The sequence below is a fragment of the Pseudorca crassidens genome, chromosome 13, assembly GCF_039906515.1.
Source record: "Pseudorca crassidens isolate mPseCra1 chromosome 13, mPseCra1.hap1, whole genome shotgun sequence".
Classification (NCBI taxonomy): domain Eukaryota; kingdom Metazoa; phylum Chordata; class Mammalia; order Artiodactyla; family Delphinidae; genus Pseudorca; species Pseudorca crassidens.
The window spans coordinates 60,382,334-60,454,422 of record NC_090308.1 but is presented as its reverse complement, the minus strand read 5'-3'; the positions used below and the strand labels follow the sequence as shown (position 1 = coordinate 60,454,422).

The 72,089-nt window shown below is 36.7% G+C and overlaps 1 protein-coding gene and 1 long non-coding RNA gene across 4 annotated transcripts; one reads left to right on the top strand and one right to left on the bottom strand.

Annotated features, from left to right (window-relative positions):
- The first annotated feature begins 17,828 nt into the window (after positions 1–17,828).
- On the top strand, positions 17,829–69,756 carry UFL1 (UFM1 specific ligase 1). 3 transcript variants are annotated; one of them, XM_067702544.1, is made up of 19 exons: positions 17,829–18,005; positions 19,159–19,304; positions 20,586–20,614; positions 32,472–32,569; positions 33,094–33,208; positions 35,301–35,431; positions 48,884–48,942; positions 50,993–51,139; positions 52,427–52,602; positions 53,239–53,418; positions 55,158–55,278; positions 57,626–57,742; positions 60,674–60,791; positions 61,931–62,094; positions 62,178–62,308; positions 64,341–64,421; positions 64,741–64,826; positions 65,357–65,537; positions 67,611–69,756. In XM_067702544.1, the coding sequence occupies exons 1-19, from the start codon at positions 17,929–17,931 to the stop codon at positions 67,827–67,829; spliced, it is 2,376 nt and encodes a 791-aa protein (XP_067558645.1). In that variant the 5' UTR covers positions 17,829–17,928; the 3' UTR covers positions 67,830–69,756. The 3 variants fall into 3 exon arrangements, with proteins under 3 accessions (XP_067558645.1, XP_067558646.1, XP_067558647.1); XM_067702545.1 differs by lacking the exon at positions 20,586–20,614 and adding an exon at positions 20,479–20,535 and having other exon boundaries at positions 17,846–18,005; XM_067702546.1 differs by lacking the exon at positions 20,586–20,614 and having other exon boundaries at positions 17,846–18,005.
- On the bottom strand, positions 60,614–64,330 carry LOC137204721 (uncharacterized). The gene is made up of 3 exons (XR_010933803.1): positions 64,289–64,330; positions 64,006–64,200; positions 60,614–62,381 (listed from the first exon to the last, which is right to left on the bottom strand). It is a non-coding gene; the product is annotated as an uncharacterized lncRNA (long non-coding RNA).
- Positions 69,757–72,089: the final 2,333 nt, after the last annotated feature.

Sequence of the window (72,089 nt, the reverse complement as noted above, 5' to 3'; positions counted from 1 at the left end):
TCATCTCTCTTTCATGCAGAATCTAAACTTTTACCTATGTCCGCAAGCTTCCAATTCCACTACCCGCTTTCACCTCCTTCATCTTCCTATTACTTGAGAAAATTGAACCATGAATCTGTCAAGGACTAGTCCATTCCTAACTCAACATTTTAACATCAGCTTCCCTTCCTCAGGGGATGAATGGGCCCTCTCCCTTCAGCCTCTGCTCTCCATCTCACTTCTGGTGTACTGGCAGGATTTCCATCAAGTACTTCCCCTGACTCTTCCATCTTAAATCTGTTTTCCTCTTGACCTAGAAATATATTTAGTCTATTCCATCTTAAAAACAAAACAAAACAAAGCAAAACAAAAACTCCCATGGATGCTGTACCATATTTCAAACTCCATTGTTGTTCATACTGATTCACATTCATGATGACTTGTTTCTTGAGCGTTTTATAATTTTGAATTTTGAGCTCAGTTAATCTAAGTCTATGGAAATAATGAGGGAATCTGAGTTACGTGTGGATCTTTCTAGAGAGTAATTTTATTTGCTTCTGTCAGATACCCATGGCCACATTATTTTAATTTCTAGAATTGGGATTATATAAATCTAACTACTGATTCCACTTGAAGTCATGGTTATATTTAGGAGTTCTTAAGAAACGAATTCTTTTTGCCCTACCTAGAGCCAGAGCCAAGGACAAACAAGTGACCTTGGCATGTATCTTTGTTGGTAGGAAGACATTATTTTCCTAGCTTGTCTTTTCACTGAGCAAATATCCCTTTGAAGGAACTGGCTATAGGGATCACTTTGCATAGGTACAAGGTATTGGGCCATGAAAACACAAGTCTCTTCGAATCAGAAAATACCTGCATGCAGCCACAAATCTGGTATTGGCTTACCAAGTCCGATTCCTGCTTTTTCTTTATTTTTGAACAATGAGGAGTGCCCTTGTGAATTTTAAAAAGCTATTGCATTATAACCAGCACATTTGGAGTAGGTGATCTAGCCCTCCATATTGCTGAAGCGAAAATCCCCAGGTTTTTCTAGCAATAAAGATGGGAGTTCTGTCTTTCAAGGTAATATCAGACTGAATCATTGTGATTATGAGGAGCTCCAAAATACCAAGTTTTATATATCTACAGAACAAAACATGTGCATTGTAACTTATTTTCTGGTAGAAAGCAAAAAATTAGTCCAAGTTTCCTCACCTTTTTATTAACAGAACAGGTAAAAATAAAAATCTACATTGCACAGCTAACTATGGAAATTAGATTTAACATAATTTCCATTTCAAAAAGGTGGAGAAAATTAAGCCTTAAAGATTTAAGCAAACTGCCTAAGGTCACACAACAATTAAGGGATGAATCTAGAATGTAAATCCAGAACTCCCTTTTTTAAAAAACCACAATAAGCAACAGGATTCTACCCTCCAAGAACTTCTAATAATGTAATTATTGAGCAGACACTACAAAATAACTATCTTCAGAATAAAAATAAAAGATGTATAAAAGGAATCTAAGACATACCAAAAGAAGGAGACTTTGTAGAAAAGGACAGAATATTTTTTAAAGAATAAAATCGAACTTACAAGTGAAAAACCTAGGAATTGCTTATGATTTTCATTTCCAGTAATTGTGATCAAAGTAAATCAGGTCAACCTTCATGCTAATAACTATTAAAGCTGGCAAAAAAAAATTTTTTTTATTAAATCTACTTGATTTCATTTGAGGATGAAAGAGGCAGGGATTAATTAAAAGAGCAAGATCTAGGGGATGAAATCAAAAAAAGAAGAGCTCTATATTTGGGACCACTTTTCCTTTATGTACATGCTCATACCAGAAGAGATATCTGGGAGAATCAGGAACTTAGCAGGATTTTCAACAGATCATCCTGCCAAGGGAACAAAAATTGGAGTTCACTGTCTGCCTAAGACAGGGGTAGTGATAAACAGCTCAGACATTGGTTTGGAACCACAAAGAAATATACCCTACAAATGAGGGTCTATCATTAAAATACAGGCTTTTTATAAGAACTGAAGCCCAGATAAGAATCACCTCAAACTTTTATTAAATTAAAATGATCTGGAATTTCTAGCTATCTACCAGAAGAAAATATAAATGCTCTCTGGTGGAAAAATAACACCATTATACCCCTAAATTATCTCTATTACTTTATGGTAAATGTGATGTTTACTTTAAAAAATAAACAAGGTACAGGGAGACCAGACAATATGATCACAACCAAGAGAAAAATAGATAATAGAAACAATCAGAAAAATCCAAATAATAGTCATTAGAAATAGATTTGAATATTTTCAAGGCAGTAAAAGATGAGATTAAAAACATTGGCAGACAACTAAAAATTGTACAAAAGGTAGAATCGAATGAAAATTCTAAATCTGAAAAAGTATAATGGCCAAATATTAATAACTCAATATATAGGTCCATAGTAAATTAGTCATAGATGTAAAAAGGATAAAACACCTGGAACATAGGTCAGAAAACAATGTACAGAAGAAGGTACAGATAAACAAAAGGAAGGAAAAATAGAGAAAATTACACAGGAGATTCATAGGAGATGCTGAGAAAAGTTTGAATAGGTGTATAATTGCCAGCTCAGAAGAAGAATCAAAAATTTGGCTGAAAAATAGTTGAAGGGATTATGGCTATGGAATTTTCAAAGCTGGCAAAAGAGATCAAGCCACAGATTCAGGTAGCATTAGGAAAACTAGAAGAGATCAATACAAAGAAATGTACAGGTAGGCACATCATAGTGAAATCAATGAAAAAGGAAGAAAAATAAAAATCATAAAATCAGTTATAGGCAAGGCAGACAGACTAGCTTGATGGGATCCATAATAAGACTCATCATGGCCTTTCCAATAAAAGTAGTGGAAGCCAGAGACAATGAATTGTATTTTCAAGTGCCGAAAGAAAATAACTGTTAACCTAAAATTCTATAACCAATGAAAATGTCTTTGAGGCATTAGGATATTCACTGACTAAAACAAGAGAATCTGTTGTGAGTAGACCCACTGATGCTGTTTAACAGATTCCACTAATGGAAATAGTAAAGGAATAATGGTTTCCTCTAGGTAGGAAGACGATCATAGCGAGTGGGACTGGGCATGAGAGGCTTCTGGGTGCTGGTAAATTTTATTTATTGACCTTTGTGGTGGTTACAGGTATGTTTACTTTGTAATGATTCACTGAGATTTATCCTTATGATTTGTGCACTTTATGTAGGTAAGTTAAACAGAGAGGATTAATGAACTCAATGTAAATTTTTTTTTTTTTTTTTTGCGGTACGCGGGCCTCTCACTGTTGTGGCCTCTCCCGTTGCGGAGCACAGGCTCCGGACGCGCAGGCTCAGCGGCCATGGCTCACGGGCCCAGCCGCTCTGCGGCATGTGGGATCTTCCCGGACCGGGGCACGAACCCGTGTCCCCTGCATCGGCAGGCGGACTCCCAACCACTGCGACACCAGGGAAGCCCGAAAGTTCTTAATTTTAATGTATTTTGATTTGTCTTTTTTTTCCTTTGTGGTTAAGATCTTGGGGGGTAATGTATAAAGAATTTGCCTATTTCAAAGACGTGTAACCATTATTTGATGTTTTCTCTTACAAACCAACATGTTTAAAGGATTTCTCTGGCTGCTATGTAGTCTTAGATAAATGTAACGATTAGGAAATTGCTAGTATAAACTCCACTACTCAAAGATATCGGTGCCAAAGTCTCAGTAATTCTCCCAAATTTACTTTGTGGACTCAGTGGCTGCTGAAATTCTCGCTACCACGTCCACATTACAGGCATTAAAATGCAGGAAGAGGCAAGAGAAACGTGTTCTTCCCAGATTTATCAGCTTCAAAGAGCTTCTTCCAAAGCTTCCCCCAGGACAGCTCTGGCATCTCCTCACCCCCTTCATTTGCAATAAATGTGAGGAATAGAAATTTTTTAATCTAGTTACTTTGTCACTCTAATATAGTTAGGATATAATCTTTAACAAAAGAGGAGAGAACGGATCTTTGGGAAATAATTAGCAATACTTACTGAGAGGGGAAGCGTAGAAGCAGGAAAGAAAATGTTAAACCTTGGACTAATTTGGAGAAATAAAAATAGTGGAATAGAGTTTAAAAATCATATAGGTGGAAAAATTAGAGTTTTCTAAAGTCCTTATATTATTCAAGAGGAGAGCAGATAAAGGTTGTTAGAGCAAAAATAAGGGAGAAACTTACTTTACCAGGGATGAAAAAGAAGGGAAGGTGTATTTCAGAAAGGTAAACTGTCATGTGCAAATATGCAGAGCCCTGCAGGAATCCTGCAGGTTTTGAGAAAGCTAACAATGTGGCACTTGCCTGGATCCCAGCCTTCCCGAAGGGTGCTGAGGAAGATTAGGCTGCAGCTGGGGCAAGCACTTGGGCATAGATTGTCTAGGGTTATTTCAGGAGATTTTTACGAGTCTATACTTCATTTCTTTGACCAATGAAGAGCTATTAAATGTTTTTAAAAAGCACAAGTGGCATGACAAACTATGCTTTTAATACAATTATGTTTTAAATATAAATATGTTGTGGAAATGTAAACTGAAATCAACAAAACAGTTCAGCAACTATTGTAAAAATCAAGCGTAAGGTGACAATTTAATATTTCACCTTAAGGCACCGTGCTATGTATATCTGTTTATTACAAAAATAAATGACTATGTCCCTAGACTCAGGTAATTTACAAGACAGGTTGCTGGTGGTTGTAGAGAGAATTGAAAGGAAGTGAAGGATATCAGAGATCAGAGGCAAAGAACTTTCCGGGTTCATGAAGTACCAGAAAATGCTTCTAGCAGTTGGTTTTTCTGCACCTCCATTCCCCCTCCCCAATACCCACGCACATACAGTGTCCCTTTCCATTGTTTGGCTTGTGTGTTGTTGAATAAATGTCACCAGGAAGAGAAAACACTTTTGGGTTTAGAATATTATTTCATTCTGTATGTTTAAATTAGAGCATTTCTTATTTGTTCAAGATGGCAGCATATTGAATTTCTGAAAGCCCACAAATAATTAATAATACTTTACAGACTTGTAAACATGTTTCTTTTTCATATTGCTTTTCTCTGCCAAATTACCCAAAAGAAAGCTATCATAGACAGAATTAAAATGTGTGAAGCCTCCATATGGTATTGTGGCTTTTCATGGTATAGCTATAGTGCTGAATCTCAGTTCTGCCTCTAGTGTTAGAATCAGTTTCAAGTAGAACTACTGAATCTTTTTCTCTCCCGTATCCCTATCTATTCTAGTGTGTATCATTTGCTTGAAAGATGAATGTCTCATATTGCAAGGAGCACAGATGTGCCTCTCTTTCTCAGCTATAATGATGAAAAACTCCAATAAGCAATTATTTCATGAATGGGTTTCACAGAATGCCAACTCATGCTGCAGAACTAATTCATCCTTCTGTTAACAACAAACATTCACCCAAATGTTCCCCCACCTGCCACAATAAATATGCTAACAAATACAAGATTTTAGAAAAACAATGTATCTACCAAGTTCTAAAGCAGTGTTCAATCGTAATATTATGGATTTTTATGGGGAAAAATCATTAGATTTTAACATATTGCAGTATATCACAGTCTAGAACATTGTACTGTTAACAGTATTTCAAAGAAGCAATCTTGTTAACGAAAGTTCTTTCAACCTCAGGAAAAGCAGTTGGAAATTTCTAGCGTAACTTATAAAACATACACACCTTGAGGAGCTGGGTATTTCATTACTGACCCTTTGTTTACTCTCTGGTGTTTTATTTATAACTGAAGACTTGAAGAAGTGAATTAAGAAGCTTTACTGTTGGTATTAAAAGGTTTTTTTTGAAAGGAAACCTCAATGCTTTCCATAATATTTGGGGTTCAGTCTAAACTCTGGGTTTTCTACCTGATAAGCAAATCAGAAAAGTTCTTGAGGCTCATTATTTACCAAATGGACAGTCTCTAATTACTTCAACTACCGCATCACCACCACCTCCAAGATAATCAGTGTGTAACCATCCTTACGTTTGTATCTCAGGTCTAAAGGGAAGAAATGGCCCCTCTGATCTCCAGCTTAGCCCCTCTTTGGTTTCCTGTGGCTGCTGTAACAAATTGACACAAACTTGAACAACAGTAGTCTATTCTCTCCTTGACTCTTCCAGCTTCTGGGAGCTCCAGGTGTCCCCAGGCTGCAGGCTGCATCACTTTACCTGCTGCTCTTCTGTGTGTCTGTCTTGAAATTCTCTCTGCCCGTCTCTCACAAGGATACATGTGATTATGTTTAGGGCCTACCCAGGGAATCCAAGATAAACGTCTCCTCTCAAGAGCTTTAACTTTATCACACCTTTCATCATATAATGTTCACAGATTCCAGGGAACTGACATGGATATCTTTTTCAACCGACCACACCATCTATCTGTAGTTTTATCCCATACTTTCCTGCTTCTGCTGAGATTTTCTCCCTCTGATTCCCACCCTTCCCCTTGCCTCCTCTTCCCTCCCCCTCGTATCTTTGATTCCTTGCCTTCAATGGTTTCTTCCCTTCATCATATAATCTCAACGTATTAGTCTTTTAGGGATGCGATAACAAAGTACCACAGATTGGGTGACTTAAATAACAGAAATTTATTTTCTCACAATTCTGGAAGCTAAAAGTCTAAGATCAAGGTGTTGTTAGGATCGATTTTTTTGAGACCTCTCTCCTTGGCTTATAGAAGCCCATCTTCTCTCTCTCCTCACATGGTCTTCACTCTGTATATTTGTCTCCTAATTTCCTCTCCTTATAAGGACACCAGTCATAGTGGATTAAGGACCACCCTAATGACTTCATTTTAATGTAATAACCTAAAGACCCTGTCTCCAAATACAGTCGTATTCCGAGATGCTGGGGGTTAGGACTTCAACCTATAAATTTGGGGAGAGCAAGATTCAGCCCATAACACAAACCATTCTTTCCCATTCTGGAAAACAGCAACGGTGGCAACAACAAAAACTTCCCTTCTAAAGAACTATTCCCTCAAAGTTCCATCTGTATCAGACATTTACTTCCCATCAAATATCCGGTGCTCCTTCACATTTACTGGCCCTCTTGCTGTAAGTCAGAACCTTGGGACTAATTTTCAGTAGGCAGTATGCAGTTCTAATGGACCAGTAGGGGCTTGTACTATGAAAATGTGAATATAAAAAGGAAAAGTAATTTCCTTTTAGAGTCACGGTCTCATAAGACTGGCAACAAATGGATTATAATGTTCGTTTCACAAAAAGCGTTTTCTGTGATATTCTCAGTTGCATTTTGTTCTCATGCTGTCAGCATTCATCAATGGAGGCTATAAGAAATAGATTTATGAAGTCCATCATGACATTTCTGTAGGAAAACTATTTAGTACATCTCCAAAAACCTTTGCTTCCCCAGAGAAGCCCTTTTTACCTTTGTCAATGATAATCTTGTAATTGACATATTTGTTTGTTTGGTTTTGGTTTTTGGTTTTGCTTAAAGTCATATTTGAGATACAAGTTATATAATTAGAATGTAAGCTCAATAAGGGTAAAAACTTGGGCTGTCTTAGTCATTCACTCATCCCCTATGCCTAATACTGGTGCACAATAAGCATTTTTTAAATAAATGAACGAGCAGCTTTAAAGGGTTATATGGCCTGACTATCTGCATTGTCATTTTTTTCTCCAGATCTTGACTTTCTATGTTTACTTGTATTTCCCTACATCTGATTATATTTTATTTATCCTTATTGAAATAATTATTTCTGTATCAATAATTTTGGAGTATACTTTCTCTAAATTATGAATGAACATACTGCAAAAGTTATGAAAATATCTTCAATAAACATTTAATTGAATGAATTATTTCAGTTGACCTATATTGTTTCCACAGGCTTGATACTTTTTGAATGGTAAAATGACAAGGACAGCCCTACCAAGAGACTTTCTGCACTCATTTTACATCAAGTCAGCAGTCATCACAGAATGGGTTAAGGCAGCAGATCTGAAAATATAAGTCAAGAGCCTCTGGTGTCCCCAGAATCTTTCGGGGGGGGGGCGGTCTGTGAGGTCAAAACTATTTTTGAAAAAATACTAAGACATTATTTGTCTTTTTTGCACTTATTTTATCATGAGTGTATGGTGAAGTTTTCCAGAGACTACATAATGTGTGATAGCATAACAAATTGAATTAAGAAGCTAGCTACCTTCTATTAAGCCTGTTAAAAAGAAACCAAAACGGAGGGCACAGTTTGAATATACCTATAGGCCAAACACAGATAGTCATGTAACCAAAATTTAAAGACGTCTCAATTTCCCTATAACGCTGACTCTGACCTTAAACAAAACTTAAGCTTTCCTCATATCAGCGTCACCTCAGTTTCCTGGCCAATCAAGTGAACATATACACAAACAAGTCAGATAATAAAATGCTATTACCCTAAAAAGAATGTAACTTTCTAGTTACTGATCACTATAAGAAACAATGTACTTCCTCATTCATGCTTTATAAATTTTATTTGTAAACTTTTATTTACAAATTTTATAAAGTTTATTTAAACTTTATGAACTGAGCTATAACTGCTGAAAGCCAACCTTTTACTACTCTTAGTTCTGAAGTCTCCCTGTTCATGAATAATTTGTTTCTCGATCAATAAAATATTTATATCAAGTAAAGTTCTCTGAATTTTCTTTTGGCAAGCCAAATGTTAAAGAGATTTACAAAAACATGAAACAATGCCACTCTTCTCACTATTTTTTTTGTTCTAGAAGACCAGATAATTTTACCACAAATATGTATGTTAACAGGCATATACTGCAGTCATTTTCAATAATTATTTTATTTCTGTTTTAATTTTTAACATGGTAAATATTGTTATATAGGACCCACATACAAAAGCTCTTTGAGAGATCCTCAAAGTGTTTAAGACCACAAAATTTTCCTGAGACTAAAAAGTGAGAAACTCTAGGTTACTAGAAGGAGCTCCTTCCTCTATGCAGTAGGAGAACAAAACCAAAAACAAATGTTTTCTCTTTCATCCTCCTTTGGACAGCTAGTCCCAAGGAACACCTATGATGTCACAATTGGCACCATCTTAGAACACACACACACACACACACAAACGCTCAATAGAATGAGAAGAATCTGAGTGATCGCTACACAGATAGACATACACAGATCTAGAGATGTAGCCCCAAAGTTTGTTTTCTCTTTTCACTTCCATCTGACATTTACTCCAAGTCCAAGCCAGAATTACCTTCCCTCAGTTCCCAGCTCCTGAGAAATTAGGATCTCTATCTGATTTTCTTAGCACAGTTCCCCAATCAGAGAGATTTCTGTAATACTCAATCGCTGACCCTTACATTTCTGATGGCACTGCCCACAGATCTTTTTACATGAGGCTATTTCTCAGAGGTATGGCCTTGCTCTGGAATGACATATATATTTCATAGCAAGTGCCAACTCTGATATATTGTCAGCGGTTGGCTGGAACATTGTTTGAGAAGAAATCTGAGGCATTACCAGGCTTAGCAAGACAAATGCCATCATTGATTAGTGGTCTGCCCTGGGTGCTAGAAGGAAGTGTTAGCTTGTGTGCTGTGTATTTGCTGACCCTATAAAATTGATTAGAATCGCTGTTGTCAAACAAATGTAGAGCAAGACAATAAATGTTTAGTCCACGTAAAAATTACGCAGAAATATAGTTACTATGGTAAGTAATAACAGATATCAGCAATATCTCCCTCATAAACAAACTCGATCTACTTAAAATCTAAGCATATATTTTAAAATTCAGAGAAACAAATTCAATTAAAAGAGCATAAGAATTGCCTTAAAGGTTTGCATTCACATAGCCTGTATATCTATATATCTGAAGACATTTTTACCTTTCACATGAGCTAGGATAGATGCCAATTACCCTTGATTTTGGCACTTTAGGAGCTTGGCCAGAACTTACTTTCAGAAACAATCTCCTCGGAATGGAATTTAGGAAGGTGAATTTTAGGGGTGCCAGCTGTGGCTCTTGACAACTTCCAGATGTTGTCACTGTTGCTGCTATAGTGTGGCATCTGCTGCAAGTCTGATTTCTTTACAACATGTCATCTTGTTGGTGTAATTAATAATTAATGCCTAGAGAAAGAAGAAGAGAAGGAAGAAATTGAGAGAGAAGAAGCAAGAGAGAAAGAAGAAAGGAAACAGACAGAGAAAGACAAATACTGTATGGTATCACTTATATGTGGAACCTAAAAAAGAACAAAAAAATTTTTTTTAATTCATAGATACAGATACCAAACAGATCAGTAGTTGCCAGAGGTGAAGTGTTGGGACTGGGTGAAATGGGTGAAAGTGGTCAAAAGGTACAAAAGAAGAAAAAAAAAAAGGAGAAGGAGAAGAAGGAAAGGAGGAGAAGAAGAAAGACACAGTTGTTCCTGGAGTTTTGAGCCAGTCTAACTTTTCCCTTGCTTGGCAGGAAGCACAGATACTATGTATTTCTTTAAAATGTGTTCCTATGACTATTAACTCTGCCTACCACTGCCTTAGCACTGATACAAGCTGGCAATATATCCCTTTAAATCATATTTTGTTGGTGAAACAGAAGAATTTGCAGCTCCTTTGAGAGCAAAGCCCAAGCACTGACAAGAGCACTAATTTGTTCCTTTGCGAATTTGCCTTTTTGTCATTTTGCCTGGGACTTACACTGTGGAGAAGTGTACGCTGGAAAGAAAGTGATGCCTGGAGCTAATAAATCTGACTCTAAATACAGCATTGTGAAGGAATTGGGGGAGAAAAGCAAAACCAGAAAAGACTAATATAGTATTTGTTCCCTTGGAAACAAAAGAATACTTAGTGCTTTTGGAATAAATATATATATTTGCAGCACAATTTTCACAAAAGTGTGGCTCTAAAATGAAATTCTGCCAATATAATCACAAACAACACTAGTGAGGAATAAATAGGGGGCATAAATATACAGAGAATTTTATAGTTTACAAAATATTGACATGCATTTGACTCCATAGGTCAGACTACAAAGATTATGTACCAAAGATAAAGTGATGGGAACCAGAATCGATGCTGGTTATTGCTTTACTGATGAAGGTAAACGGTCAGAATGAGCAGAAACTTGCTCCCTCACCTCCCAACAAAACCTACAAATAACAAAAGGGAGTTTTAAACCTTATTTTGGAATAAAAAGGAAAAGAAAAATATACGAAAGCATGACATATTCTAAGATAAATCATTAAATAAATGGCTTTGCAGGATTTAAATTTTAAAAAATGATGATCAGTAGAAAACAGTATGAGTTCCTTAAGAGTAAATCTGGAAAAATTTACTCCTCCTAAGGTTAATAAATTTGAATTATGGAATTCCATAAACAAGGTGGCATTCCATGATCTTCCCCTTAAACAAAAGAAGTATGGCATTTAGGACAATCATACCCAAAGGCACATGTTAATCTCTTTTATAAAATAAATGAACCACACTGTTTGATGTTCCTAAAGTCCCCTCTGGCTCTAAAATTTTTAGAATCTAGGGTCCTATTGTATGAGTGTCACCAGTCATCACAGGTATATGTCCTTGATTCTCTCTTAATCAATTTTGTTATTAAGTTGAATAAAGACTTAATCATATTTATCAAATTTATAGATGACAAGTGATGGCAGAAATAACAATGTTGAATGACACAGATAATTTTTGGAATAGCCTTAACCATTTAGAACAGTTTGTTCTTCTTGGTATCCCCAGGGCATACCATAAAGCCTGGCATATAGTAGACCTCAAACACTATTTGTTGAAAGAATTAATAAATGAATGGGTCAAAAATAACAAGGTGAAAGTTATCAAATAAAACTAATTTGTTCAGGTACAGAATAGACTAAACCTGGTTTGATAGCAATTTAGATGAATACCAGTCAGATACAGTTCATTACCAGCTCAATTTAAGCCAAGAGTCCAATTAACAGAAGTATAATATCTAGGGAAATTAATCTCACTGTCATCACTCTACTCAGACTATGTGTAAAATATTAAATTCCTTCTGGGCATCACTTTCTAAAGTTGACATTGGCAAACTAGAATTTAACAAGAGAGGGTAGCCAGGATATTCAGAAGTCTGGAAATCTTGTCACGAGGTATAATTGAATTATCTGAGATGTTTAACTTGGAAAAAGAAAACAGGAGGGACATGCTTTGAATATCTGGAGAGTTGTCATGGGAAAGATATATTAAAGTCATCCTGTGAATCACCCAAGGAAAGAATATGGAAGCTACAGAGAAATAGATCTTGCTTTAGTATAAGGAAGGAATTTCTCACAGATCTGTCCCAAACTGAATTACTCTACCCTGCAAAGAAGGGAACACTTCGTCACTTCGAATGTTCAAGCAAAAAGTACATAATCTATCAGAGACTCACAAATTATTACTGTGGATGGATATTAGCATGGATGATCTGAAGAGCCTTTCCTGCCCTGATATCCTCTGATTCTGTGACCCCTGAGTGATTTGCTGCCTACCTCTTCAACGTCATCACAATCTCTCTTTTCATTGACTTATCTTCTTTTCATTTAATATCTGATAAGTTCTCTTTGTTCTTTCTCCCATCATTCTCATTTGCTCATGAAGTAGTCCTACAATCTGACTTCAATTGCAACCACTGAAGGGAAAAAAAGTGGCCTCTGAAAAGTCACAACCTCTTTACCTTAAAAGCCAATGGGGTTGCATTTATTTACATTCCCTTTGATCATGCAGAGGTATTGTTAACTGTTCGATCCCCTATACCTTCTCACTTCCCTTATTTCTATCTCTTCAATTTCATCCTCTTGCTTACTGACCTTTTCTCTCTTCTTCCACCCATGAATCACAGTAGTTTCCCAAGGCATTGATGCTTTCTATGTACAAGATTATACTGCCATTTTTGATGATGAGGTTAAGGTAAATGTTATATCCCTAACTACAATAAGATGTCAGCTATGTAATTAACACTGTCTATGTGCTTGTAATTTCTCTACAACAACAAATGAATACTGACTTGCTTGAAAGTACCCGTTTTGCAGTTGTTTAGTTTTATTTTGCTGGTTAAGTTAGAGAAAGTTTATCTTGGAGGAATTTTACAGGATCACAGCTCATATCAAATCGGTGAAACCATCAATCCACATTACAGATATTAGAATATTTCATTAGCCTTTGAAATTAAGATGACTCTAAGGATGGTGTCACAATCATGTACCTAGTGTAGCCGAGAAGACCTTGAATCCTTCCCACATAATGTACACGTCAAAATCTGACTAAAGTTTGTAGACACAAATTGTTAGAAAATATTCTAGAAAATTGAAGCTCTATGTTTCAAGTCTACACAAAGATTGTTCTTAAAAGGAATCTCTCATCTCTTATTCAGTAGTCACTAGTGCCTACCATTATTCTATCAGGTAATGTATCAGATGTTGGCTAACACTGAAATAATTCCCATTCAAATTTTTATACCCCATTCAAAATAACGGAAACTGTAGTTGGGATATATGGTTGCTAGGTGGAGGTGTTTGCTTTGAGTCTCATGAGCTTAGAGTCTGAACAAATCTGTGTCCTTATCAAAGGTCTAAACCAGAGCTGTCCAACAGAACTTTTGGTGAAGATAAAATTGGTTTTCTATACTGTCCCATAAGATAGCCATGAGCCACATGTGGCTATTGAGTGGCTTTTGTGACTAAAGAACTGACATTAAATGATACATATATTTTTAAAGACTTTATTTTTTAGAGCAGTTTTAGCTTCACAGCAAAACTGTGAGGAAAGTGCAGAAAGTTCCCATATACCCCGTTCCCCCACATACGTACAGCCTCTCCATTATCAACATCCCCCACCAGAGGGGTACATTTGTTACAACTGATACACTTACATTAACACGTCAGAAGCACCCAAAGTCCGTAGTTACATAAAGGCTCACTCTTGGTGTTGTACATTCTACTGATGTGAACAAATGTGTAATGACAAGTATCCATCATTATAGTATCATACAGAGCATTCTCACCACCCTAAGAAGCCTCTGTGTTTTACCTGTTCATCCCTCTTCCTTTCCCAAACACTGGCAACCACTGATCTTTTTACTGCCTTCATCGTTTTGCTTTTTCCATAATGTCATGTAGTTGGAATCATACAGTATGTAGACTTTTCAGATTGACTTCTTTCACTTAGTAATATGTGTTTGTTTTCTCCATGTCTTTTCATGACTTGATAACTCATTTCATTTTGGTGCTAAATAATATTCCATTGTCTGGATTTACCACAGTTCATTTAGCCATTCACCCTTTGAAAGAAATCTTAGTTGCTTCCAAGTTTGGGCAATTATGAATAAAGATGCTATAAACATCTGTGTGCAGGTTTTATGTGGACATAATTTTTCAGCTTCTTTAGGTAAATACCAAGGTGTGTGATTGCTAAATCATGTTAAGAGTATGTTTAGTTTTGTAAGAAAGTGCCAAACTGTCTCCAAGGCAGCTGTACCAATTTGCATTCCCATCAACGAATGAGGATTCCTGTTGCTCCACATCCTAGTCAGCATTTGGTGTTGTCAGCGTTCCAGATTTTGGCCATTCTGATAGGTATGTAGTGGTATCTTGCTGTTTAAATTTACATTTCTTTGATGACATATGATATGAAGCAACTTTTCATATGCTGCTTTGTCATCTGTATATCTACTTTGGTGAGGTGTCTGTTAAAGCCTTTGGCCCATTTTTCCACCTGGTTGTTTATTTTCTTATTGTTGAATGTTAAGACCTCTTTCTATCTTTTGGAAAATAGTCTTTTATCATATGTGTCTTTTGTAAATATTTACTCCCATCCTGTGGCTTGCCTTCTGTTCTCTTGATATGGACTTTTGCAGAGCAGTTTTAAATTTTAATGAAGTCCAGCTTATCAATTATTTCTTTTATGCATTGTGCCTTTGGTGTTGTATCTAAAAAGTTATTGACATACCAGAAGTCATCTAAATTTTCTCCTGTTATTTCCTAGGAGTTTTATAGTTGCATTCTACATTTAGGTCTGTGATCCATTTTCAGTTAATTTTTATGAAGAGTGTAAGGTCTATGTCTAGATTAATTTTTTTTTGCATGTGAATGTCTAGTTGTTCCAGTACTATTTTTTGAAAAGACTGTATTTGCTCCATCATATTACATTTTGTTCCTTTGTGGAAGATTAGCTGACTATACTTACGTCGGTTTATTTCTGGGATCTCTATTCTGTTTCATTGATCTGTTTGTCTATTCTTTCACCAATGCCACACTGTTGATTACTGTAGCTTTGTAATAAGTCTTAAATTCAGGTAGTGTCAGTCCTTCAAATTTGTTTTTCTCCTTCAATACCATGTTGACTATTCTGGGTCTTTTGACTCTCCATATAAACTTCCGAAACAGCTTGTTGATACCCACAAAGTTACTTGCTGGGATTTTGATTGGGATTGCATTGCATCTACAGATCTAGTTGGGAAGAATTGACATCTTGATGATACTGAGTGTTCCTATCCACGAATATGGACTATCTCTCCCTTTATTTAGTTCTTCTTTGATTTCATTCATTAGAGTTTGTAGTTTTCCTCACGTAGATCTTATACATATTTTGTTAGATTTATACCTAAGTATTTCATTTGGGGGCTTGCTAATGAAAATGATATTGTGTTTTCAATTTCAAGTTCCACTTGTTCATTGTTGGTATAATCTTAATTTTAATTAACTTAAATTTAAATAGCTTCATCTGTCTGGTGGCTATCCTTTTAGTCAGCACAAGCCATCTCTACAAAGTACAATCATGAATTCTTCCTTTTTTAGGAATTATTCCCTTTTTAGGAATAAATGTAAATGTTACTACTATACCAAAATGTAGTGCTGCACCAAAACATTTACACGGACTTACTCATTTAATATTTATGGAATATACCAGGCACTATGTACCAGTTGTCATCCTAAATGCTAAAGAGCATCTAGGAGCTCACTGAAGAGCTCAGACTACTGAGAGATGTAGTGAGTAAAAATTACAATATAATTTTGCTTGCTGCTAGAGACATCTGAATAGAGAATTGTGGGGACACAGCATATGAAACAATTGCAGGAATTTAAAAAGTTTCATTGAAGAGTTTTATTTAAGCTGGGACGTCATGGAAGAATAAGTTAAAAAATAAATGTGGGTAGAGGAGAGTGAAGAGGACAGGCATTCCAGAAGAGACATGAAGTCCTGAAAAGGCTTGGTGTATGGAGGACACAGTGTGCTACTCCACATGTGGTATGCAGCCGCAGAGGATGCTGCTGGAAAGTAGACTCCATGCTGATCGTGAGTCTTACATGATCAGTAAGAAGTCTGGATATCAAGTAGTCACATAGTTCATTATACTTCCCCTATTGTTATAAATTTCATACTTTATATTAAATGCCTTTTTAAAAATCTGCTTCCTTAGATTTTCAAGTTGTTTATGGCAAGATCACGTCTGCCTTATCCACCACTGTACTCCATGGCATCTGGTAATCAATAAGTATTTGTTACATGAATGAATGTTTCTGCTTGTTCTGAAACTTGATGCCCTTTGGGACCACATCACCTACTCTATTCCAAGTTACCGCTTTAATGTCCGGTGTTCCACCTCTCAGTTTGCAACCACATTGCCCAACAGTTTGCCTGTTTGGTGGCAGTACTTAGTGACAGGTTTTATTACTGTTTTCGGCATTTTAAATAAAGCTGGATACTTTACTAGACAAGAACATTTGTGGCATTGGCTTTGAGTGACCCAGAATGAGATACTGAGATGGGAAAGTAACTGAAATAACTCCCCTCCACCAACTCTATAGGGCATATAGTTAAAAGGAATTATATATGTATAGTATATACATTTTTTAAAAAATGAAGAGTGAGGTATAAAAGTAAAACGGATCAACAAAGGTACTCCAGAGTAACTACTTTTTACCGATTTCAATGTAGGGGTAAGCAAAACAAACGTGCTCCTTGTTTCTTCCATTCCATCCATAGCCATATACATTTACTACCTTATATTTATATTTCTTATTTGATGGAGCTAATCCTCCGCGTAAGAGAAATCGGAAAGGCTCTAGACTACATGAAAGCAGTTCCCAACATTTATGGTACCCAAATTATTCATATTTGTGCAAAAAAAAAAAAAAAAGTAACTATCCAACAGGTTCAAAGCTTTGAGCCCAAGTAAAAATAAGCATGATGGGGCTTCCCTGGTGGCGCGGTGGTTGGGAGTCCGCTTGCCGATGCGGGGGACAAGGGTTTGTGCCCCGGTCCGGGAAGATCCCACATGCTGCGGAGCGGCTGGGCCGGTGAGCCATGGCCAATGAGCTTGCGCGTCCGGAGCCTGTGCTCCGCAACGGGAGAGGCCACAACAATGAGAGGCCCGCGTACCGCCAAAAAAAAATTTAAAAAAATAAATAAATAAGCATGATTCCCTATACAAATGGGATTGCCCTTCCTTAATAGCTAGAGAAGAGGGGATGCTAACTGCAGGCCCCGGCACATCTCTTCCTCACCCCCCCTCCCAAAAATAAAACAAAGGGGAGGCAGAAAAAAAAAGAAGAGTGGTTAATTTGATTACACTGCGCCAAAAACATTAGGGATAATGCAAACAAAGACCTAAAGTAACACTTTATTAACTTGGCTTTCCTGCAACCCATCCGCGGCCGGGCAGAGACCTCGCGGCCTAGCTCTCAGCAGTCCCCGCCAGGCTTCCATAGCCGAGGACAAACCTCCCGCGCGGGGTGGGCGGGGCTGAGGCCTTTCGGGCCCCGCCCATGCCTGCGCCGGCCGCACGCGTTTCGTAGCTGCGTCGGGGAGGAGTCTCTTGTCCCTCTGCGCGGCCCGTTCCGCCCCGGCTCCCGTGGCTTTTCGGCTGACGTGTCTACTGGTGGCCGGCTGCTTGGCGAGTAGGGCTGAGATGGCGGACGCTTGGGAAGAGATTAGGCGGTTGGCGGCAGACTTCCAGCGGGCGCAGTTCACAGAGGCCACGCAGAGGTGCCTGACTCTCCCTCTCCTTTGTGGAGTCCAAAATAGCCCCAGGGCGGCCACGCCAAGATCTGAGGCCGCAAACCCCAGGCCTTGGACCCCGGACCTTCGCAGCCGCTGTCAGCGTTCCCGCCCCCTCCCCCGCTCCCAAAGCCTAGATTGCGGCTGCCAGTATAATACCCGGCGCGGGGAGACCGAGAACATCCCCCCACCCTTTAAGCCCCAGCCAGGTGCAGGCGCGGCCTCCCCCCACGACAGCTGAGGCTGGTGACTTGGAGCTGTCTTAAGAACGTCTCTCTAACCCTTACTTAACCGTCAGCAAGTCATTGCCTGTTATACACTTCCTGACTTAGAGCTTGAAAGGAGAGGCTAACCCCAAAGTACAGTACTTTGCAAATACTCTGTTGACCCCTTAAACATTTTGCCTTTTTATTCACCAGAACAGATGTCCTAGGCCAGAACCAGGGTCTTATCTGTCATTTTTAGGGACTCCGGACACTGATATTTCCTACAAACCCACTAACCTTTGCGGGGGGGTGTCCTGAAAAGCACCCTAACTCTGCTTTTTACCATTACCGAGCACGTAAAAAGCTAGTAGAACCCTTTTTTATCCGTTGACTATTCCTTGTCTTGTTTCTTCTGGGGCTGAAGACTTTAATCCCTTGATGCTGTGTTTTGTATCAGTGCGAGCAAACTAGGACACTTAACGTGTTTTCCCTATCTCCTACCTACAGATGAGTTGCATGAATGAGACAATAATGCATTCAATAAAAGAAAATTTTGGTTTTTTTTTAACTGAAGCTAAATTGAAAATTGAAATAAAAGTAGGGCAGTTTTTTCCCTTATGTAAATTACATGTCCTAATTTTTCAGATTTGAAGATTAGAAGCAGGCCTAGAAGAGAGAGCAAACTTGAAATCTGTAATAGAAAGATTTGTAACAATGAACTACATGATTTAAGTTCGTGTAAACCTGTTTACTCCCTAGAACTTTTTTTAATTTATTGAATTAGTATTATACTAATAAAAGATACAGATTTTGTAATATAGAACCTAATGACTACCCAAACCTTTTTAAAAGCCCATTTTCATACGTTTTCTTAATCATATTATGCACTGAATGTATCAAATGCATTTTTAAAAGTTAACTTTTGTTTCCCTCAGGTTGTCAGAGCGGAATTGCATTGAGATCGTGAATAAATTGATTGCTCAGAAACAGCTAGAAGTAGTTCACACACTTGATGGGAAGGAATATATTACTCCAGCCCAAATTAGTAAAGAAATGAGAGATGAGTTACATGTTCGAGGTGGTAAGTAATTCCTTAGTTTTTTTCTTCTGGTTCTTTGGAAGGGGGGGGGAACCCTTAAAACTATACATCATAAGTGATTTGGAGGTTATAGGACACCCTTTCAATTGTTAATATGGTAATCAGCCTTAATATTTTTAATAGGTTTAGGTAAACCTGATCGTATAATTTAAATGAAGTCAAATATTGTCACTTTAAAAATAGCATTTTTGGGCTTCCCTCGTGGCGCAGTGGTTGAGAGTCCGCCTGCCGATGCAGGGGACACGGGTTTGTGCCCCGGTCCGGGAAGATCCCATATGCCGCGGAGCGGCTGGGCCCGTGAGCCATGGCCGCTGAGCCTGCACGTCCGGAGCCTGTGCTCCGCAATGGGAGAGGCCACAACAGTGAGAGGCCCGCGTACCGCAAAAAAAAAAAAAAAAAAAAGCATTTTTTTTTATTTTGAGTTATGTGTTCTGTATGTGAATTAATCAGCTGTTTCTTTTCACAGTTCATGAATTTATTGGGTGACTCAGGGGTGGATACTTAGCTGCCTCTTACCAGGTGATAATTATGAAGAGGAAATAGAGATTTTAAAGTATAGATTGTTGAAAATCAAGGTTGTACTACCATGCTCTTTTTTAAACTTTAAGTATTTGCAAATTAGGAATCAATGTAATAGCGTGCTACATCTGTTTGTAGGAAATGCTATTACAAGCATACAAAAAAGTTTTTGTTTCCTTTTTCTTTTTGAAATTTGAACAAATTACTGAGCAAATTTGAACACGTTGATTAGATTAGATGCATCTGTGAAAACAACTCATTAGATGTCGTTAGATATACCCTTGGTGTTTGTTTTTTATCTTCCTGCATAGTCCTAATAAAATATTAGCTATAATTTGGAATACTTAACAGATATTCTTTAGCTAATAAGTGGTAACCTACCAGTTTCAAATAATTGAAAAAAGTTTACCTGAATTTAGTTGTATCTCTTTGGTCACAGTAGATAAAATTGCAAAGGGAGGTAAATAACCCCTGTATATCTGGCTAAACCGTGTATCAGCTGATTCTCTAATTGGCCTGATATGACAGATGGAACTTTGAAAATAAACTGTTGTCTGTACCTTAAGTCATGAAAATTTATTCAGCTAATGGTTTGCTTTTGAAGACATTAATTATCGCAGCCCTGTGTCCTTTGTAGAAGGAGGACGTTGACGGTGCAAAACATAAATCTGTTGGAATTTACAGTTTTTGGCTGGTATGTACGTAACACATAATGTAAAATAAATGAATGTCTTTTCTTTAAAGGTCGAGTAAACATTGTTGATCTGCAACAGGTAAATTTCAACTTTATAATAGTTTTTACTTTGATTCCTCAACATTAATTTTTTCAGTGCCCTAAGTATTCCTTGGTACTGGTATCATGTTTTGTGTTTGTGAAGAAATAATTACATAACCCTCACTGACATATATTGAATCAGTTTAATAAGTTCTTCTTTCTCAGTTGACTTGCTTATTCTTTATTCTTTATGAAATAAACTCATAGTTGTCATTTTATGTAATTACAGAATTTATGTAATTTTGGGAGAAAAATTACCGGTTTCCTGTTTGTTTGTTTTTAATATGTGGAAGTAAAAGAAATGTAGATATTTTTAGAAAATACAGGTATACATGTCATCAGTAAGGTACACTACAGTATATACAAGAAACTGGCAAATTTTGTGTGAAATGGTATATCTTTTAATTTTTATTTTATACTGGAGTATAGTTGATTTATAGTTTTTTTTTCAGATTATTTTCCTGTATAGGTTATTACAGAATATTGAATACCATTCCCTGTGCTATACAGTAGATCCTTGTTGATTATCTGTTTTATGTATAGTAATGTGTATATGTTAATCCCAAACTCCTAATTTATTCCTCCTCCTGACTTTTCCCCTTTGGTAACCATAAGTTTGTTTTCAAAGGCTCTGAGTCTGTTTCTGTTTTGTAAATAACTTCATTTGTATCATTTTTTTTTACATTCCTCATATAAGTGATATCATATGATAATTGACTTTCTCTGTCTGACATACTCCACTTAATGTGATAATCTCTAGGTCTGTCCATGTTGCTGCAGATGGCATTATTTCATTCTTTTTTATGGCTGAGTACTATTCCATTGTATATATGTAGCACATCTTTATCCATTCCTCTGTTGATGGACATTTAGGTGGTTTCCAACCTAATTGGAAGCAATTTACCTATTGTACATAGTGCTGCAGTGAACATTGCCGTGCATGTATCTTTTTGAAGTATAGTATTCTCCGGATGTATGCCTAGGAGTGGGATTGCTGGATCATATGGCAATTCTATTTTTAGTTTTTTAAGGAATCTCCGTACGGTTCTGCATAGTGGTTGTACCAATATACATTCCCACCAACAGTGTAGGAGGGTTCCCTTTTCTCCATAGCCTCTCCAGCATATATTGTTTGTAGACTTTTTGATGATGGCCATTCTGACCAGTATTAGGTGATACCTGATTGTAGTTTTGATTTGCATTCTCTAATAATTAGTGATGTTGAGCATATTTTCATGTTGTTTTGGCCACCTGTATGTTGATGGAGAAATGTCTGTTTAGATCTTCTGCCCATTTTTTGATTGGGTTGTTTTTTTGATATTGAGTTACATGAGCTGTTTGTATATTTTGGAGATTAATCCCTTGTCACCCACTTCGTTTGCAAATATTTTCTCCCATTCTGTCGATTGCCTTTTCATTTTGTTTATGGTTTCCTTTGCTGTGCAAAACTTTTAAGTTTAGTTAGGTGCCATATGTCTATTTTTGTTTTTATTTTCATTACTCTAGGAGGTAGATCCATAAAGATATTGCTGGGAGGGAGACGCAAGAGGGAGGGGATATATGTATATGTATAGCTGACTCACTTTGTTATACAGCAGAAACTAACACAACATTGTAAAGCAATTATACTCCAATAAAGATGTTAAAAGAAAATATTGCTGCGATTTACGTCAAAGAGTGTTCTGCCTATGTTTTCCTCTAAGAGTTTTATAGTATCCAGTCTTACATTGAGGTCTTTAATCCATTTTGTGTTTATTTTTGTGTATGATGTTAGAGAGTGTTCTAATTTCATTCTTTTACATGTAGCTGTCCAGGTTTCCCAGCATCACTTACTGAAGAGATAGTCTTTTCTCCATTGTATATTCTTGCCTCCTTTGTCATAGGTGAATTGACCATAAGTGTGTGGGTTTATTTCTGGGCTTTCTGTACTATTCTGTTGATCTATATTTCTGTTTTTTGTGCCAGTGCCATACTGTTTTGATGACTGTAACCTGTAGTATAGTCTGAAGTCAAGGAGCCTGATTCCTCCAGCTCTCTTTTTCTTTCTCTGGATTGCTTTGGCTATTTGGAGTCTTTTGTATTTCCATACAAATTGTAAAACTTTTTGTTCTAGTTTTGTGAAAAATGCCATTGGTAATTTGATAGGAATTGCATTGAATTTGTAGATTGCCTTGGGTAGTATAGTCATTTTGACGATACTGATTCTTCCAATCCAAGAGCATGATATATCTTTCCATCTGTTTGTGTCATCTTTGATTTCTTTCATCAGTATCTTACAGTTTTCAGAGTACGGGTCTTTTGCCTCCTTAGGTAGGTTTATTCCTAGGTATTTTATTCTTTTTGATGCAATGGTAAATGGGATTGTACCCTTAATTTCTCGTTCTGATCTTTCGTTGTCAGTGTATAGAAAAGCAAGAGATTTCTGTATTTTAATTTTGTATCCTGTGACTTTACCAATTTCCTTGATGAGCTTTACTTATCTGGTAGCATCTTTAGGATTTTCTGTGTATAGTGTCATTTCATCCGCAAACAGTGACAGTTTTACTTCCTTTCCAATTTGGATTCCTTTTATTTCTCTTTTTTCTCTGATTGCCATGGCTAGAACTTCCAAAACGATGTTGAATAAAAGTGGCGAGAGTGGACATCCTTATCTTGTTTCTGATCTCAGAGGAAATGCTTTCAGCTTTTCCCCATTGAGTATGATGCTAGCTGTAGGTTTGTTGTATATGGCCTTTATTATGTTGAGGTGTGTTCCCTCTATGCCCAACTTTCTGACGAGTTTTTATCATAGCTGGGTGTTGAATTTTGTCAAAAGCTTTTTCTGCATCTATTGAGATTATCATACGGTTTTTATTCTTCGGTTTGATCAGTATGTGTCTTGGCTTGTTCCTCCTTGGGTTTATCCTGTAAGGGACTCTGCGCTTCCTGGTCTTGAGTGAGTGTTTCCTTTCTCGTGTTAGGGGAGTTTTCGGCTGTTACCGCTTCAAATATCTTCTCATGCCCTTTCTCTCTCTTCTCCTTCTGGGACCCCTATAATGTGAATGTTGGCACATTTAATGTTGTCCCAGAGGTGTCTTAGGTTGTCCTCATTTCTTTTCATTCTTTTTTCTTTATTCTTTTCCACAGCAGTGATTTCCACCAATCTATCTTCCAGCTCACTTATGTGTTCTTCTGCCTCATTTATTCTGCTGTTGATTGCTTCTAGTGTATTTTTCATCACAGTTATTGTATTGTTCATCTCTGTTTGTTCTTTAAATCTTCTAGCTCTCGTTTAACATTTCTTGTATCTTCCCAGTCTGTGCCTTCATTCTTTTTCCGAGATCTTGGATCATCTTTGCTATCATTATTCTGAATTCTTTTTCAGGCAGATTGCCCATTTCCACTTCACTTAGTTGTCCTTCTGGGGCTTCATCTTATTCCTTTATCTGGAACATATTTCTCTACCATGTCATTTTATTTAACTTTCTGTGTTTGAGGTTTCCATTCCACAGGCTTCAGGATTGTAGTTCTCCTTGCTTCTGGTGTTTGCCTCCTGGTGGGTGAGGTTGGTTCAGGGGCTTGTGCAGTCTTCCTGGTGGGAGGGACTGGTGCCTGCCCCCTGGTGGGTGGAGCTGGGTCCTGCCCTTCTGGTGGACAGGGCCATGTCAAGGGGTGTGTCTAGAGGTGGTTGTGGGCTCAGGACGCTAGGTAGCCTTTCTGTTGATGAATGGGGCGTGGTCCCACCCTGTTGGTTGTTTGGCCTGAGGTGTCCCAACACTGGAGCCTGCAGGCTGTTGGGTGGGGCCAGATCTTGGTGCCAAAATGGCGACCTCCAAAAGAGCTCATGCTGAGGAGTATTCCCTGGGGCCTCTGCCACCAGTGTCCTTGTCCCCACAGTGGGCCACAGCAGACCCCCACCTTCCTAGGAGACCCTCCAGGACCCTAAGGTAGGTCTGGCCCAGGCTACTGTGGAGTCACTGCTTTGCTCTGGGTCCCAGTGAATATGAAACCTTGTGTGTGCCCTCCAAGTGTGGAGTCTCTATTTCCCCTAGTCCTGTGGAGCTCCTGCACTCAAGCCCACCGGCCTTCAAAGCCAAATGCTCTGGGGGCTCTTCCTCCTGATGCCAGACCCCTAGGCTGGGGAGCCTGACGTGGGGATCAGAACTCTCACTTCTGTGGGAGAAACTCTAACAGAGGATCCAGTTTGTGGATTATTCACCTGGCGGGTACGGGGTTTGATTATATTGAGAAAGCGCCCCTCCTGGCATCTCCTTCTGGCTCCTTCTTTGTCTTTGGATGGGAATACCCTTTTTGATAGATTCCAGTGTTTTTTGTTGATAGTTGTTCAGCAGTTAGTTGTGATTTTGGTGTTTTCTTGAGAAGAGGTGAGCTCACGTCCTTCAACTCCACCACCTTGTTTCCCTACCTTCCAAAAATGAGCAGAACTGATGTCGTTAGGTTAGAGGACCTTGGTCCTTGTCTTTTTTGGAGAGAGAATTCCACTGTAAAGCAGGCACAGAGTTTATCGGAAGCACAGTATGTGCAAAGAGAACAAAGAAGCAATTTATTTAGAGCAAAGCAGAAATACACACCCAGAGAAGAGTGTGGACGTTCTCCCTGATGAGGAGCACACCAGAGAGGTGATTTAAATCACTTATATGGAGGCAGTTTTTCCGGGCCTTTGTTTTCCTTTGGCCAGTCATCTTGCTTCGTTTCCCACCTCTGACCAGACCCAGGGCCCTTCCTGATATGCGTGTGCACCTTTTTGCCAAGGTGGATTCCAGCACAGAGGCCTATGGAAGATTGACAGCACCTTTTATGGGGCAGCGCCCCTTCCTTTTTGACCCCCAAGGAGTCTTTCTGCACATGTGCAGTCAGGGAGGTTTCCTTGACCTCAGGAGTGATAGATGCAGTCATCTTATCTAATTACTTCAGCAGAGCTCAGCTCCTGCCATTAACTTTGTCCTTGAAGTGTCTAGGGCATACAAACCTCCAATTACTCTGCCTGACAAACTCTAGCTCTTCAGCCCAGGGGCCTGTCTACCTTCTACCTCAAATCCCCCTGAGAGATGTGAACCCCAAGAAATCTTTATTGGGAGGATGAACAGCAACAGTCTTTCCTCTATAGATTCTTTAGGCTGGCAAGGGGCTCATAGACCCTACCTACTTGGGGTCATGGAGCCCTCACCAGGTTTCATTAAGGGGCCCCAGGGTGACTTCTGTTATTATTCTGGCAAGATCTGTTTCAAGGAATGGCTGGAATCTCTGGATCACCATCATCTTGTCTGGGAAACTGTTGCAGAGAACAAACTGAAGAAGTAGATTAAAAGAAGGCAAGGGCCAAAGATCAGTAAAAGAATTATTGTAACCAGAGGCCCAAGCAGGAGTAAGAACCAGGTTACATTTGGTAACAGTTTTGGTACGGGTCCAGATAGAGTCAGTACTTGGCTTATCCTGTCCAAAGAATGGAACCATTTGGCCTGGTCATATATTTTTGACGTCCTTTTCTGTTAACCCAGTGTGATTGTTGTAGGTGTTACAGTCCCAGTTAGAAGGAGTTGGAGGATTGACAACCTGAACATTAATAGACTAAACAGATCTAATTTTTTTTTCCGGGAGAATAAACCTGAGACCCAGTATGGACCTGGTGCTTCGGGGAGACCTGTAGCCACGTAGCCAGTTGTCTAGTTTTATCTGAGTAGGTTTTAACCTTTGATGTGTTATTAAAACATAAATAACAGGAGCTGTTGGTCACTACACATGTCCCTTCTTTCTGTTAATGTATGATCTAAAGCAATTTTATTATTTAAAAATGTAGTAGTTACAAAAGGAGACCTTGAAAACGTAAGGTTGTAGCTACCAGCTGTCAGCTGGTATTGTCCTGAGAACGGCCGGTGGCGTCAAGTTTGACACAGCTCATAAAACTTAAGTTCTCAGCAATACAAAGTCTTTTCTGAAATCACGCCCATAGTGTCACCTAGTATTACCTTGGATGGCTGACTTTTTGACTTTTAATTGTAATTTTTCCCTTAATAGCCAAAGCAGATGTCACCGTTAATGATTTTAATGTTTTTCTAGGTATGAGAAGAGGCAAGAATTAGGGATCAAAAATATCCTTACCTGAAAATATCTAACTATCTGAAGGCCTGTTCTGTCACTTTTTCCCAGAGCACAGAGTGCCTCATTTCTGATTTCCATTCCGAACTCTTTTCATGGGATGTTGAAGGTCAGCAGCTGAAGCAGCTCATGATTTAATCCTTGTAGAGGTAGATGGCGAGTGCCAGTTTCCAGTTGGCAGGGCCCTTTATAATCATAAATTTGAACATGGTTTGGGCGGCATTTTATGACCATTTTGTACCATGGTGCTAGGAATGTTCATTCCCAGGTCTGGTGAAGATTTTGCTGACAGGCCACTCACTGTGCTATTTATTACTGGACGAGGCCTTGTTATCAGTAGCCAAAAGTCTTTGGACCACCTGTCTTACTAGTCTCTTATGATCCAGGAAAATATTCCCTTTTGTTGCTTCCTCCCATATCTAGAGTTACACTAACAGTCATTGATTTCGTATGAGACTATATATATCATCATTTTATCAGAGATCAGTCATACATTTGGTAATGTAAGAAACAACAATTTTGTAAAACAGGCAATAAAAAATAATATAGCTAGCAGTATTAGTAAGGTCAGAAGTAAGGGTTTAAGTCAAGAACTTACATTAGGTGCAGCCTAGTACATCCCCAAGTTGTCTGTCTTAGTCTGTTTTGTACCACTTCGTATCTTTAAGGGAAATTATATACATTGGCATTGTCCATAAGACGTTCAGCCTAATTTCCTAATGTTACTAGGCTGGTTATCCTTAGTATAGTCTAATTGTTCCTTTAAACTTAAATGATCATAGCCTGGTGTTAATCTCCAGGTTGTAGATCATGGAGTATGTGACCTTTATCCAAAGGTTGATTATGAAGTTAGGCTTCAGAAAGAAACTTAGAATGTCCCTTTAATAATTTAATTAAATTTTGTAACAATATAATGTTAACAGCAAGGAACTATCTGGGAAGTGAGTCTTAGTAGACACAGGCCTTAATTAACAAAACTAGAATTTAATATTTAGTGAAACATAATCCTTTTTCTAAAATGCCCTCATTTCCACCAAACACAGCCAAGATCAATTTGTTTTCAAAATAAGTTTGGTCCATTGACAGCATAGGCTCCTCCATACTGACTCTGGTGTAACTCCTCAGGAGTCTCAGACTAAATTCCCAAAAGGCCTCTCAAGGCCAAGAAAGCCATGCCAAAGGCCTGCCATCAGATTTTGCTTAGGTGGATTTCTGTCTTCTAGAGGTCCCTAAAGTATTTTGAGATTCCTTTACATGTCAGGAGGCAGTCTTTTTTATTTACCTGATAAGGCTGTTCATAACCCAAGGATCTCCAATTTCTGGAGGGACCAGGCAAAGAGAAAAATGTTTTAATTTTATCCTCAGGTGTAAATTACCAAATTGTTGTAAGCCATAAGTAGCTTGAGGAGAAGGGCTTTTCTGTATCTGAAAAACAAAGATTAGAAGTTGGTAATATGTCAGAGTCATAAAAATTAATCATATTTACCAGTTCCTTTAATCCCATGTAATTAATTTTTGTTCTGTTTGAGTCCACTTTTTCCATTAGTTTTGTTGACCTTGCCTGATGATTGAGGATGATAGTTACAGTGATAATTTCAAGAAGTTTGTGTTAAGGCTTATATGATTTGTCTAGTGAAGTGGGTGTCTCGATCACTGGAGGTTGAAGAAAGTATACCCCAAGTGGAAAACACATTTTTTAACCATTTCCTTTTCATTATGAGGGCATCAGCCCTGTAGCCAGGGAAGGCTTTAACCCATCAAGTAAAAATGGAGTTTGCCAGGGAGCTGGGAAAAGCCAGGTGGCCATCTTGGATTTCCCATAACCCTGTTTAATTTACAGCTATTGTTTACCCATTTTAAGTTCCCTGATTTAGGAGTAGACCATTGCCATGTTACAAGGACATCAGGATGGCAGAGTCTGACAGTCAGGGGTTAATCTTTGTAGAAGCAGAGTGAACTTTATCTACATGTGTCATGATCTTTACAGATTCTGTCATTGTTACCTTTTATTTGACAATGTTCCTCCTGTAATTTAATCTGTCAGATAATCCCAGTTAGTGTAATATTTTTCTGAGATGCCTCAGAGGCCCTGTGAAGTGCCTTGAAGTTAGCTGGAGGTCAGAAGAACTTTAATTAGAATTTGACACTTGGGAAGTTTGTTAAAAAATATCAAAAAAATATCAAAAAGTTTTAAAACAGTCAAATAGAATCATAGATCATTGTGAAATAATACTTATTTACTCAACCAAAGTAACAAAAGATTTCAAAAGCAAATACAAATCACCTAAAGACAAAGAAATTAACACAGTCTCTTATCAAAAGCAGCATTCCAAGAAAACTTTGTTCTCTTAACAGAGAGAAAACTAAATTCCAGTCTTCATATCTTCTATCACCGACAACATATATTCTGCTTGCTTCACACAGTGAAATGCTTCCCTTATCATTTTAGTAGCTTTAATTACGTATTATACTTGTTAACCCTTAAAAACCTTAACCTCTAGTGAAAACCAAGAAGAAAGCAATTGTGAACTGTTTGTCGTATTGGTATTTCCTGATTAGCAAACTTAATATATTCCATAACCTCTAAAAACATGCATTTTCCCAAAGCACAGTTTCTTTTCTCAATGTAGTACAAGGCATGTGTCTGATAAACCCAAACATCTTTAGTTTCCCTCTTGCGAGAAGACAAAAGTAGGTGAATTTAGATTTGTTCAACAATCAATATTTCAGTATTTTATCTTAAAAATGATTTAGACGTTTAATGATTTTTTATCATTTGACTTGATTTAGCAAAACTAAAGTTTCAAGGTACCAAAAATCTGGAAAAACTAAAACAATTATTCCCACACTGTTTACTCAAAAGCTTTTATCCCATACCAAGTTAATTCTCTTGTTGACAAATGTAACAGATACAGTGTGAACTTAATGACTGTCAGTAAACCTAGGTAAAACAAAGGTATTATACTTAATATTGATGACTCTAAAGACATGTCAGATATCAATTCAATACTGAATATTTCCCAGATCATGTGAACCTGAAATTTGTTTAGCTTAGTTTCTCTTATATATAGAATTGTTTGATTTATAAGCACTTACTTTTCTTTCAGCCAATTAAATAGAGTTCATTTACGAATTAGCCTCAGCAATATTATCCACAGACAGAGACATATACTGAGATATACATAAATCCAGACAGACAGAAATCTCACAGTTTCTGCTTGAGGTTTAAAATGCCTCTTTGCTTTTTTTTCCCCTTGGCTTGAAGTTCTACTAATTAACCCAAGGCTGAAGTCTCAGGCAAAGTGGGCTGTGTTTGTCTCTCAAGGACATGATAAGAGTTAACTTCAGGCTTTCTCCTAGGCGTATTTTTGTTCTCTCAGGATCAGAATTCTGAAAAAAAGTATTTTAACAAGCTAGCTTTCTCTAATTGCATATGCAGAAAGAACCAGTTTTGCAATTTCAAAAGGGTTTTATCTTAACCAGTTTTTTCTGGGGTCTAAAGAGTATTGTGGCCACACAGTGTCAAAAAAAAAAATCATCTTTTTCTGTATTCATAGTTTCATAGCTAGAATTTAGACCAAAGAGTGCTCAAATTGGCCCTAATGACAGAGGCAGACTGGCTGATACATTGTTGTCCCAGGGATACCTTTCATGGTGTTTATGACTAAAAGTGGACAGAAAGAACAAAAAGAACTTAGTGCCCTGGGAGCGTTTCTGAGGGGTGTTTTTTTTTTGGTTTAGAAGGAGATCCTCCCATGTTGAATAACCTGCAACTGAGAACAGTGCTCCTAGAAATGAAGTCCAGCATCCTGGAAACATTACTAGGAGGCACCTGGAGGAGATTCAGAGTGTCCTCTGAATGTCTTTCGATCTTAATGCTGATGGGCTTTGGAGCATCCTGTACTCCCCCACTGATTTCTAACCAGACATCTCTGGTCAGCTTTGGTTTCTTGCACAGGGTGCCCTCCCTTCTTACCTGGGGTGGACATTTGAACCAGTGCAGAGTGGTTGCCGGTTTTCCCTTAAGCTTTGTAGACATCAGATCTCCCCTATGTCCTATAACAAGATTTCCTACTGGGATGTACTCCTCGGGGTTGAGCATTTGTAAAATTTATGACATTATCTGCTGGGAATTGGCCAGCCCAATAGGCTGTCCATAGCAGTGTAAGGGCTGCCAAAGCTTGAGGGGTTGGGGGGTCCGAGAGGTAAAAGGAGGAACTCTTGGAAGAATTGGAGTTGGGAAACATAATTATTTCCAAAGTCATGCCCTGGTGTTTTTTGTAACAAAGATAAGACCTCAGGGAGCCTGTGCACTCAGCCTGACAAAGACAGCATTGGCAGTTTAGAAATAAAAAGCAAAAGATCTTCTCCCAGGAGGGTGTGAAAATATGTAGTGAAAAACAGACCCTTATGTGCAAGAAAAGTAGGAAAGAAAGGTGCAGGCCAAAAGAGAAGCTAAGGAAGATAGTGCAAGCAGAGGTCTCTAGCCATAGTTGAGCAAGACGTGCAAGTTACCTTGGAAGCAATCCAAGTCACGGCACCAGACGACGTCGGCAGGTGAGAGGACCTTGGTCCTTGTCTTCTTGAGAGAAAAAATTCACAAAAAGACATTGTAAAGCAGGCACAAGATTTATTGGAAGCACAGTATGTGCAAAGAGAACAAAGAACCAGTTTATTTAGAGCAAAGCAAAAATATGCACCCAGAGAAGAGTGCAGGCATCCTCCCTAATGAGGAGCACACCAGAGAGGTGATTTAAATCACTTATATGGAGGGAGTTTTTCCAGGTGTTTGTTTTTCTCTGGCCAGTCATCTTGCTTCGTTTCCAACCTCTGACCTGACCCAGGGTGCTTCTCCATATGCAGGTGCATCTTTTTGCCAAGATGGATTCCAGCGCAGCAGCCTATGGGACATTGACAGCACCTATTATGGGGTAGCGCGCCTCCCTTTTTGACCCCCAAGGAGTCTTTCTGCACATGTGCAGTCAGGGAGGTCTCCTTGACCTCAGGAGTGATAGATGTGGTCATCTTATCTCTATTCTGGCAGAGCTCAGCTCCTGCCATTAGCTTTGTCCTTGAAGTGTCTAGGGAACACAAAGCTCCAATTTACTCTGCCTGACAAACTTTAACTGTTCAGCCCAGGGGCCCATCTACACCTACCTCCCAGCTCAGAACCACCAGCCAGGATCTGCCGAGAAGCCTTGTTCACGAAGCCAACAGCAGGTTTGGCTGACGTCTTAGCAAGCCTGAGAACCACAGCAGGAGCTGAGATGCATGGGCCAACTTGATCCCCTGAATTCTGGCCTGCAGAGCCTCTCCTGAGCGAGAGAGCCAGGGCTGGGTTGATCCTTGGGCCAAGTGGCTGCCTGTGGGGCGGCAGTCTGGCGACTGCTCCGAGGCAACGGGTGGTTTGGGTCGCAGACTCACCAACTCACTGTGTGATCTCTGGCAGGTTGGGACTTGCCTGTTGCGCCCCACCAGACTCCCCAGGCTCCAGGAGGGACTCTGGAGGAGAAAAGACCCCTGAAATGGTGTAACTTCTTAATATGAACTTTCTTAGCAAGTGAAAATGTACTTGTTCAGAAATCAAAGTAAATAAGCAACAAGCCTCTAATTTTTTATTTGAGACTTGTTATAATATTTCATATCAATTTGAAATTCACCTAAGGATAAGTAAGTTTTTTTTTTAAAGTTCTAAATATGTAATTTCAAACTTAAACAGTATGAACTTATCACTAATAGAATTTGTACTTATTTTCCAGGCGATTAATGTGGATCTGACTCATATTGAAAATAGAATTGGTGACATTGTTAAATCAGAAAGACATGTTCAGCTAGTGTTGGGACAACTGATAGATGAGTATGTACGATATTTAAGGACACTTTTTTGTTTTCTTTTTTTGTAAGTAAATTTATACTTAAATTTAGAACAGTTGTGGCCACTTCAGCATTTTGTTTAGAACTCTTAGTGCTGATTTTCATTGTAAGGATCATTGTACTTAAAAAGTAAGTGCTTACTTGTGTGGAGTACTTGGAAATAATATAACTTTTATTTTTTTCTGTTGTTTTAAAGCGACACAAAACATAATTTTTTATCATCTTTCCTGTATGAGTTTAACTCTGAAAGCAGAATTGTTCCAAAAATATTAATGAAAATGATTGCAGAATTTTAATTGTTGAAAACAATTTCAGCATTTATTATTTGATTAACCTTACATTTAAATTGATAAGAAAATTTTCAGAATATGAGTAATGAATGGTGTTTACCTAAACATATTCATTACTTTTGAGGCATACCTTATTGCAACAGGAATTAGACATAATAGATAGAGGAAAATTATTATTCCTAATTGGGTTTTTCCTTTTTTTTTTTTAAACTATTAGGAACTATTTGGATCGGTTAGCAGAAGAGGTAAATGATAAATTACAGGAAAGTGGTCAGGTAACCATATCCGAACTGTGTAAAACCTATGATCTTCCCGGAAACTTTCTGACACAGGTATTTTTTTCTTAATACAATAATATGTCTTTTCAGATAAATAAAAGAATTTTAATGGGAGGGAAGAAACTATACCTTCTTACCATTAATTGATTTTTTGCAAGTGTTTGACTACTGATGTTCTAACAATATATTTGGGGAATACTTAAACATTAATGACTCTGATGAGATTGTTTAGACGTGATTGTAATCTTCCTGAACCCAGAGACACCCTAAACTAAAGTAGACTTAAGTTCTAGGCCTGCTTTGATGCAGTAGGAGGTATACCATAAGCATATAGGTTTATTTAATGTTCTGATAACAACTGTACAGAAACTTTAACCAGGGTATCATCAGTTCTGATTGCCTAGTTATATTTTAAGAAATATTTTAAGAAATAACTGATGAAGACTATAATTTAGAAGGGGTGCTACTGGCATCTTGTGTGGTAAAGGTCAAGGCTGATGCTAAACATCCTGCAGTGCACAGAACATCCCTTCCCAACAAAGAATTTTCTTGCCCAAAATGTAAGTAGTACCAACATATTTTGATGTCACCTTTTTTCCTCTAAACTGTCAGTGTGACAGGAAGAAGAACCAAGGAATCACTTATATTCTCTTCATTTTTGGTACTTGTGTCAATACTCAAATCAGATATCTTGATTTATAGTGTAATAACAATGCTACCTGAAAATAGAGGCTAGTTCCCTGTTTCTTTTTTCTTAAAATGGTTTGACATTTTAGAATTATAGAAGTCCATTTGGTACAGTGGAAAGTGCATGGGCTTTGGAGTTAAACAGACCTTGATTTGAATTCTGGCTATGCCACTGCTTAGTTATTCAGTGTCAGGAAAATTATTTCACGTCTTTTGTGCTTCCAGTTACATATCTGAAAATGGGAATAATTGTCTCTTTCATAGATCTCAGTGAGGCTATATTCATGATATATCTACTGAAATGGCTGGCACAGTGGAAGTACTCAATAAATGATGGTTTTGTTTTGTATTTACTGCAACAAATAAGGGAAAAGCCAAATCTCTTTTTAGGTATACTTTAACTTAACAAACCATAATTGCATGAGATTAATTTATAATACAACAGATTTACTCACTCATTTTAGCTGAGTGATTTCTTCTAATTGCATCTAAAATACCATTTAGGGCATAGATCTGTTTTACAAAGCATTTTAGGAGCCTAAGCTCCTGAGCAAATGTATGTAAATCACAGAAGATAAAATCGGCAAATATATGTAAATCACAGAAGGTAAAAAAAAAAAATTTTAGACCCTTAAATAAAAGTATCAGAACAGATTCAAATGATTTCTTATAAAATTGTGCTACTGATACATTTTAGAAATATATATAGTTTCTTAATAGTTTCCAGTTTTAATTTTTCTCAGAATCACAGGCAGTATTCTAAAAGCTCATTAAGAAGTTGTTTGGAAAGCATTTTTCTGTACCATAAAAGTGTCAGCCAGCTGACTTGAGTAGATTTAACTTGTCCTGGGAAGGCAAATATGTCCAGGCTTATTTTATATGTACCTGATCCCAGTCATAGTGTAGCTGTGGAAAAATACTCTCTTGAGATTACCAAGAAATCAGGTTGTCTGTCAGTATAGATTTCTGGACACAGTTTGTTAATATTTGCATCACAGAAGATAACTTTTCAGGTCTTATGTTTCCCTAGGTCGCAGAATCTTGGAATAACATTTATTTCTCTCTGTTAGTGTTAGAAGCTCCATATAGGATCCTCTCCAAGACCCATGTGTATGTCTTGGCTGTCTATGTGTCAGACTGCCTGTATCTAGAAAATTGGTTAATCAATCTGTTTTATTTTACCATAGAAATAGGCCTTATTTTAGCATGTAGCTGAGCCTTTTAACATTCAACTATTTGATTTATTCGATTCTTGTCTCTGCCATAAGATTATGAAGTTTCCTAGATCCTAAGTCTTCATTTTACCTTATATATCTTGTTAATTCATGCTTGCTGAAATTATTCAGTCATATGATTAATACAGCATCAGCATGCAACATGATGCTAGTAAGACTGTACAAATGTAAATGTGTAATTTTCTTTCAAATTAATAAGAATTTTCATCCATCTTTACCCTCAGGCGCTAACTCAGCGACTAGGTAGAATTATTAACGGACACATTGATCTTGATAACAGAGGAGTAATATTTACTGAAGCTTTTGTAGCTAGACATAAAGCACGCATCCGTGGGTTGTTCAGTGCTATTACCCGGTAAGCATATTTTAAATTATGTATATTTTTACATTTGTTTGATTATTGTTTGCTTTTTTTTTTTAAAGCAGAATCTCATTCAGGCCCCTAGTTTATTAAATAGACAGAGGGCAGCTTCTGTGAAATAGGAATGGGGATTCCAGAGCCCTAGAATGTGGCCACACTCTCTCCAACGCACATCTCCTTTACTTGCCTACCTTCCCCATCCTTATGACCCCAGATGTACTTCTGCAGAACACCCAGATCATATATAAAGTCACACTGGGATCATGGAAAGAGTATGCAGTCAGAAGTCCTTGGGTCATATCCCTATCACATAGTAACCTTGTGACCTTGAGTAGATAAGTCAGTCAGTCACCTAACTTCTTTGGGCCGCAGACGGGGCTGGATGACTTTAGAACTATTTTTTTTTTACTAAATAACATTCTAGAATTCTAATGAATAACAATTTTACTTTCAAAATCACTTGAACTTAATGTTTGGGCCCTGTGTAACAAACTCCAGTGTGGAATTAAGAAAAACTACATTCTCAATTCTCTCTTTTCTCCTGTGTCATTTAGTTTATCTCAGTGGTTTTTGGGTCCCACCAGCATTTAAATGTCCAGATTTCTCCATTTTAAAACAATCAAACCTCTCTCAACCCCATCCACTCCCTTTACCATCTTGTTTATTCCTTTCCTTAAAGTGAACCTTCTCGAATTGATGTCTACAGTTACTACCTCAGTTTTCTTACCTTTATTCACTTCTCAACTCACCCACCTGGCTTACTTTACTTTATAGCACCATTTAACCCCAATTACGGCTTCCTTCTTGAAATGTTCTCATCTCTCTTTTTTTTTTTTTTCTTAACACTATACTTTCCTGGTTTCTTTTTACCTCTTTTGACTGTACCTTATTAGGCTGTACCTTTTCTGGCTCTTCCTCCTTTCACGAGCCTTGAAAGTTTTGTTTCAGGCCATCTTTTCTTCTCAGTCCTGTACTGTCTGCCTAGGTGCTTTTACCTTTCTTCTAAGTTTCAGACTCATACTATCTGTACAGCATCTCTGTTGAAGTGTTTTATTATAAGTGCCTCAAATTCAGCATATTTAAAATAACTCACTACTGTCCCACTTTCCACCTCTTCTGAATTTATTCTTCCACTGGTGTTTCCATTACCAGTAAATATCATCATCAGGTTGGTTTTGCCAGAAAACTGGGAGTCCTTCTTTATGCCATCCTTTCTCTTACCTCCCTTTCCATAACACAACATCTTTTGAATTTATATTTTAAATATTTATGTAATCTTTACTTCTCTGACATCACCATTCTTACCACTTCAGTCCATTTTTTACCTAGACTGTTTCAGGAGCTTTCTAACAAGTCCCCCTTCTTCTACTCTTATTACTTTTCAGGACATTTTTTCGTGGCAGCCACAGTGATTTCTTTTTGTCATTCAACAAATCAAAAGCACTCATTGAACACCTAATACATTCAGGGCCCTGGTGGAACAAAAGACTAAAAGGATAGAAGAGAGAGCTTGCAATCTAATGCAACAGTTTTCTTTCTCTCTTTTTTCCTTTTTTTATCTCACACTTACAGAAAAGTTGCTAGAGAACCTTTTTGTTTTTTAATTCTGTCACATTTGAGAGAAAGTGGCTGACATGATGTCCCATAATCACACTTTAGTCTGTATTTCCTACAAACAAGGGCAACATCCTATAGAACTACAATACAAACATCAAAATCAGAAAATTGACCGTGATCCATTACTACCATCCAGTCCTTGGATCCCATTCATGTTTTACCAGTTGTTCCAATAATATTCTTTATACAAAAAGGATCCAGTTCAGAATCACATAGTGCATTTAATTGTCATGTCATGTCTCCTTAGTCACTGGAACACTTACCTTACTTTCATGACCTTGACACTTGAAGATCACAGGCCAGTTATTTCATAGAATATTAAATCTTTTCTTTCTGCTACTTTGTCATATTTATATTCAGGTTATGCATCTTTGGCAGGAATATCACAAAAGTGATTATATGTTCTTGTCATTGAACCCTATCAGGTGGCATACAATTTAGATTTTTCCAGTTACTGATGAGGTGCACTGTGACTTCTTAATAAGGAGATATCTGCTAGGCTTCTCATAAAGATTCTTGTTTCCCTTTATAATTAAGTATTTATGGGGAGGGCAGTTTGAGATCATGTGAGTTACCCTGTTTTTCATCAAATTTTCAGTTTATTCATTTATTAAATCACTGTGGACTTATGGTTTTCTATATTATTCATTGGATTATAATCTATTGTTACCATTATTTAGATTTTCAAATTGGCTCTGATTTAGCTAGTGGAAGGCCTTTCAAGCTGGCTTCTGTGTCCTTTTGACGTGTCCCCATCATTCTTCCAACACTTCTTTCTGGCGCAACAAGAAGTTCCAGGCTCAGTTCATACTTTACCTGTTCCAACCTTGGAATCAGCCATTTCTCCAACGAGCCCTGGTTCCTTTTAGTAGAGTATAGTATTTAGAAACCAAGATCTGGACACTAGATTGTTTATTGCTGTTTGGTTGTTCCTACTCCCAAGCCCTCTCAGCAGACAAGCTAAGGTATACACGTTACACAATTGTATACACCCCCCTATATATCTATATTTTTGTATTTTTGTGTATCAGGAACCATGAGTTCACACTGATACCTCCAACACTCTAAGTCTTGTTCTAGTTTTCTCCTTTTCCATAATTGTAACTCCCTTCTCTGTCCATGAGAAACCTAGCTCCCATTATCCTTAATGTATTTACTTATTTGATTAATTCCCCTTTATGTGACTTTTCTCCCATTTGCTGCTACAGCTCTCTTCCCTATGTGGATGTCTGCTTTACATAGGCTCTGACAGATTCCACCAGATCACCCTTCTAACACAAGAACAGTAGTTTTTTCCAGGAGAGGAACTGAGTAGCTGAGTGATAGGAATGGAGGGGGACTCCGTTTTGTAACTTTTTTGTACCCTGAACGTTTATCACTTAGTCAAAAAAACAAAAAAAAAACCTAAAAGTGTATTTTTCCTATTAACAAATATTTATCCTTTTTCTTTGACTAGTTTTTGTGGTGAGTGTAGTTATCATCTGGTTCAGCAAATAATATTTTCCTGACTCATAGTAGCCCTGAGTTTCTCTGTATGGAGGTATTATCAAACCATGAGAGCAAAAACAAATTTTGAGCCACAAAAGATGTTGCTAGGCTGTGTGGCTTCTAGATGGTTCCATTTAAGGTAATGTATCTTCATATTTGCCTCTTAAATACAAGGAACCAACTCAGTTTTCTGGTCTAACTTCAGAGAGAAGACCTGCATCTCTTATTGAAAAGGGTTTATGTTTATTGTTACTATAGGTAGCCAGAAAGAAGAGCAGGAAGTAGTTAGTGAGAAGAATACTAAGCTACATTGTATTCCAGATTGAAATAATTCAGCAGCTAAGTTTCATTGTACAAAAAAAGCTAGAAATTTTGTGCAATCCAATTAAACTTTTATTGAACACCCACAGTAAGTTATGCACCCAGCAGTTTTAAGATAAAGTTCTTCAAGATGCCCTCTGCATTTTTGTAGGAATGTGTTCAGGTAGAAAGGAACAGAAAACAAAAAACATGAGAAGGTTGTAATAAGATAAACAGGAGAGCAAACTTCACGTAATTGGACCTAATTGGTCTGGGGTGGGGGGGCGGTTCTAGATAATTCAACTGAAAATTTTAGGTAAAATAATTTAATACAAACCAAATTGATCTATATAGGAATTCGGTAAAAATAATAGTTTAGTCAAAAATCCCCAAACACAGCGGTTTTAAGTATTAATTCATATTTAGACAACTGTTTCTGCTCTCCCAGGTTTGTCATAGGGAAAATTTATAACATTTCAAATAATCAACAAGAGAGAATCAAGTAGTTAGAATAACTTAAAAGTCTTTTAGTTATATGTGTAAGAATAAAAACACAGACTAAACCTAAACCAGAGAACTGGTATAATTGGCTTAAAATGAATAGGGATGAAAAAATTGGAGTCAGAAAAAAGTCTAGACCTTTTTCTTCAATAGTTTCCTTTACTTAAAATAAATTGTAATTATTATAAAAGAAAAGCATTCACAGGGATCTATCCAAAAGAAATGAAAACATATCTCTGCACAAAGGCATGAAACAAATCTTCATAGCAGCATTATTCATAATAGCCCCAAACTGGAAATAATCCAGGTGTCCATCAACTGACAAATGGATACAAACAACAAAATATGGTATATCCATACACCAGTATGCTATTCAGCAACAAAAAGGAGTGAATACTGATCTGTGCTTTATTATGCATGAACCTCAAAGACATGCTAAGTAAAAGAAGCTGGACACAAGAGACCACATACTGATTCCATTTATAAGAAATCTCTAGAAAAGCACATTTGTAGAGGCAGAAAGCAGATCAGTGGTTCCCTAGGTCTACAGGTGGCAACAGGAATTAACTGCAAATATCTGGGAAGGAACTTTTTGGGTGATGGAAAGCTTCTAAAACTGGATTGTGGTGTTGGTTGCTCAGTTCTATTAATTTATTGAGATTGTTGAATTGTATACTTAGAATTGGTTAGATTTATATGTAAATTTTGTATATCTCATTAAAGCTGTTCAAAAAAAAAAGAAATGGGGCTTCCCTGGTGGCACAGTGGTTGAGAGTCCACCTGCCAATGCAGGGGACATGGGTTCGTGCCCTGGTCCAGGAAGATCCCACATGCCGTGGAGCGGCTGGGCCCATGAGCCATGGCCACTGAGCCTGCGTGTCCAGAGCCTGTGCTCCGCAACAGGAGAGGCCACAACAGTGAGAGGCCTGCGTACCGCAAAAACAAAACAAACAAACAAAGAAATGTATAATCATTATAGAAAAGACTGATAAGCAAAAGAGAAATTAAAGTGGATTTCTCCCAGTCATACACCCTAACTGGAATACAGCATTCAGTTTCCTTTCAGTATGTTCGTGATCTCATTTTTCTTCAGAAATGGAATCATATAACATTCACTGACTTCCCAGGTGAGGGGAGCCTCACAGACAGAAAAAATAGAATGAACAAGAAATTAACATACAATAAAGGGCAAGACAGATAGTCAAGAGTCACCAAATTTGAGGTGAAATTTTGGTGGGAAAGCAAATTGATCACAGAATGGGAAGACAGATCAGTTACCTGGTATTTCAATAGCATAATTCTGCTTAAGGATGTAAAATTTGGTGCAGTTTTTTTTTTTTTTTTTAGTTGATTTACAGTGTTGTGTTGATTTCTGGTGTTCAGCAAGCAATTCAGTTATATATGTGTATATATATTTTTCTTCATGTTCTTTTCCATTATACTTTATTACAGGATACTGAATATAGTTCCCTGTACTATACAGTAGGACCTTCTTGTTTATCTATTTTATATATAGTAGTTTGTATCTGCTAATCCCAAACTTCTGATTTATCCCTCCCCCACCCCTTTTCCCCTTTGATAACCATAAGTTTTCTATGTCTGAGTCTTTCTGTTTTGTAAATAAGATCATTTGTATCATAGTTTAGATTCCATATGTAAGCGATGTCGTATGGCATTTGTCTTTCTCTGACTTCACTTTGTATGATAATCTCTAGGTCCATCCATGTTGCTGCAAATGGCAACATTTGACTCTTTTTTATGGCTGAGTAATATTCTATTGTGTGTGTGTGTATATATATATATATCACATCTTTATCCATTCATCTGTTGATGGACACTTAGATTGCTTTCACATCTTGGCTATTATTAATAGTGCTGCTATGAACATTGGGGTGTGTGTATCTTTTAAAATTAGAGTTTTTGTCTTTTCTGGATATATGCCCAGGAGTGAGATTGCTGGATCAAAAGGTAGCTCTATTTTTAGTTTTTTAAGGAACCTCCATACTGTTTTCCACAGTGGCTGCACCAGTTTACATTCCCACCAACAGTGTAGGAGGGTTCCCTTTTCTCCACACCCTTTCCAGCATTTATTATTTGTAGACTTTTTGATGATGGCTATTCTGACCCATGTGAGGTGATACCTCATTGTAGTTTTGATTTGCATTTCTCTAATAATTAGTGATGTTGACCATCTTTTCGTGTGCCTATTGGCCATCTTTATGTCGTCTTTGGAGAAATGTCTGTTTAGGTCTTCTGTCCATTTTTGATTGGGTTGTTTGGTGTTTTTTGTTTTTTTTTTTTAAATTGAGCTATATAAACTATATATTTTGGAAATAACTCCTTGTCGGTCACATTGCTTGCAGACATTTTCTCCCAGTACGTAGGTTGTCTTTTCATTTTGTTTATGGTTTCCTTTGCTGTGCCAAAGCTTATCAGTTTGATTTGGTCCCATTTGGTTATTTTTGCTTTTATTTCTGTTACCTTGGGAGGCTGATCTAAGAAAACATTGCTACAATTTATGTCAGATAATGTTTTGCCAATGTTCTCTTCTAGGTGTTTTATGGTACCATGTCTTATATTTAAGTCTTTAAGCCATTTTTGAGTTTATTTTTGTGTATGGTATGAGGGAGTGTTCTACCTTCATTGATTTACATGTGGCTGCCCAGCTTTCCCAGCCCACTTGCTGAAGAGACTGTCTTTTCCCCATTGTATATTCTTGCCTCCTTTGTCGAAGATTAATTGACCATAGGGGTGTGTGGGTTTATTTCTGGGCTCTGTTTGTCTTCTGTTATTGTTGTTTTTGGCCGTGTGGCTTGCGGGATCTTAGTTCCCTGACCGAGGATTGAACCTGTGCCCTTGTCAGTGAAAGCACAGAGTCCTAACCACTGGACCACCAGGGAATTTCCTGGGCTGTCTTTTCTGTTGCATTGATCCATGTGTCTGTTTTTATGCCAATACCATGCTGTTTTGATTACTGTAGCTTTGTAGTATTGTCTGAAGTCAAGGAGGGTTATGCCTCCTGCTTTGTTCTTTTTCCTCAGGATCGCTTTGGCAATTCTGGGTCTTTTATAGTTCCATATAAATTTTAGGATTATTTGTTCTAGTTCTGTGGAAAATGTCATGGGTAATTTGATAGGGATTCCATTAAATCTGTAGATTGCTTTGGGTAGTATTAGTATTTTAACAATATTAATTCTTCCAATCCAAAAGCATGAGATATCTTTCCATTTCTTTGAATCATCTTCAGTTTCCTTTGTTAATGTTTTGTAGTTCTTAGCATATAAGTCTCTCACCTCCTTGATGAGGTTTATTCCTAAGTATATCTTTTTTTGATGCAGTTTTTAAAGGGAATTTTTTTTTACTTTGCCTTTCTGATATTTCATTGTTAGTATAAAGAAATGCAACAGATTTCTGTATGATAATCTTGTATCCTGCTACCTTGCTGAATTCATTTATCAGTTCTAGTTTTTGTGTGGCGTCCTTAGGATTTTCTGTATATGGTATTATGTCATCTGCTTATAATGATAATTTTACCTCTTCCCTTCCAATTTGTGTACCTTTTATTGCTTTTTATTGTCTGATTGCTGTGGCTAGGACTTCTGATACTGTGTTGAACAGAAGTGGTGACAGTGGGCATCCTTGTAGTAAATTTCAGCGGGAATGCGTTCAGCTTTTCACCGTTGAGTATTATGTTGGCTGTGGGTTTGTCATAAATAGCTTTTATTATGTTGAGATATGTTCCCTCTGTACCCACTTTGGTAAGAGTTGTTATCATGAGTGGATGTTGAATTTTGTCAAATGCTTTTTCTGCAGCTATCGAGATGATCATGTGGTTTTTGTCTGTTCTTTTGTTTATGTGGTGTATCCCATTGATTTGCTATGTTGAACTATCCTTGTGAACTTGGGATGAATCCCAATTGGTCGTGGTGTATGATCTTTTTTATGTGTTATCGGATTCGGTTTGCTAATGTTTTGTTGAGATTTTCTGCATCTACATTTGTCAGAGATACTGGTAATTTTCTTTTTTGGTGGTATTTTTGTTTGGTTTTGGTATCAGGATGATGGTGACTTCATAGAATGTCTTTGGGAGTGTTCCCTTCTCTTCAGTCTTTTGGAAGAGTTTGAAAAGGATTGGTATAAGTTCTTTGTATGGTTGGTAGAATTAATTCCCCAGTGTAGCCATCCCGTCCTGGACTTCTGTTTGCAGGGAGTTTTTTTTATTACAGATTCTGTTTCACTTCTAGTGATCATTCTGTTCAAATTAATTTGTTTCTTAATTCCGTTTTGGAGGACTGTATGTTTCTAGAAACTTGTCCATTTCTTCTGGGTTGTCCAATTTGATGGCATATAATTGTTCATAGTATTCTCTTATGGTTTTTGTATTTCTGTGGTATCAGTTGTTATTTCTCCTCTTTCATTTCTTATTTTATTTAGTTCTCTCTTTTCTTCTTGGTGAGCCTGGCCAGAGGTCTGTAGGTTTTGTTTACCCTTTGAAAGAACCAGCTCTTGATTTTATTGATTTCTTTTTTTTTTTAATTGCAGTATAGATTTACAGTGGTGTGTTTCAGGTGTACAGCAAAGTGATTCAGTTACATGTATGTATAGTATATGTGTGTGTATATATATTCTTTTTCAGATTCTTTTCCCTTATAGATTATTACAAAATATTGAGTATAGTTCCCTCTGGTATACAGTACGTCCTTGTTGTTTATCTATTGATATTTTATGTATAGTAGTATGTATATGTTAATTCCAAGTTCCTCATTTATCCCTCCCTCCTACCTTTCCCCTTTGGTGACTATAAGTTTGTTTTCTATGCCTGTGGGTCTATTTCTGTTTTGTAAATAAGTTTATTTGTATCATTTTTTTTTTTAGATTCAACATATAAGCAATATCGTATGATATTTGTCTTTTTTGGCTTATTTCACTTAGTATGATAATCTCTAGTTCCATCCATGTTGCTGCAAATGGCATTATTTCATTTTTCTTATGGCTGAGTAATATCCCATTGCGTGTGTGTGGGTGTGTATGTATATCTGTCACATCTTCTTTATCCATTCATCTATCAATGGACATTTAGGTGGCTTCCATGTCTTGTGTATTGTAAATAGTGCTGCAATGAACATTGGGATGCATGTATCTTTTTGAATTATAGTTTTGTCCAGTTATATGCCCAGGAGTGGGATTACAGGATCATATGGTAGCTCTAGTTTTAGTTTTTTTAAGGAACCTCCATATTGTTCTCCATAGTGCCTGTACAGATTTACATTCTCACCAACAGTGTAAGGGTTCCTTTTTCTCCATACCCTCTTCAGCATTGTTGGTAGACGTTTTTGATGATGGTCATTCTGACTGGTGTCAGGTGATACCTCATGGTAATTTTGATTTGCATTTTTCTAATAATTGGCATTGTTGAGCGTTTTTTTATCTGTATTGGCCATCTGTATGTCTTTGGAGAAGTATCTGTTTAGATCTTCTACCTGCTTTTTGATTGGGTTGTTAGTTTCTATTTTTTTAAATCTCTTTTATTTATTCCCTCTCTGATCTTCATTATTTCCTTTCTTTTTCTGACTTTAGGTTTTGTTTTTTTCTTTTAATTCTTTTAAGTGGTAGGTTAGGTTGTTTATTTGAGATTTTTCTTATTTTTTGAGGAAGGCCTGTATTGCTGTGAACTTCCCTCTAAGGACTGCTTTGCTGCATGCCATAGATTTTGTATGGTTGTGTTTTCATTGTCAGTTGTCTCAAGGTATTTTTAAATTTCCTCTTTGATTTCATCTTGACCCATTGTTTTTTTAGTAGCAGTTGTTTAGTCTCCATGTAATCGTTTTTTTTCTTGTTTTTCTTTCTGTGGTTGATTTCTAGTTTCATGCTGTTGTGGTCAGAAAAGATACTTGAAATAATTTCTATCCTCTTCAATTTGTTGAGGTGTGTTTTGTGTCCTTGTATGTGGTCAGTCCTAGAGAATGTTCCATGTGCACTTGAAAACAATGTGTATTCTGGTTTTATTGGATGTAATGCCCTGAAAATATCAATTAAGTCTATTCTAATGTGTCGTTTAGGATCTCTGTTGCATTATTGATTTTCTGTCTGGAAGATCTATCCATTGATGTGAGTCTGGTGTTAAAGTCTCCTACTATTAGTATTTGTTTTATGTATTCAGATGCTCCTATATTGGGTGCATATATGTTAAAGAGTATAATATCTTCTCCTTGTATTGATCCTTTTATCATTATTCAGTGCCCTTGTTTATCTTTTTTTATGGTCTTTGTTTCAAAGTCTGTTTTCTCTGATATGAGTATTGCTACCCCCGCCTTCTTGTCACTTCCATTTGCATGATACATCTTTTTCTATCCCTTCACTTTCAATCTATGTGTGTCACTTGCCCTAAAGTGGGTCTTTTGTAGACAGCATGTTGTAGGCTCTTGTTTTTTTATCCAATCTGCCACTCTTTGACTTTTGATTGGAGCATTTAGTCTATTGACATTTAAGGTAATTATTGTATTAAGGTAATTATGTATTTGTTGCCATTTTAAACCTTGTTTTCCAGTTGATTTTGTATTTATTTGTTCCCTTCTTTTTCTTTTTGTCTTTCCTATTGCGGTTTGATGGTTTTCTTTTGTATTATGCTTTTGTTCTCTTCTTTTTGTTTTTTGTGAATCTATTGTATGTTTTTGATTTGTGATTACGCTGTTTTTCAAGTATGTTAACCCATTCCTGTATCTACTTGCTACAAACTGGTAGTCATATAGGCTCAAACACATTCTAAAAAAAAAAAAAAAAATCTGTATTTTCTTACTTTTCTCCCCCATATTTTTTGATTTCGATGTCCTCTTTTGCACCTTCATGTTTATCCTTTTGCTGTTCATTGTAGTTAATATCGCTTTCACAATAATTTTTTTAAAATCTGTGTACTGGCTTATTTAAGTGATTTACTTTCCAGTTGTGATATTCTTTTTCTTTCCTACAGATTCTTGCTTCTTTTCTATTGAGAGAAGACCTTTCAATATTTCTTTTAGGATAGATTTAGTGTTGCTGTATTCTTTCAGTTTTTGCTTGTCGGAGACATTCTTTCTCTCTCCTAAATGATAATCTTGCTAGGTAGAGTTTCCTAAGTTGTAGGTTTTTCCCTTTCAGGACATTGAATATATCTTGTCACTCCCTTCTGGCCTGAAACGTTTTTGTAGAGAAATCAACTGATAGGCTTAAGTAGGTTCCCTTTGTAACTAATTCTTTTGTTTTCTCTTGCTGCCTAGAAACCTCTCTTTATCTTTTAACTTTTGTCATTTTAATTATAATATGTCCTGTTGTGGGTTTGTTTGGGTTCATCCTTTTGGGACCTTCTCTGCTTCCCATACCTGGATATCTGTTTCCTTCCTTAGGTTTGGAAGTTTTCAGCCATAATTTCTTCCAGTACATTTTTGATCCCCTTTTCTCTTTCTTCTTCTGGGATCCCTATGATGTGTAGATTGGCACACTTTATATTATCCCATAGGTCTTATATATTGCTTTCATTTTTTTTCATTTGTCTTTCTGTCTGCTTTTCTTATTGGGCAATTTCCATTATTCTTTCTTCCTCATCATTTATTCATCTGCATCATTCAGTTTGCTGTTTATTGCCTTTAGCTCAGCTTTCATCTCAGCAAATGAGTTTTCTAATTTTTCTTGGTTTCTCTTTATAGTTAGTAACTAGTTCCTTGTTACAGTGATCTGCATTTCTATTGATAGCCTTTCTTAATTCCTTCAGTAGTTTTATTACCTCCTTTTTGAACTCAGGGTCTAGTAGACTGGAGAGGTGTTTCATTTTTTGTTCTTTCAGGGGAGTTCTCTTGATCTTTCATTGCATTTGGCTCCTCTGCTTCATTTTACTTATATTTCTCTTACTGTAAGAGTTTAGGAGAAACTGTGGTCTTGGAGGGCTGTTTTTATGTCGGAGCATCCCCGTGTACCCTGCATGAATCTAATATTTTTGGTGTGAGAGCTGTTTTTAGTGTGGGGCCCTGCCATGTCTTTTCTCAGTATGTGCTGGCCATTATCCCATTGATGGGGGTGTGACTGGTGTTGTGGTGACCAGAGCCTGCAATGGATATTGAGCAGGGCATCCTTTTTGCTCTGTGGTTGTCACAGCCCTGTTGGGGACAGGGTCTGCTCACCAGTTGTTGGAGTAGAAGCCCCCAGATACATTTCTAAGCTACTGCAGTGTGAGATAGGCAAGACTGGAGTGCTCCCGCTGGGAGAAAAGCCACTGCCTGTTCCTCCCCAGGAGCTGTTTGCCGGGAGGGCATCTGTGGTGTTGCCTGTCACTCGTGCAGTCTCACAAAGTATGCTCTTGTTGGCACTGCCCCGGCCCCTCCTCAATCATGGGAATGCAGGCAGTCGACCTGTGTGACCCTCGGGCGCTGTGCTCACAAAACCAGCAGCGCAGATCCACTGAAGTCAGGCATCTGAACTGTCATGGTCGCACACCTGGACCTGCCCTGGGAGCTACAGAATCAGCGCAGACCCCAGCTCCACCTCCACGTATGCATGCCCACAAAGCTTGCAGCTGCTAATGCCAGACTTGCCCCAGCCACAGGATCGCCAGTAATCTGCTTGGATGTCCCACAGGTGCTAAGCTTACAGAGCCACCAGCAGCAGCATAAATCCGCAGATTGATCAGCTGCTGGGACACAGCTCAGATTTCAGCCCCACCTCCAAGTGTGGGTAGCACTCCCGGGCTTGCATGCTCCCAGAGATCATAGAGGCAGAGCCACACCTGCTGTGAGCACGCAGAGATTGAGGCTGCTCTGATGGGGCCTTGCCCCTCCCTTTGCTTGAGGGTCACCCCATTAACAGTGGGGCTTCTATGGCAGACCCAGGCTCAGTCCTGTGTACACCTCCTGTTGCAGCCCAAAGCATACTCCACCCCCTTCAGGCTGTCTCTGCACAGCGAATCCCAGTCCTCTCCCCAGGTCTGTCCCCTGAAGCCCAAGTTTCAGCACCTAGCCTCCATGCCCACTAGCAGACATGCATCTGGCTGGGGAGTACAGCAAGGTGGTCAGGACCGTCTGTGCCAGCCTCTGTTCTGCCTGTGGCAGGCTGGTTGCTGCATTCTCCTCTGAGCCTCTGAAGCTGTCTTGCTGGCCTGGCTGATGTTCCAGTCAGTGAAGGGAGTTCCCAGTTTGAGGGAACCTTCCCTCTTTCACAGGTACCTCCCAGGGACGTAGATCCTGTCCCAATTCCTTTTTTTTTTTTTTTTCCTATCCAGTTAAATGGTGATCTTTCTTGCAACTTTGGTTGTATGAGATCTGCCAACATTCAGTAGGTATTCTGTGAAAATTATTCCACATGTAGATGTATTTTTGATACATTTATGGGAGGAGGTGAGCTCCACGTCCTTCTATCCCGCCATCTTGATGTGTGGTGCAATTTTTGCCTCATTTTTTTCTTCTAAATTAATTTGTTTTTCATAAACTAATCATCCTAGTTTTTTTTTAATTCATAAGTATGTGTAACTCTATGATGAGTAAAATGTTTTTAAAATTTTTTTTCCTTTCCGTAAAGGCCTACAGCAGTGAATTCTTTGATTTCAAAATACGGATTTCAGGAGCAGCTTCTTTACTGTGAGTTTGCTTTAAAGTATATATCGCTTAATTAGCTGTTGAATAGACTAAATGTAAAACTTAACTAATTTTAATGTTTTTGCCTCTTTTAATCTTAAAACTTATGTAACTAAAATATTTCTAGGGGGCTTCCTGGTGGTACAGTGGTTGAGAATCTGCCTGCCAATGCAGGGGACACGGGTTCGATCCCTGGTCTGGGAAGATCCCACGTGCCACAGAGCAACTGAGCCCCGTGCGCTAAAACTACTGAGCTTGTGCTCTAGAGCCTGCAAGCCACAACTACTGAGCCCACGTGCCTAGGGCCTGTGCTCTGCAACAAGAGAAGCCACTGCAATGAGAAAGAAGCCTGCACACCACAATGAAGAACAGCCCCCACTCGTGGCAACTAGAGAAACCCCGCGTGCAGCAACGAAGACCCGACACAACCAAAAATAAATAAGTTTATTAAAAAATATATATTTCTGGTTGGGAAGTTTCTCTATACCAATTTTCATATACGTGTCTTGTTATACCCACCAAACATTTAGTGTTGGGTACCTCAAGGGGAGTGGAATAAAAAAAAATTGTGTGTGTATAAAATACTCTGTTATGCATATGCATATAGAGATTTAAAATTTTGGGATTAAGAATAATTTTTACTTTGTTTCTTACAGATTTTTACTACCTTTTCTTATGAAAGTAGTGTTTGGCTAAAAAAATTTTTACAAAAGGCTCATAGACATTAAAAATAAATTCTTAGCATTCAAACAGTACAGTAATATCTTCAAAATAATTTTGGTCCATTGACTATTTTGTGTTTTTGTGAAACTCTTATGAGATTTCGAAGGTTTTTTTTAAAGCTTGGCTGGAGTAATTTTTAAAAGCAGCGACAATCTTTCAACTCAGGTATCTGTGCAAATATAAAATTAAAATGAATAATGGAAAAGAAATTTAAATACAGAACCAAAAATTAATTTTTGTTCACTATATTTTTCAGAATATGGAGTTCAATTTAAATTTTTAAAGACAAATTTAAAATTAAAATGTGACGTATTTCTGAATTTCCATAATCGGAGTTGGTGAAATTTCATTATAATGTAAAGTTCTTCAAGTAATAACTGATAAATTGATAACTTTGTCTGAATTTAGCTTGGGTTTGTGTTGTACAATCACACAAAATTTAAAATTATGTGCTGCAGTCAATTGTGAAATCTAGACCTTTCTGATGTACTCTAATTTACTCAGCATTGGAATTCTGAAATTCATATGTAAACTAATTTTTATTTCTGTTAAAAGCTAACTTTCCTGAATCATTCTTTGTGCCAGACATCTTTTGACTGTTCTTGTTGGTTCACTTAGGAATAACTCCTATCTGCTTTGTCTCTTTTTAGGGGATTTTGATATTTAAAACAACAAAGTGTGTAGTCGAATGTTATGGTTTAAATAAAAATCATAAATTTGGTGTTAATGGCAGGCACTAGTAGGTGGCAGAGTTGAGGTTTGGACTTAGGCTATCTGGGTCCATATCCATCCTCTTAACCATGGCATTATATTTCTGTTATGGGTAGGATTAAAATGTGTTCCTTCAATTTAAACAGTGGAAAAGTAATTAATTTATACAGATTTTCATGGCTTTATTTCACACTGTTGATTCTAATAGGATCCAGGTGTCTTGATTTTTCTAAATATGAGGAAATTGAACTTGGTAACACTAGTGATTGTGTATTATCTATTCTCAGAGTGTTTAATTGTCTACTTTTAATCATGAGATAAATATTGGCATTTTTTCCCAAAATTAGACTAAAAAATTCAACATTAATATTAATTAGTTTGTATTACAGTTCAGCATCTTTAGCTAGTTACCAAAATTTCCTGAATTTATGACCTGAGAATTCTCATAAATGGCAGGAAAGTTTTGTCTAAAATATAATGTCTTTATTTAGTATGAAATTTAAATTTTAAATTGCTTTTTTAAAGGGTAAGAATAACTAAATTGTGAAATTTTAGTGTTTTACTTTTTGAGATTTTTACCTGCTCTGATTTTTTTCTGTTTGTTTGCTTTTCTTTTAAGCTGTTCTTGAGGAACTTGTTAATAGTGGACGCTTACGAGGCACTGTGGTTGGTGGGAGACAAGATAAAGCAGTGTTTGTCCCTGACATTTACTCCAGAACACAAAATACTTGGGTGGATTCTTTTCTCAGGCAGAATGGCTATCTGGGTAACTTTTTTTCTTTTTAACTAAAACTCATTTCTAATATTAAACACCTTCTTAGAAAGATTGTACTAGCCCTGGGAGTACACATGTACTTTACTGTTGGCCAGCAGACTATAATGGTTCTTTTTGAGTATAAAAGTAGTCATCACACTGTAGGTTTTTGTGGGTCATGTTAACTGAGTTTAATTCCATAGTTATTGAACAGTTGTAATGTAGAAAGGCCAGAAGTCGGTATTGATTGTTACCAGCCTTCTAGTAATGTGATACTATATGTGATACTTCAGGTTCTTTTTAATTCATAAAAAGTAATTATATTTATTATATCTTGTAACTTATGAAGTTGCCTGGTTTTTTAGTTACATAATCTTAGAAATATTTTATTGCTGTCAGTTTTACAGTGTTCATTTTTATTAGTTATCCAGTACTTCAGAAACATAGAAGTTATTCTAAATTTTGTTTCTGAGGTTCCATCATTTGGATAAAGTAGACTAATTGAATTTAATCATTAAAACAAGTAGCATTTATATATAAAACTCAGTTTGATCAATTTCATAACCCAAGTCAAACTATGTAAGGGATCAGTTACCTATAAATAAGTCATTAGTGTTCAGTTTAAATGTGTGCTAGAATGAATACTGGCTTGGCTTATGTTTTCTTGACTTTCTACAATGTGCCTTCTCAGTTTCTTCAGCCAAGGACTTGGATTAGAATTTTGTTGTAATTAATTTCCTTAAATATTATTATTTGAGGACAGAGGGTGCATGGTAGATATCTCTTAATAACTTTAATGGCTGCAAATTTAAGTCTTAAATTTTTTACTTTTGTTTTATATGCTAAATCTTTTACTAGTGTAAATTAGACTAGAGATTGCTTTGTCCTCAGTTGTCTAATGAAACATTTGAAAAATAAGTTCCATTCCTTTAGTTAACTATAATCAAAATTCCAGTTTTTGTTTCTCTACTTAAATCATTACATTCCGTTATCCTCATTTCTACTTTTATTGCTCTTTAGTCCTCATGTTTCCCTTTGACCCCTCAATTGGAGAGAGATAAAGCTGAATTAATGAAGTACTTGAACCAATTTTTCTACAAATATGTTTAGTAATAAAAATTTGGGAAGGTAACATAACCAGGGAATAGGCTATGGTACACTTCTATGTTTTATTCTTAAAAAACTCTATTATTATACAGTGCATTCACAAAGAATAGATTTTGGTAGAACTTAACTTTTTCTGAGGTTTCTAAAAGGTGTGAATGATGATTCTATTCCAACCTCATGATGTATTTCTAGAATTTGATGCTTTGTCCAGACTTGGAATCCCAGATGCTGTGAGCTACATAAAGAAAAGATATAAGACTACACAACTCTTATTTTTGAAAGCAGCTTGTGTTGGTCAAGAACTTGTGGATCAGGTGGAAGCATCAGTAGAGGAAGCCATCAGCTCTGGAACATGGGTTGATATTGCAGTATGTTTTATCTTTTTCTTCTTAATTTTCCTTTAAACCAGTGACAACTGATACTTCACTAGTATATGGCCGTTTTAAGAATTAGGATGTAGCTTTCAGGAAGGATACTTTCATGGTTGGTGGGGGGAGGAGGGGTATTAATGAAAATGTTAACTTCAGATAGTAGAAAGAGCTAAGAAGAAATGTATTTTGGAGGCAAAGTTATCAGGACTTGAAGTTGGAATGTTTGTGAGTTTTTGAGAGGAACTCAGTGTGACTTATAGGTTTGGGGCCTGATCAACTGAATGGAGAGTGGTTCCATTAATTGAGATGGGGGAGCAATGGGGAAGAGAAGATGGGAGCTGGGAGTCTGGGGGCAGGAGGCGCAAACCACGTTGTTTTGAACAGAACATGTTAAAATATGAGATGCCTGTTAGGTATATGAGTGGGGGGAGGTTAGGGAAGCAGTAGGATATGTGATTTCAGAGTTCGGAGTGAGGATAAAGTAGAAATACAATTTGGGAGGTTGTCAGCATATAGAGGGTTTTGAAACCATTGGACTTAACAAGATCACTTAGGGAGAGAATACATATAACAAATGGTTTATCTGTATTATATTGCATTTATACTTTGTTTTCATTTTGTTTGTAATTCTAGCCTCTGCTACCCAGTTCCTTATCAGTGGAAGATGCTGCAATATTGCTTCAACATGTGATGAGGGCACTCAGCAAACAGGCTTTAGCTGTAGTCTTTAGCGATACTATTGTAGTCAGTGAAAAATTTATAAATGATTGTACAGAACTGTTCAGTGACCTGATGCACCAAAAAGCTGAAAAGGTATGCCAAATTTCCTTTCACCTACTAATTTTAACAGTACTTTCACATTGGAATCATGATGACTTCTGAAAAATGAGGTAAGCAGTATACCCAAAACTGAACACTGTGTTGTTTCATATGTTATTTTCCTTCAATGCATCATTCCTTTTTATTTCCTCTCCTGGATTTGTTTTTCTCCTTCTTCATTCCCATCAGAACATAGAAGTTAGAACTTAGGAAGCTGCTTTTATAAATTGAAATCTTACAAATGAAATTATATATTTCACACTTAAGTCACCTGAGGGTATTGGTCCAACATTAAAATCCATAAAAATGATACCTGTGGATTATATGCATAAATGTATAGTATATTTATCAATCAGTACACATTATATTTACTAAATCTAGCAAAGCCTCATAATTTGACCTATTTGGGATATACCAACGGGATAACTTATTGAGGAAAGAAATTGTTACTATTAAAATTGATTAGTTCCTCAGAGCAACTGCTATGGAAGTGTTTAGAAGCAGAGGTCATGCCAGGTCTGCTTTAATGACTGTTCAATTCATGTTTCTGGTTAGCAGCACCCTCATTATAAAGCTTGCTCACAAAATAGGTAGAAAAAGCCCATTTGTATCTCAGACTGTTAATAAATTCATGAGGGCTTATTAAATATATAAATTATATTTATCTATATTCCTTTTAAGCTCCTTAATAGTCTTAAAAATGATATAACTTTTCTACCTTTGGCCTGCAAAGCATCAGAGAGGAGTAAAAAGTACACAGGATTGATATCAGTAAACCTGAGTTCTAATTTCAACTTGTTTACTCTGTTTGCCTTTGACAAATAGACTTCCAGTTTCCTCATCTTCAGAGAAAACGATGGTGACGCCCCCTCTCACAAGGATAAATATAAATTAAGGAGCAATGTAAATAAAATGTTTAGTACATGTTAGCTACCAGTTACTAAATGACTACATTATTATTTTCATTTGAGACCCTTTACTAAAATAGAAATTTAACACAATCATTGATTTTTTTTTTTTCTTGTGCTCCTCCCTCCAACCACAAAAATAAATTCAGGAAAAAAAGTGATTTTTTGTTTGAACTGTTAACATTCTTAACATTTCTTTGCAAAACTGAAAAGGAAATATTTTTAATGTGAAAATGTATGTTTGTCACTACAGATTTAGAACTCTTTCCCATGATAAAGAATCAGTTTCTGAAATTGGAAATAGTTCATTGTTCCTAACATAAATTTATAAAAAGCAAAGATCAAGAATGAGTCCAGAGGGGAAAAAAGTTCACATGCCTAAGTATGCAACTCATATGTGATCATTATGGTGGGGTGGGGATGGAGATTTCATTATCTTTCTAGTAATCTCAGGTATCCAAGTGGCACTGGACCTTGGGAGTCTTAAAAAGAGAGGTAGCAAGGATCATCCGTTAAGCAGTGCTAAAGTTAGCCAATAACAGTTGAAGAGGATTACATCTGATGCTGTGTGATCAGCTGTTCAGTGATAGGATAAGATTTCTCATTAGCTGGTAATAAATACAAAAAGTCAAGAACAGCAAGGGAGGAGACTTATTTGGGGCCTGGAGAAATAATCTCAGAGTGGCAGCTGAGACAAAGCTCTATAGTTCTTAGCAATGAAACCAAACAAGAACAGTTAGGATGTGAGTATAAACAACTTTTATTTTATGCTTTTTGTAATGTTATATATTGTTGCCTACAAGAAATAAGCATGTTTTATTTCAGGAAATGAAAAATAATCCTGTTCATTTAATCACTGAAGAAGATCTGAAACAAGTCTCCATTTTAGAAAGCGTTAATACAAGTAAAAAGGATAAAAAAGATGAACGAAGGAGGAAAGCAACAGGTAACAAATTATTAACAAGATTCAAGATGAGTTTATTTGTTGCAGTGAACTTTGCACTTATCAGACCTTTTGAAAGGCCTTTTATTTGGTTGATTCACCTTTAACTGTTAATATTAACCAAATCTTTTGCTAGTGAATTAACTTTTAATTATGAAAATATTGGTGATTATTTAGTTTCATAAGCTAATTTCATGATCTCCTGTTCTCTTTCTTTATGTTCCTGCTCCAGTAGCTTTTCTTTTCTTTCTTGATTCTCAAATTTTGCAAGTTTGTGTTTACCTCAAGGCCTTTGCACAAGCTGTTCCCTCCCAAGCTTCAAGTAACTGTTTCCTTCTTGTCATTAAGAGCTCACCTTTAAATGTCAGTTCCTCACAGAGGCCTCCCTAACCACCCAGAATAGTATATACAGTCACTCTCCATCGGATTATCCTCCCAGGTTTTTTTTACAGCACTTTTATCACTGTGATGTCTTTTATCGTTTGGGAGTCTGCTCCATCTCATTTATTGCTTCCCTAGTACTCAGAGCACTCCTTGGCATATTTTAAGTGCTCCATAAATATTTATTGAGTGAATGAATTTCCCAAGGACTTTTAAAAATTCTTTTAATTTAGAGTCACTGGAAATTATCCTAGGTAGCACTGGCATACTAGTAACTTGCATTTGGAAATTAACATGTATTTTCCATACTTTTTATAGTAGGAATAATTTTATTAGTGCTGTATCAGGGTTAAAGAAATTAGATATTCAACATATTTCATTACTAAATACAGCTATATTAAACACATTATAAAAACTTCATTTGCTGTGGGAATTCACTATATCTTTGAGATTTCTTCCTCTTCAAAAACCTTTTTCTACAAAGTCTTTCAATAATATTTTGAAATTTCTGTTCTAGGAAAACTACATAGTAAATTACCACAATAAATCAATAATATTCATAAGCATGCATATTTTGTTATTTTAAGATATAATTATAAATCCACCTTAATTAATTGATTGCACTTACATCAGTAAAACTAGTCTGTTTTATATCTTTCTAAAAATTCAGGTTCATCTGGTGTTTTGTTCTGATAGTGCTGTTGTTCTATAATAGTTTAATTACAGTTCATGGAATAATGTCAAACAAGAACATCTTTCCCATAAGAAACTTATTACCAAATGTAAAAGATACATTCACTTTAAACTTGTGCTTTTGAAAGTTGTGTTTTTCTATCATGAAAGCAATAGAACTTATAGAATATGATGAAGTCTAAAGAATATGATGAAGTCTAAGGGAATTCTTCTTAGAGTTTAGAAAAAGATCTTTGTTTATATAAATCATTTTATTGACGAAATGAATCTTTTATGAAGAAATGTATTTTCAATATTTTTCAGTGTTACAGTTCCATTACTAAAGTATCCTATTTTGTTGAATAGATATTTTAAATGTAAACATATAATAGAGAAATACCTCGGTAACAATTTTACTTTTATTTACAGTGTCTTAGTTTCATAGTTTGTACTTTTTAGTCTTCATTTAGCCAGTAGGTGATTGATAACTGTATTTTTCTACTTAATTTAATATTTATGGTCAACATTTATTGAGCCCGTTATGTGTCAAGCATTGCCTTAACCTCAAGTATGCAGACGTTAGTGAGATGTTCTCCCTACTGTCAAGAAGTTATCTTTTTGGGTGGCGGGAGAGTCAGGATGTCTCCTGTAAACCTGGGGAATAATCTTTAAATCAAAAAGACAAAACCGGCCTTCCCTGGTGGCGCAGTGGTGGAGAGTCCGCCTGCCGATGCAGGGGACACGGGTTCGTGCCCCGATCCGGGAAGATCCCGCATGCCGCGGAGTGGCTGGACCCGTGAGCCATGGCTGCTGAGCCTGCGCATCCGGAGCCTGTGCTCCACAACGGGAGAGGCCGCAACAGTGAGAGGCCCGCGTACCACAAAAAACAAACAAACAAACAAACAAACAAACAAAAAAAAAGACAAAACCAAATTTGTGAGGTACTGTAGTTGGGGATGTTAATGAGGCTGTGGTAACAGAGATAAGCAAATTAGGGCACTTTTGAAAAAGGGAGAAGAGGAGGTAAAGGAATGGGTTTGGCCAGGAAAAAGTCAGTCAAAGCTGCAGAAAATAGATGTCATTAGAGAAACAGGAAGAGACTGCATTTAGAGCAGGCAGGTTATCTAAGTGAGTTGCTCAAATTCAAGAGATTTCATATCTTATTAATTTTTACTGATTGAGTTTACAAAACTTGGCTTTATTTTTCTACTGTAAAGTTAAATACAACAATGTATTGTCATTATTTCTAAAAACAGTATTTAGTTAGGTAATACTAACTAATGTCGTTTTCCACCAGAGGGCAGTGGAAGTGTGAGAGGAGGAGGTGGCGGCAATGCCAGAGAGTACAGAATTAAAAAAATCAAGAAGAGAGGGAGAAAAGATGACAACAGTGATGATGAGTCATCTCACACAGGTGTGTAGCTTATTTCACTCTTCCTTTGTATGTGCATGATTTTTTTTAAACATTTTCTTAAGATGCATACACTTAGGTGTCTATGCTTAAAGGAAGTCCTTGCTTTGCAGAGTTTCAGTGAGCACAGATTTCAGTTAGTTAAATAATACCAGAGTCCCAACAAAGTTCATATTTCAGTTACCAGGGTATGTTAACTGTAATTGCATAAAGTACAAACTTTGTTGCTGGCTCCTTAGTCTACAGATCAGCACGTAAATAACAGATGTGCATCATGATCTGTCACAATCACATCACTTATTTCCAAGTTTTTCAGAGGCAGATCACTGTGCATCTCTTATTCACTTTATGCATAGAAAACACAGCATGTAGTTGTGTTGACTTCTTGTCCCCCAGTGATAAATCCATATGACATTTTACAATAATGGATAATCAAAAGGGGGAATTGGCCAACAAAGATAAATGTGCAGGAAAGGAAAAGTCATAACCCTGGAAATAAAATATGAATCAAGAATGGAGTTATAAAAGAAATGCCTGACTGTGGGAATGTTGGCATTACCTCTGTTCAAGAGACTAGCTGTGCAGTCAGAGAAACTTGGTGAAGACGGAAATAAATAAGGGAAATGGTTGTGACGAAAAGGATAAACATGTCTTAGAGGAGGTGAAGTTGGCAAAAAGCTTCACATTAAAGGAATTCTCAGAGATGTTTCACAACGCTGAAAGGGCAAAGGATAAAATGTTGGAAGCTGATTCAGAGTTTAAAAAGGAATATGACAACTTGCCCAGGCATAGAAAAGATGCTTTCTCTGTATTTTAAGTTACTGGATGAGAAGGCAAGCCCTGTTCATACTATTCTTGATGAGTGTTTTACAAAGAAATAAAACATTTTCATTCTCAGTGTTTCTGATGTGCTAAATTAGAGTGTACTAAACTAGAACTATTAGTCTTTTTTTCATTTCCCTATACATTTATAACCAACAGTAAGAGCTTTGAATGTTTGCACAAACATTTTTAAAAGGTTACAGAACAATCGTAAATTTTCCCATTGTTTATTAAGAACACTTTGCAGTTTTGGCTTGCAGATTTTTATGGTCTCCCAACTTCCATGCAAAAGAAATTATAATATTTTATGAATAGTAAATTTCTACAAAGTTAAGTAGAAAACATTAATTTCATGCCTGTTTAATTTTTATGGTAACACCTAATTGGTTGGTTGCTTCTGTCTAAGCAGGAGAATTAAGTATATGCATCTTTCTTCGTCTAGACTTGTTACTGTTTGGTATGGTTAAGTTAGCAAGAGACTGCTTTTCTAAATAAAATTATGATTTTTAATGTGTTTCTGTTTTTAAAAAATTAATGAAACTGTGATACCTCCCGTCCTCCTTTTCCCCACCAAAAAAAAAAACCTTGAAATGATGATGATTTCACATTTTCTTTTACCTATTCCACAGAATTTATTATGTATGGGCTTGGGAGATATAAGTGTCAAGGCTTCAGATATTAATGTGCTGCTACCTGTAACAGAAAAATTGCTTAAGATCTGTCTAAAGTAGTCTAAGATAGGTAACAATGGCTACTGTTCTCAACATACATAAAGCAGTATTAATTAAAGGAAAAGTATCTTAGAAACTATGAGCTCTACCTTTATTTTAATTAGCATTAAGACTATTCTGTGTTTTACTTTTTCATTAATAAATGGATTTTCCTATTTTCCCAGATGTAACAAGGAGTGGGAGTGAAGTAGCATTTAAGAAAATACTTCTCTAAAATGTGTAGCCCTAAGTAATTGTTAAATGAGGCATGTGATATTCTTTTTGTGTATGGTATAAGAGAGCAGCTATAAAAGAGTAAAACCATTCTCCCTATTTAAAAAAAGGTAATTTCAGTACTTTTGAAAAAGGGTTCTGTTGTAATCTCAGAAATGGAGGATGCAGTTAGGTTCTCAGCTAAAATATACAATCAACTCTGTGTGAAAGATTACTAGAAGGAAATACAATTTAATAACTAGTAAAATGCATGCAGGAAGCAGACGGAGAAATCAGATACTATCAGGAATGAATAGCAGATCTCAGAAAAAAAGTATAGTACTTTTCCATCTATTCTAAAGCTATAATAAGTAGGTGTACTTAGATCTTGATGCATAGTGAAAATTGATTTTTGAGCTATTCTATTTTTATTTCTAAGGTTTTACTTATAGAGTCAATAACCTAATTTAGCTGGGAATAATCACTTTTTTATAGTTTTACAATTAGTAATGGAAATATTGTTAGCTTTCTTTGCAACTCATACTTTCCCAAGTAAGTGAGTAGGCATGACATTTCCACAGTTAACAATTATTTCCATTACATACAAATTTTCCTTGGTATAGAATTATTTTTGTGAGAGCAAAAATAAATTATGGGTGTAAAATTTTAAGTTGTTTTTTCTTCCATGCCTTTCCAAAATAGACAATTTTTAGCTTAATTCTACTGGAGTTGTGGTTCACTTGATTATAACCTGAAAAGCTTGTGTAAATTATAAGGATGATTGGATTTTTATTAAATATTTTTATAAAGAAGGACATTCTGCTCAGTATCCATTGTTCAACAGAAAAATTATCCTTTCCTAAAAGATTTTTTTTTTATCCACTAGTTTTGATTTCCAACTATTTGCATCATCCAAGTTTGGGAGGAAAAAATTGTCTATTTTTTGATTGACTTGTAGAAAACAAGTTAGAAAATTATTACTCAAAAGAAATGCCACTATATATCCTATTTTAACAGTGTTTTCATTGGTTATTGCTATTGGACATTGGCAATTTTGGTGACAAACTAACAATGGAGACTTTATGGTAGGCAATAAATGAATTACCATATTATTATATATATTAATGGAACCTTATTTGCTTGTAGGTTGCTTATTTTTGTTTTTTCCTATGGCTCATTTTTATTACAGGAAAGAAGAAGCCAGAGATCACTTTTATGTTCCAGGATGAGATTGAAGATTTTTTACAAAAACATTTACAAGATGCCCCTGAGGAGTTTATTTCTGAACTTGCTGAGTACTTAATAAAGCAAGTATAAGAACAAATGTTTTCTGTTTTATAATAGAAATTTAGTGAGTTATTACTTAAAATTTTTACCAGGATCATAGAAAACATAATTTAGGTGTTTTCTTTTCAAACCTTAAAATTTAACTTAGTCACCAAATTCCAAATTTGTTTGCTTACAGAAACAGTTCAACAAACATTTAAGTGCTTTGAGCAAGGCAGTTTCGTCGGAAATACAGGGCAGGAGTGTGGAGGTGGTCTCCTTCACTCATCTTACAGTTCTAATTGGGAGAAAAACACCAGCACTGATCACTGGCTGGTCTCTAACACTGCATGAAAATACATCTAAAATGAAGAAAAGAGTATTTTCTATTTGACAGATTAAACAGTGCACTTTTAGGGAGAAAATAAAGTAACACACTGCCCTCAAAGAGAATAAAATAGCACTACCTTATAAGTGAACCAGGCTAAATTTATCTTCATACAGAAATAAAAGAAATTGTATAACTTGACTACTGCTAGCTAACATGGTTTTCCCCCAAGTTAGTCTCTATGTGTAAGCTTCTCTAAATGCAATCCAGGAGCCTAGTGCATCTAAATTTTTGAATTAGAAGAACAGCTTTTGTAAGTGAGATTTTTTAAAAACTTGAGTGAACATTCTTGTGCGTGAATACATTACATAATTACATTTTTCGTATATAAAAAGATGAAATAGTTACTATTAATCATTTGCCATAACTTTTTAAAATAATCTATTCTGAGTTGGGCATAAAAAGATTTTTTAAAAATACGTATCTTTTATAGTATGTTAGAAATTGAGAATTTGTTATCATTCCTGAGGATGGGAAACAAATGTATAGGCTACTGTTCTCCAAGTTAACTTTAAAAAGCTGCTCTGAATTGAATTTGAACTGAAGTTTTTGTTACTGTTTTTCTTATTGTCTTTCATGCAATAACTTTTAGTACTTAAAACAGAGAAAAATAATTCATTGAAGTTAGAATTTCTGGAATTTGAGGGAAAATTCTTATTAACTATTCTCCAAATTAATCTTATTTGTTTAACAGGGATCTTTTTTAAAGCCTTATTTGCATAGAAGCAAAATTTCTTATCTACATAAACCCAGTACATTTTAATAAACTAAATATATTTATCTCATGCACAGACCTCTAAATAAAACTTATCTCGAAGTGGTACGTTCAGTATTCATGTCTTCAACTTCTGCCTCTGGAACTGGCAGGAAGCACACGATCAAGGACTTGCAAGAAGAGGTTTCAAACCTTTATAATAATATTCGATTATTTGAAAAAGGGATGAAGTTCTTTACAGGTATTATACTTAACACTGTTTTTTCGTTGATTCTCATAATTGTCCTTGGACATTCATTTTAATGAAGCACTTTTATTTTCCAGATGATACCCAGGCTGCTCTTACGAAGCACTTGCTGAAGACAGTGTGTACTGATGTCACTAATCTCATTTTCAACTTCTTAGCTTCGGACTTAATGATGGCAGTAGACAACCCTGCAACCATTACAAGTGAAGTAAGTTAGTGATTTTCTTGCCACTCTTGATGTGTTTTGCTTTGAAATCCAAGCATGTTTTATTTTCTCACATCTAAAAGGAAAATAAAAGGAGTTTTTAGGAAGAAATCTGTCAGATTTTTAGTTCAAGTTTAGTACAATATATATACAGTTGCTACTAGGATTGGTAATATAACCAGTCTATTAACAGTAATAATAAAAGTAAGGAAATACTAGTCATTGTGTCTGGGAATGCCTGTAATAAATATAGCATGCGTGCTTCGCCTTCTACTTCCTATTATTGTACAGAAAGCAATAGGAAAACGTTGTATTATCTCTGAAAAAAAGTAAATAAGCTGAGTAGCCTACAAAATCTTTTTTTAAGCTCATCAGATGACTCAGATTGGATTTAATTTCACCAGGTAGCCTTGCAAAGAGTGAGGGTCGCTATTCAAAGAGGGGTAGGAAAGAGAGACGGGACAAATGAACTGGCTTAATTTAGGCAGATCTTCAGGGAGAAGAGGTGTCCATCATAGAAGCTGGAAGTAAAGCAGCTGAAATTTTAACAGATTCTTAAAGGTCTAGGCTAGCATCACAGTTTAGAATCCCAGGAAGCACCCAGAACAAGGAAAAAAAAAAAAGGTAATGATGCTTAGTTACTTTGGAATCAGCTATTTTATTTTTTCCTGATTATTGTTACATCACATCCCTTTTTCCTGCTGAGTTGCAAGTCCCTTATCAGTGTTTTGACTTTGCAGTCATTTTCATTTCGTGACACCATCTCATTTATTTGGACTAATTCCAGTTCATTTTCTTAAGTTCTAATCTCAAATTCAAAGCTCATCTCTTCCCTTCTTGCAATGTAAGGTGGAGCTATGGCTCCCAGTTGCCTACAGGAGGAAAGGTATGGCCTATCCCTAGGACTCCTCCTCCTCTTCTTCCTCACCCTAGATCTACTTAAGGTTGGAGATTAGGAAGAATGAAAGAGACAGCAGTGCCTTCATAAGACTGACTGCTATCACTGGCCTTGATCTAGGTCAAACCAAATCAGTCTAATGCTTGTGGCTTCTCGTGATGTGGCCTTTGTTGCATAGGTGGGATAGGTTGTTTTGTGGGGATGTTTTTATTATCATGTGACTCCTCATAGCAAGGACTCCCCCTAAACCTCCAGATAAAGGTCCATTTATCTCTCCTACCCCAGCAAGGTACTGTTTCCCTCCCATTCTTTGCGTTGAGCAGTGATTCTCAACTGCTTGGATAGTTCCATGTACCTGCCTGCATGCCAGCCTCTGCTGTGGGAAGTACCTGGGGTCCTTCCCATGCCCTTTAAGGGCCACAGGAGGATTGCTGTAGCATGGGGTAGGAGTCAATAGGTTGGTCCAATCTTCTAAGACATACTGTAATTTTCAGGGCCTGCTGGCCAAGCCATTCCAATAAGGCCTCCTCCAGAAATTCTGCACTAGAAGGAGCCCTAAGACTCTGGTCAAGAATGCCACCAAACTTCACAAAGCACAGCTCTGTGGAGAGGGGTGCTGAAAAGGTTCCACACACCAGACAGTATAACAAGCAGCCATCCTTCTGTGGTTCAGGTCCCCTCGCTTATAGGCATCCTGGGTCTTTATGGCCTTCTGGATCTTTATGAGTGGGGCTCCCTCACTTGGCCTTAGAGAAAAACACTCTTCCCACCACAATAGAAAAAAGCAGGAGCAGCCTCTTACCCCAAATTATTTTTCTTGCACGATGAATGGTGCGTATATGCTCATTCACTCATGCGCTCTCTGTTTATCATTCTTCTTCTTATACTGCTGGAGCAGATGGGAGGAGTAGCGGCTGCATCTAGCGTCTTTGACCGACTGTTGACTAGCATTCTGATTTTAGAGTGTTTTAGCATATTTTTATCCCTAGTTTGTGGTCTAAAATATAAGAACAAAGATAAATTTCACTCAGCATTCTGTTTCAATAGTAAATACTCATTTTTTGTTTTGCTTTGTTTAAACTTACATCCAGTACATGTCAAAGGCACAATTCCAAAGGAATTTCTTTTGCCCTATAGGTAAGAAAAAAAATTCTAAGTAAGTTATCAGAAGAAACTAAAGTAGCTCTCACAAAACTCCATAGCTCTCTGAATGAAAAGGTAAGTGAAGTTTTATTCTATTTAGATATTTGGGCTAGAATTTGTGATCTTTGAATAGATAAATTTTTATCAGAATAACTGAAAACTAAATCTAAACCTATTATCCTGCACTCAGACACCTCTTTGGCAGGTGAAGGAAGAGACCAAGCTGGGGGCATTTTACCCTCTAGCCCTAAATCACAGCTTCAAACTTCATGACAAAATGACCTTTTTAAAAATTGTATCCAGGTTGTAAAATTATAAAATGGTATTAAATGACTGCTTTTCTTTAGGCAACCTGTTTTATAAAAGTAAATCATGGTATTAAATACCTTTTCAGAGCATAGAAGACTTTCTTTCGTGTCTGGATTCTGCAGCAGAAGCTTGTGATATTATGGTGAAAAGGGGAGACAAAAAAAGGGAAAGGTAACATTGAATTAATGTCTGAAATTTCGTATCTGAAATTGGAGTCTGTCTGAATCTTGCATAGAGAACTGTTGTGTCTAAATGGCTGTAGACCTTCAGTCATAGTTAGTCCTCATATCCTCTCTCTGACCCAATAGAATACGGTAGCAGAGTTGCTAATCCCATAGTTGATCAAGGCTGGGAACTTATTAGCTTTAAGACCTTTATAGGAACACTTATTTAATCTAATGCACATCTGTTTGATCCCCAACAATTCAAAATAAAAAGCATACTTTGAGTATCCCTGCTCCATATATATATATATATATATATATATATATATATATATATATGTTTTTCTGTCATTTTCTAGCATATTAGTTTGCCCATGCTGTTTAGGATTATGTGTGTCTGTATCCCCTAAAAAGTCCTTTAAAATTGTCATGGAACTAGATTAAACTAGAGATGCTAAAAATGAAAACAGAATAGAAGAATTGAAGTTGGTGAGAACTTATTAAAATATGATAATGTATTATTTTATTTTTGTTTAGGCAGATACTGTTTCAGCATCGACAAGCACTGGCTGAACAGCTAAAAGTCACAGAAGACCCTGCTCTTATTCTGCATCTCACATCGGTTCTGTTGTTTCAGTTCTCAACCCACAGCATGCTCCATGCACCTGGAAGATGTGTCCCACAGATCATTGCTTTTCTGAATAGTAAAATTCCAGAGGTATTACATTTTCAGTGCACTTGAAACTTTTATAGCTTTTAGATTCTGACTATTTTGAATGGATAGATGTGAATCATTGTGAACACTAAGACACAAAACATATTAACATCATCTTCCTGCTTCCAAGAATGGAAACAGTGAATAAGGAGGTTGATTTTTAAAACTCAGCATAGCTCAGGAATCTTTCAGGATCCTGTAAGATCCATGGTAAGGAATATTCTGAATCTGGAAATTAAGCTTTTGGAAGAGAAGTAATAATGTTCAGTCTTCCATTTCAGTTTATGCAGGTTTAACCTGTCCTTTAAGGACCAGCTCAAAAATTCTTATCTTGCACAAATTCATCTGAGAAACTCTTCAGCTAAAGGTAAATTGGCTTCTTTGAACTTCCATATCACTTTGACAGTATCTTTGGTGACAGAAGCTAGCTCAGTCAACTTACATTAAAATGATCTGTTCATGTTTTATCTCCCCCAAACTGTAAATTCCTTGAGAGCAAAGACCTTGCTAGATTCAGCTTTCTAATTCTATGGCCAGTAATTTGTAAAGATGAAGACTGTCAATGTATGGGTTGGCCAAAAAGTTCCTTTGGTTTTTTCCATAAGATGGCTCCAGTAGCAGTCAGTTGTCTTTAACTTTATTTGAAACAATATTGTTAGATTGTATTAAGACAGCCATATCATATCACACTGTCATATCAGTGTGCTGTTAAAAAGAAAACATCAAAATTGGTGAATTTTTGTGTAGCCATTTTAATATTGAAGATGAAAAAAAAAAAGCAACATTTTCGGCATATTATGCTTTATTATTTCAAGAAAGGTAAAAACGGGCTTCCCTGGTGGCGCAGTGGTTGAGAGTCCACCTGCCGATGCAGGGGACGCGGGTTCGTGCTCCGGTCCGGGAAGATCCCACATGCCGTGGAGGGCTAGGCCCGTGAGCCATGGCCGCTGAGCCTGCACGTCCGGAGCCTGAGCTCCGCAGCGGGAGAGGCCACAACAGTGAGAGGCCCGTGTACCGCAAAAAAAAAAAAAAAAAAAGTAAAAACACAACCAAAACACACAAAAAGATTTGTACAGTGTATGGAGAAGGTGCTGTGACTGATTGAACGTGTCAAAAGTGGTTTGTGAAGTTTTGTGCTGGGGATTTCTCGCTGGACAATGCTCCACAGTCGGTAGACCAGTTGAAGTTGATAGCAGTCAAACTGAGACATTAATTGAGAACAATCAACATTACACCATGCAGGAGATAGCCGACATACGATATCCAAATCAAGCGTTTTTCATCATTTGCACCAGCTTGGTTATGTTCATTGCTTTGATGTTTGGGTTCCACATAAGTTAAGCGAAAAAAACCTTGACAGTATTTCCGCACGTGATTCTCTACCGAAAATGTTCCATTTTTAAAACAAATTATGATGAGCAATGAAAAGTGGTGTGGAACAGAAGAGATCATGGAGCAAGCGAAATGAACCACCATCAACCACACCAAAGGCAGGTCTTCATCCAAAGGTGATGTTGTGTATATGGTGGGAAGGGAGTCCTCTATCATGAGCTTTCTCCAGAAAACCAAAAGACTAATTCCAACAAGTACTCCCAAAGAGACCAACTGAAAGCAGCACTAGACGAAAAGCACCCAGAATTAGTCAAGGGAAATCACATAACCTTCCATCAGGATAAGGCAAGACTGCATGTTTCTTTGATGACCAGGCAAAAGCTATTACAGCTTGGCTGGGAAGTTCTGATTCATCCGCTGTATTCACCAGATATCACACCTTCAGATTTCCATTTATTTCAGTCTTCACAAAATTCTCTTAATGGAAAAAACTTCAGTTCCCTGGAAGACTGTAAAAGGCACCTGGAACATTTGTGTTCAAAAAGAAAAAAAATTTGGGGGAAGGTGGAATTATGAAGCTGCCTGAAAAATGGCAGAAAGTAGTGGAACAAAACAATGAATATGTTGTTCAATAAAGTTCCTGGTGAAAATGAATTTACTTTAAAAACTGAAGGAACCTTTTGGCCAACCCAATACTTTGTTCTACAGAAAACATGTTTGTTAACTTTTCTCCTCTTTTCACAGGTTCAACATACTCTTTTAGTAAAGTATCAAGGTTTGGTTATAAAGCATTTAGTCAGTCAAAGTAAGAAGACTGGGCAGGGAGAAGATCCCTTGAGTGATGAATTAGACAAAGAACAAGAAGATATCATCAGTATGACTCGTAAAGAGCTTCAAGAACTTTCCTCATCCATTAAAGACCTTGTTGTCAAATCCAGGAAATCATCAGTGACAGAAGAGTAATGATTTTAATTTACTTAATGTTGTCATACAGTAAACGTTTTTTCCCCAAAGTTAAAGGTGAGTGGTTACAAAAAGAAATACGCATTTCACAGTCCAGAATCCCCCACCCAATAGCACTTCCCACACTCACAGTTCAGTTAAAACAGTAGTGTTGTATTCATTGTAAATCTTACAAAGATGTGAATTTTTGTAAATTGGGTTCTCCACGGAAGATTTCTTTTTCACATTATTCTAAAAATTATACATTTCAGGTTTATTTTCTTTCTAGATGCTGAATGAAGAATAAATCTTCTGCTTTTATCTCTAGGAAAGGACTCATTTGTTGTGTTATTGGATTTCAAGTGACATGTGTAAATTTACACATATTAAGCAGAAACTTAAAATGCGGTCATGTTTTTTTTTGGTGTTGAAAATAGTGTTTTTACTTTAAAATTAATAGAGAATGGTTCAAACCTAAAATACAGAAACTTGCAAAATATTTTTTTATTACTAAGCCCTCACTCTTATTTCTGGCAGATAGATGGCTTCTCATCTCCCCCACAAGAGTGAACTTTTATGTGGCTGGGAGGTTCAGGGATGTGTTTACAGGTACAGAAGAACACCCGAGGAGCCCATGCACTGCTGTGCTCTATTCTAAAGTACAATGCTAACAAGAGTGAGAGAAAAAATATAATTTACTACTGATAGGTTTAAGTCACATTTTAACATTGTAATAACTAAAAATTTAATATAGTTTTTTTAACCCAGTTTGCATTTCTGAATTTCATTTTTTATATTAATAGTCACCATCACCTAATACTTTGTTGTAGGGGATCTATAAGTGCATTTAAATCATTAGAACTTTTTTTTTTCAAAATAGAAACGCTTATTAAAAAATAGGTGTTTTGGGGCTTCCCTGGTGGCGCAGTGGTTGAGAGTCCGCCTGCTGATGCAGGGGACATGGGTTAGTGCCCCGGTCCGGGAAGATCCCACATGCCGCAGAGCAGCTAGGCCCATGAGCCATGGCCGCTGAGCCTGCACGTCCAGAGCCTGTGTTCTGCAATGCGAGAGGCCACAACAGTGAGAGGCCCGCATACCGCAAAAAAAAAAAATAGGTGTTCTTGTTCTGTAAAGATTAGTAGTAGTTAAAAGACTAAAATAGTTCCTTGGAGTAATAATCATTTCAATCAGATGAGTTTCAAGCAACAATTTATTGTATATAAAAGAGGAACTTATTTAAAATAGTAAATTAAATCTCAAATATTTTTTTTAAATACTGTTTTATATAATACCTTACATGGCATTTAAAACTATTTTTGAAAATGTTTGAATACAAAGATTGGTCTACCTCTACACTAATTCTAGACAAAGTATTAATATTGAAAGAAATATAATTTGCTAAGCAAAGTTGATAGGAATGTAATAAACTAAAAAATATTTTCCATTGCTAATTTTCTATTAATATATTTTCATAAGGGCAAAGGAAGAAAAATGACAAATCCTCTGAACACAAATTCCAATTAGTTTGTTGATTCAGCTTCTAAAATACTGAACACCCAACCTCTTTTTTTATTCAGTCTTTAAGGACCTTACCATTTATGCTTCAGGAGATATCAAAGTAATCCACATTTGAGTCAAACTAGATCATAGACGATAAAGCAAATAAAAGCATTATGACTGTTCATTTGTGAAAATAAAAATAGAAGAGACAATGAAGCAAATAAAATATTCTTATTTTGTTTGCATGAAATCTGTTTCATCAAAATGGTTATTTTTCCACAGTAAATAAGAGCAGTTTTTATTTTTTTGTAAATAAAATTATTTAGCTGATTTCATATTAAAAATCTAATTTCATTAATAAAAGTTGTTCCATGTTTATCTACTATGATCTTAATGGGCAGATTTAAGAATGTTATTTAAAATAAAGTTGTCTGTTGTTTCTGTTAAATTTTATGTACTTTGAAGCTTGTTATTTTAATTACTAGGATTGATACATATATGTATTTACATTTTAAAATTCTATTCTGAACATTTTTAAAGGATTTTGTTATACTTTTCTTACACAAAAATAATTCTAGTCCTTTCATTCCTTGAAAGTTTGCCATTTCGTGAACCATTTCACCTCAGTAAATCATTTTCAGTTAGCTAGTTTTCAGCAAATGTATAGCTAAACTCTCATCTGCTACTTTCTACTGTTGCAGATAATGGTAGAGATATTTGAATAATGTGCTCAGGTATTCATATTCATGTGTTCCATCTCCAGACCATGTGTTTTTGAATAGTCAAAGGAAACTCACTTCTGACCATCAGAAAGATTCAGTGAAGAGTGGTATATCTTACCAAAATTAGTATATTTTCCAAAAAGACCTTAATGCTAACTTAGAACAATCAATGTAGAAATTGCTTAACCTGAATGTAGAACCATCTTGAACTTTTTGGAGAATGTATTGATATTTTAGTCAGACCATGAAGCACCAAGGACGAGGTCAAAGTGCAACAGTGAGCTGAAGAAGAGTGTGTGAAGAAACGGTTCATTCCTTCCTCAGAAATGCCACTTGACCCATGGCCAAATGGGTTTTTTTTCTATCAAGAGCTAATTTATGTGAGTTGGATAGGGGGTGGGGACGATGGAAGGTTTGCTTTCTTTGACTAATACCAATGAAGTCTTTGACCCAGTGTACATGGGAGATGAAAGGAAAACACATTTATAAGCTCTGAGATGTACATTTTCCACAGAACCTAAGAGCACTATTAAAGTGGCTGTTAAAATGATCTACAGACTCACTCAAGTTGCTCCACTTTGAAGGCCACACCAAGCCAACAGGAGAATAAATAGAACCCAGGACTCTACAGCAATCAGAGAAGAAAAAGAATCCAAATTGGAAAGGAAGAAGTAAAACTGTCACTGTTTGCAGGTGACATGATATTATACATAGAAAATCCTAAAGATGCTACCAGAAAACTACTAGAACTCATCAGTGAATTCAGTAAAGTTGCAGGATACAAAACTAATATGCAGAGATCCATTACATTTCTAACAATGAAATATCAGAAAGAAATTAAGGAAACAATCCCATTTACCATTGCATTGAAAAGAATAACATACCTAGGAATAAACTTAACTGCAAAAGACCTGTGCTCTGAAAATTGTAAGACACTGATGAAAGAAACCAAAGCCGACACAAACAGATGGAAAGAGATACCATGTTCTTGGATTAGAAGAATCAATACTGTTAAAATGACCATACTACTACCCAAGGCATTTTACAGATTCAGTGTAATCCCCATCAAATTACCAATGGCATTTTTCACAGAACTGGAACAAAAAAAGTTTTAATTTGTACAGAAACACAAAAGACCTCAAATAGCCAAAATAATCTTGGGAAAGAAGAACAGAGCTGGAGGAATCATGCTCCCCAACTTCGGACTATACTATAAAGCTACAGTAATCAGAAAAGTATGGTATTGGCACAAAAACAGACACATAGATCAATGGAACAGGATACAGAGCCCAGAAATAAACCCACATGTTTATGGTCAATTAATCTACAACAAAGGAGGCAAAATTACACAACAAAGAGAAGACAGTCTCTTCAATAAGTGGTGCTGGGAAAACTGGACAGCTACATGGGAAAGAATGAAATTAGAATGTTCTCTAATAGCATACACAAAAATAAGACTCAAAATGGATTAAAGACCTAAACATAAGACTGGATACTGTAAAATTTCTAGAGGAAAACATAGGCAGAACACTCTGACATAAATTGCAACAATATTTTTTTGGATCTGTCTCCTAGAGTAATGGAAACAAAGGCAAAAATTTTAAAATGGGACCTAATTAAAAGCTTTTGCACAGCAAAGGAAACCATAAACAAAATGAAAAGACAGCCTACTGAATGGAAGAAAATATTTGCAAACAATGCTACCAACAAGGGATTAATTTCCAAAATATACAGTTTATACAGGTCAATATCAAAAAAAAAAACCCAATAAAAAAAATGAGCAGAAGATCTAAATAGGCATTTCTCCTAAGAAGACACACAGATAGCCAACAGGTACATGAAAAGACGTTCAACATCACTATTAGAGAAATGCAAATCAAAACTACAATGAGTTATCACCTCACACTGGTCAGAGTGGCCAGCGTCAAAGTCTACAAATAATAAATGCTGGAGAGGGTGTGGAGAAAAGGGAACCCTCCTACCCTGTTGGTGGGAATGTAAATCGGTGCAGCCACTATGGAGAACAGTATGGAGGTTTCTTTAAAAACTGAAAATAGAG

What these genes read in the sequence shown, in the direction of transcription:
- UFL1 (XM_067702544.1), top strand. Translation starts at nt 17,929, where the DNA reads ATGGCGGACGCTTGGGAAGAGATTAGGCGGTTGGCGGCAGACTTCCAG. An exon ending in ACATTGTTGATCTGCAACAG is followed by an intron (nt 20,615 to 32,471) that starts GTAAATTTCAAC and finishes CTTATTTTCCAG; the next exon opens with GCGATTAATGTGGATCTGAC. An exon ending in ACGAAGGAGGAAAGCAACAG is followed by an intron (nt 55,279 to 57,625) that starts GTAACAAATTAT and finishes GTTTTCCACCAG; the next exon opens with AGGGCAGTGGAAGTGTGAGA.